This window comes from Pezoporus wallicus, unplaced genomic scaffold (assembly GCF_028554395.1).
Source record: "Pezoporus wallicus isolate ANWC-B61680 ecotype Strahan unplaced genomic scaffold, APGP_CSIRO_Pwel_v1 contig_7113, whole genome shotgun sequence".
In the NCBI taxonomy this organism is placed as follows: Eukaryota; Metazoa; Chordata; class Aves; order Psittaciformes; family Psittacidae; genus Pezoporus; species Pezoporus wallicus.
Genome location: NW_026642076.1, coordinates 189,062 through 261,150, shown reverse-complemented (window position 1 = coordinate 261,150; position 72,089 = coordinate 189,062). Strand labels below are relative to the sequence as shown.

Below are 72,089 nucleotides of genomic sequence, written 5' to 3'. Positions count from 1 at the left end.
AAACAATCAGCTGACTCTGCCAGTGTTATTTCACCTCTCTGTATGAAGCAAGCCCATCAGAGACACTTTTCTTAATTACTCAGCAATCCCACTGAGATGCATTTATCTCCAGGGTTAAAATATGCCAGGCATTTAAAGAGCAAACCAAACGATTGTATTAAAAGTTTGCCAGAAGGACTGTCAGCATTTTAGATGTGTAAACATCCCTGTTTGAATGATTCGGAAAGGTAGCTGTGATAAATTCCATTTAATTCTTTCAATAGGTTTATAAATGTGCTCTCTATGATCTACAAGCAGTGTACATCTCGATTATATATGACATGCTTGTTTTTAACTAAAAGCAAATCAATAAAGAGACTCCACTTTTTATTTAATGTTGCTATTGGATGGCTGCTCGCAATGAAAACCCCCACAAATATTAGTTGAATCATAAAAATCCAAGCAGGCTACTTAACAGACCATAAAAAATAGATGCTAAGCCTTTGTTTTGGAATTAGATTATAAACCATGCCCCTGCATCTGAAATGCAAAGCAGAGAACTGGAGGATAGGGCATAAAGCAACACCTTCACCCTTCCACCTGCTTTGATTCAAAGCTCAAGAGGAGCCATCCTGCCTCAGAGAACACCTACTGCCTGTTCTGGTCCCACAGCCTGTCACAAGAAAGGAGGAGCTGTGACCAACTGCACTCCCAAACTTCAGATCAGGAAGCTTTTTTCATTTTTTGGTGATACATAGCTCATTCAGCCCCCGATCCAGGGCGCATCCCAGGGGCTGTCACCTCATCTGCATTGTTGCTATGCCATCATGATGTTCCAGCGCACGGGAGAAACAAAGTCATGGTGGAGGACCTGACCCCTCTGGTGCTAATGTTAGCTCGTGGGTGCCTATTCGCTTTCCCTCCAGCAAACGAAAAAAGCACATTTTGGTTTCTTCGAAACACCACTGGAGGAGACTTGGCCACCCCATGTCTCCTGACTCTTTGAGCACTGGCTGCACCTGCATGGGGCTGGAGCTTTTTGGTAGAAGGAGCTTGGGGAGGGCAGCAGCCATAACATGAGGCATGTCCCTGTAGCAAGACTGGGCACAGACAACATCTGGGTGCTGCAGGGTGAGGTTGGGGGGGGAGGGGGGGGGGGCACCTGTGGCACCCCAATCTCAGCTGTAGGAGCACTCACAGCCCACATGGATGCCCTCAAACCCCCTGGGGAGGCCAGCTTTTCCAGCCCATTTGTTTTCCTGATGTGGTTTTGCTCTTGCAGCCCTTTTTCCTCCTGCTGCCAGCCTTCGAGTGGTGGTTTCTTGCCTTCCATGGCATGTCTGCAAGTGACCACATCCATGGACAAGATGGACTTCTCCATCTTAAAAGTCATGGCACGGAGAGTGGTGGAGGAGGAGACCAGCACCCAGAGGAATTCATATGTAGTTATCGCCAATATTACTGGTTTTCATGAGAAAGATGAGCAAAGAGAAGGATTTAAATGGCTTTTGCTTCTTGTATGTCTGATTTTTCCCCGTTTGCAGATCCCTTCTATTAATTTCTCCTGGCGAAGAGAAAGCCCTTCTAGATAGTTTTCTAAGGCTTTGTAATTAATGTAAGCAGCGCCCTGAGGGGCTTTCGACTTGTGTTAGTCAGTCTCATTTATGGCTAATTTGGGAAGGATCTACTCCACTTTGCTGGACCATAACAGGAGATCTGTTTATGAGATGCACTTTATTACCAGCAGAGGTACCCTCAGGGCACTACATCAATTTACAAGTACTTAGTCACTGCTCTCTCTTAACCCTCTGACCGCCAGCCTATTTGCATTTTGTAAGTTAAGTAAACAGTATTCGGTGGCTAACTAGGGTAAATAGCAATTTCTTTAGCTCGTGGATCCGAACTAACAAGATAAGAGTAAGGCAGAAACCTATATCCTAGTAATTCTGCCACTGCACTGCAATATTACAGCTGAAGATCCCTGGGATCTTTATGCGACAGCACATGGGGCAGAAAGGGCATGGGGGTGGGTCAATAGTGAGCATGATAGCCTTCCTCTGTAGGTGCACAGGGGGGTTGAGTGACCCATTGCTGGCTGCAGAAGAAGTCTGGGCAGAGCCTGGAATAGAGGTTGGAAGAACACCATGAGCCCTGAATTTCAGAGGTCTGCTCCCCTTTCTGGATCCAACCTTCTGCACTTCCCAGAGTCAGAAGTAAATGCGGAATCATTCAGGTGATTTCATCCCAAAACCAGAGCACCACAAAATCCCGTTGGTCTCTGGGACATTTAAACAATGCTGTGAGCCTTCTGAGGGCTGCTGAACTGGGAAGCATTGACCCTTTGACCATGGTGGCAGAGAGAGAGGGGGGTATTTTGGGGAAAGGAGGCAAAATAAACAGAAATTGAACAGTGTAAGAAAGGAGCTCAGGCTCAGGTGTGACTTGATGTGCTACAGTGAAGAAGAAAATTATCCTTCATGTTTTCCAGTGAAAAACAGCTTTCCCACTCGATAAGCATTTTCAAGAACATGCATCTTTCAATGATTTTTCATGACCTGAAAAGTTTTCATTGCCAAGAAACACCCAAATGTTTCCATTTTTCAAACTCTGGGCTTCTCATAGACAAACTTGAATATACTTCAGGGCAGATAACAGAAGTCCCTAATTCCATGGAGGAAAAAAATTCCAATTAGGACTGGCTGCAGTCTAGAAAAGAAACTGGAGATAGGATCAAGGAACCATTTCCCATCTTATTTGCTCACTTCACTGGCAAGGAAAGCTTTTGCCTTCATTAGGGCTGCAGAGCAGTCTTGCTTCTACAGCCTCATGAGAGTAATGGTTACAACATGTAGCATGGGGCAGAGACAATGACGTGATCTCCTACATCAAGGTCAGTCTTCTTCTAAACCCTTTAACAGAAGAGAGGGGCAGTAAAACAGAGATCTGTAAGAAACAGTAACTGAGAGCGCCTATCAAAAGTGTTTAAATGGACAGCTTAAATCAGACGGAGGAGTACACAAAGCATTTTAAAGCCAATGGTAAATGACAAGTATGTTCCTTTGCGCATTATTATTAAATTGTGTTGGATTAATCTGGCATTAAGTGATATTTCTGTCTCTCCCCTCTGTCACAAAGATGCATCATTGCTGTGAAGCACCGGCTCTGATACGTTTCACATGAGCTTCACAACCAGCAGTGTGTGATCGGCCTCTGTTTGCAGAGGTTAGAAACAAGTTCCTCTTCCCTAACACTCTCATCAACTGGTTTTCTAGATATTACATGTGAAAAAGAAGTTTACAAAACTGGCCCATTGACTGTTCAGATTCAGCTCATCTGGTTCTGTTCTACCTAATCAGAATCTGGCTATCTTGGAGAAATATTCTCCTAGTGAAAATTGCAGTCTCACGAGACAAAATTGTGATGTTCCACCTTGGAGAAGACAAGTGAACAGGTGACCCTCCAAGGACACATTTTCCCAGGTGCTCTGGGATGTCTTGGGAAATAAGGAGTGATGGGCCTCAGCTATGCACAGAAACAAAATGATCCTTTAAGAGAATCCACTTTTATTACAGCCACACTGGAGAGTAGAAAGCCCTAAAAGATGTTTTGCTCCTGTGGAAGTGGCTCTAGCCTGTAAATGAAAAGTCAGGAGTTATCCGCCAGATTTCCCACTGATCTCTCAGGTCATTTGGTCAATTTACAGTTATTCTATTCTGGAACTCAAAGTGAACTGAAAAAAAGGTGGGGGGGGGGGAGGAGTTAAAATAGCAGCAATCCAATTCTTGAAAATGCTCTTGAGCTTTCTGGTATTCTGGTATGGTCCTAGTGACATGTATGGGGAAGCAGATTCTGACTGCATAGAACATTTGGCATTGACTGAATATATAGATTGGTGATATCTCAACTTCTGTTTTAATCTTTCCATTACCTATGATATTTTTTACAGGGAATGCCCTGTTACTTAGAAAACAATGTCTATCAGCCTTCAAATAGATGAAAAGCTGCAACATCTAAATGGACAGTAAATTACTGATGCTTTCACAGCCAGAGCCTCTCCCTGGTCTGATGGAAAGATTCACCATTTAGCACCTCTTCAATCTGAGCACGATTTTCCAAATTAATGAGAATTCAGCAGAATTCGTCACCATGTTTTCAATAGTGGGACAAGCTGCTCCACATTTGCTATGAGGGATAGTTGCTTCATGTCAAAGGAGGGTTCAGTTTTAGCAGTTGGGAATCACAGAATCACAGACTCATTTTGGCTGTGAGGAACCTCAGAGATCACCTATTTCCAATCCCCCTGCACTTGGCAGAGCCACCTTCCCCTAGACCAGGTTGCTCCAAGCCCCATCCAGCCTGGCCTTGAACACTGCCAGGGATGGGGCAGCCACAGCTTCTCTGAGAACTTCTATATGAGGAGAGTGTCTGTCAGAGAAGCAAGTTGCAGGGACACATGCACCAGCAGGCCACCACATCTACCCTTGGCAGTGGCCCCGGTCCTGCTGATGGCCACCCCTTAGCCGCCAGATAGGAGTTTTTGGCCACTGGAGTAACTCTGGTGATCTGTCCCCACTTCCCCCTCCTGAAGCAAATGGGCAATTTCACTTAAGCACCAAAATCGGATTCCGGCTGAGGTGTCTAGGTGAGGAAGGCAATTGCTTTAATCCATTAAGCTACTTTAGCTCCCCATCTTTATCTGAAACTCACAGACAGAAAGTGCCACTGGGAACTTGATGGACTTAACTACTTAGTGCAATCGGCATTCCCGAATGCAAATCAGGGTTTCTTGGTTACCTTGCTTAAAAGGGAAGCGGTCAAAAAGAAAAGGTTCTATTACAACCTTGAATATACCATCTTGGAACCAAATCCTCATCAGTCAATCTGTGCCAGCCAAAAAAGCACTTCACGAGAAGATGGGGACAGGAGTGGGGGGTTGGTTTGATCTGAAAATGGCTGCAAGCCTGAAAGCCTGTCTGTTTTTAAAAGTCAAGCAAATCCAACACAACCACTAAAAGCATGCAGCCAGTTAAGTCAGTCGGGCTGCCAGCAGAAAGACACTGCTGTGACACGTTGATTTTCCTTTCTCTCCCTGTTATTTGATAAACCACAGAGACTTCCCACACCCCCGTGCTGAATCCAGCTGTCACAGATCCACAATTTAAGGTGTGCACAGACATCACAGCATTTGGATGACTGCGAACGGTGAGATGCATAATAAAAGTCACTTTTGGCAGCAGGCTCTTAAAGCCTCCCCCTGGCTATTATTGTGCTTACATTTTGACAAGGAGGAACTCTTTTGACAAGGGGAAATGGTAAAACCCACCTCCAGCTCTGTCTGCGGGTGGGCAGCAGATGCGAGTCTTGGATGACCCCCCTCCAACCTGTGTCCTTGTACTGCCTCAGCTCCAAATTTCCACATGAAAGTCATGGAGAGACTAGGGAGAATTTGGGAAAGGATAAAGAGCTGGCTGCAGTCACAGGGGCAGTCCCCAGGCTCTCAGGTGAAACAGCAGCAGGACCCTGTCCCCAGGGCTGAGCCTTAGGATGCCTCATCCACACCCCAGGCCCCTTCTCAAAGGCATCTTGAAACTTTGACCAGGTGTCCCAAAGCCCTCATGTCCCACCCTCACCACACCAAACAGCATGACACAAAACCTAAGATGCTTCATTACCCTTCACGAGGTTATTAAAGGCAATAAAGTGGGGGCCTCTGGGAAGTGAAGGCTACTTCAGTGTCACTAAATCAGGGAAGGGTGTAACAGCTGACCAACATGCCCTCTTGGAAGGCTTTGAAAGTTAAAGGCAAAGACACCAGGAAGATTTTGGTTTATCTGCCTTTATATTCCTTTCTGGCATTTTCTTCCATAAGGGGACCCCTCTATGTTTTCCTCATGCCAGTTTGCCCCATTCATTCCCTGGATCTGGAGTTGACTGATCTTTGATAGCTTCATCCATGCCTTTGTTTTACTAGGGAACAGTGTTCTGCCTCTATGTCCACTGAGTCTATCTCAGAACAGTGGCCACTATCTAGAATTTCCTTTCATCTACCCCTCCTGACTTCTTTTTCCTTAAACACTCAGTCCTGCTTGTTTGTTTGTTTTTCTAACAATGTTCTTCCCTCTCATTCTTATTGCCCTGCAAGTTGCTAATTTCTGGATTTTCTGGCCTTTCTCCCAACCTAGGGTCAGGGCTTTCTTCTTTCCATGGGCAACAGTCACCAGCCTAGGACTTAGCAGGGTCCAGAAGAGACAGACCAGCAGTGGATCTCAGGGAGAGATCACAACCACTTGTGACCCGTGTCCTCATTTATACAGCCCTGGATCCAGCCCCAAGCATGGAGACAGCACAGTTTTCCCTGTGTTTCTTTCATCACCATGAAGAAGGTTTCCAACAGTTTTCTAACCCCATGGATGTTACAACTGTCCCCCCAAAATTGAGACATACTGTGATTTAGAGGGTTTTTGTTCCACAGCCAGCCTCTGTTTCCCAGAGCCAGTGCACTGCTAGCTGATGCTTAATGGCAATGGCCATGTGGACGAGAACCAGAAGAAAATTAAAGGCCCCCTTGAAAACAGGGGAAACAGATGTTTGGAAGGCTCACACTCCTCATCATTAACTTCAGAATGTAAATGCCTACTAATTCCTCATTTTATTGCCCGGCCTCACGCTCAATGTCAGAGAGAACAATCCTGCAGGGCTGCTCCATACATCAGCTCTGAAGGTCGTGACAGTGGTGGAATGTACCTAAACAGGAGACGGGAAATATTGTGGGTGCCACTGTTGCAGCCAATGGGCTGTGGCTGGGAAAAAAAGGGTTTCCTGAGTGACTGCGAGAAAATGAAATATCAGGATCCAACAGCAGAGGAGAAGGGGGAGCCCTATCACGGACAAATACGACTATTGGAGTTGAAGATTATCCTTAGATGGATTCCTGACCAGTTCAGCTTTCTTTCAATAAAAAGCCATGACATTTTTTTGGTTGGGAAGAGCCTTCTGAAAGGCAATTCCCCAAATCCAACATGAGTTTGTTGAGAGCTGGGTCTGTGCTGGAAAGCAAATTATTTTTCTCAGTGTAGAGGGGAGATTTTCACAACCTGATGAACAGAGATTTAACAGTATCTGGTCTGTCATTTTCCTGCTCTCTCACTTCTTTTTTCAGATATTTATTCATACTCTTCCACCTCAATTTCTGATTTCAGCTTTCCTTCCTCCTCTTCCCAAGCACAGTCACTGTTCAGTGCCAGCTGACAGTGCTCAGAACCACAGATGTGGTGGTGAGCCGGAGGGGACAGGGTTTTGCAGTCTCTGACCTTGTCACTTAGACCTCCTCACTGAAGCTCACCCTACCTTGGGATCTAACTCCTTCTGTACAGAAAGGATCCGCAAGAAGAACACATATAAGGAGATATTACTGATGGCAACACAGGAACAAGTTATTGGTGTTGCATCTAGGAGGTTCCTGCACTTACCACAGCAGCTCAGCTGGTCTCCACTGAAGCAAGAGGGCCTTGATCGTGAAAGAAGGTTTAATGGAAAGCAAGAGCCTAGAAGACACAGGATGTGCAATGGGTCCTCCAACTCACTGTGTGGAGGAGTGGTTTACTGGCCCTTGAGGCACAGCAGGGAGCACTGCTGATAATATTAAAGCTGGATTTACAATGCAAGGGCTTAACTAGCAAGCCGTATTTCCATGCAAATGGATTTCTGTGAATGCATGTATGGAAAAAACAGCAGTATGGATCAGTGGAGCAGAGACAAAGCAGGCAGGTGCATCCAGCATGAACAATTTACTTAGTTGAGACATCAGTGGAAACTCCCCTCAAGTTCTCTTTATGTCTAGAATTTCACCTAATAAGCAGAGAAGACATGCATGTTTATTTGAACCTTTAACTGTGCATATGAAGTACAGGTCAAATATATACTTGAAGACAGCATGACCCCAGCAGTATACCTTGAGGATCTGAGTAATTAAAAGGCACCTAGAAGTTTTCCACTTAGCAGATCTCTGCATATCAAGGACACTTATCTGTGCTTGAACTGTGACATTTTAATAACTATGAAGCAACTGGAAATAATAATTGAGAAGATAGCTGACTAGAGTAATATTAATTATGTGTAACAAATACAACAAGCCAATATGCTGTTGTACACTTAAGATTAGCTTCGGCTAGTACATTAAAAAGTCAGCATGAAATGAGGGGTGGGAAAACAACGTCTCTGATTTGTGGACATATGCTGTAGACTGTCAGGAATGAGGTATTCCAGACCTCATCCTGATGTTTAAAAAGCACAGGGGTATGTTATTCTAATCAATCATTTCCTATTCACGAACTTCAACTCATACTCACCAAACACAAATCATGTGCACATGTAAAAAGACTGGTTTTGATTAGCAGCTAAGATCCGTTCCTGAGAAAACACAGGCAGAGATGAACTCTGCAGCTGTGCCTACAACCAGGATAACATCTTGGCTGGGAACAAACCTCCATTATCCTTGAGGAATACAAAATGCACAGTAATCAGGCAAGGGAGATGTCCAAAGTACAGTTAATTTTGGTGAGGCATATTGATCATTTTGCAGTAGTAATGAAGTGAGACAACATTTAGAGGTCTCCAAGGCTATGCTAATCAAGAAGGTTTTGCTTGGTGCTTCGATGTGATGCATTAGGGACAACATGGACAACATCATAGAGAAACCAGTCAACAGGCCGTTAAGTGATGATCTGTACTGTGACCGCATCCCATAAGTGCAAGTTCCACATAAATATTCAAGTATGCACGGCAAAAGATCATAAAATAAACCCATAAGATGTCAAAGGTTAGGCACAGAGGAGTCATGCAAACAAGGACTTCACCTCATCCCAGGCTTTTGGTGAGACAGGGTGTGTGCAAGATATTAAGCCTGAAGCCGTCAAGAATTCAGACAAGATAAAACCCTAACATCAAAAATATGGGAATGCCTGAATGCATTCTGTCATATTGCTACTTTCATGCCATAAATGCTTTGCCTAGTCTTTTTCATGCAAAAGAAATATAATCACACATTGAGTATATGTCGTGGTTTAAAACCAGGCAGGGGGCTCGTTCACTCACTCCCCCCATTCTTGCCCTCCCCCTACTCCCGGAGGGACAGAGAGGAGAATCAAAAGAATGCAACTCCCACGGGTTGAGATAAGAACAGTTTAGTAACTAAGGTATAACACAAATCACTACTGCTACCACCAATGATAATAATGATAAAGGAAACAAAGAGGGAAGAGAATACAACATCTCACCACCAGCCGACTGATAATTCACACCCCTAACTGATACCTCCTCCAACCCTGCAGTCTCCCAGCCCTTCCGGCTAACTCCCAGTTACATCCTGGGCATGATGTGCTGTGGTATGGAATACCTCTTTGGTCAGTTTGGGTCAGGTGTCCTCTCTCTGCTTCCTCCCGGCTTCCCCTCCTCCCTCGCAGAGCATGAGGCTCACAAAGTCCTTGGCCAAACCAAAACATCCTTGTTATCAGCTCTGTTCCCAAGTCAAAAGTCAAAACACAGCTCTGCACCAGCTACCAAGAAGGAGAAAAATGAGTGCTACTGCTGAACACAGGACATTCAGATCATGGGATGCAAACATACAGAGAGTCAACACCTCTGAGTTGGGTGTAAGGATGGAATTGTGTCTCATGAGGGACAGGACCTGGCATGGAAGTAACTGTAGTAACTGACGAATATCCCTTCTGAGTTACTACCACCAGACATTCAAGGGTGAATAACTCCTTTCCAACCTTTCTTTTTATGGAATCTTTCTCTTCTCCCGTAACATGTATGTTGAAAGGAAGTTGAAGTATGGGCACCTTGCTTCATGGCCGAGACCTGACTGCTCACTACTAAAAATGCCATGAAGCACAATGGCAACCTGGTCACTACCTTTTACTGTTGCATCAAATTGTATCAAGCAGAAGGCTTATTCAACTCATTAATATGAAGAGATTTTTGATCTTGTTTGTCTCTAGGATGAGCAGATGACATTAGAGTTTGCTTCAGATTCTGCCTTCCAGATCAGGGTAACTTGCTTACTACAGATACGTGTGACACGTTCAATTTATGCCGCAATAGAACAGTGGTAAAACCCACTGAATTGAAATGCTGAATGATACAGCTTTCTTACCAGTAGAGGAAAGAGCACGGTAGTTTATACATACATGTATACTCACTCAATACCCACACAGCCACTGAATCTTATGATGTTCTTAATGAAGATGTTTGGATTTGTTATTTTTAATGCCCAAAATATCTTCTTTGTTGGATGGCTAACTTTAATGTCATATTGGTCTCAGTGTTCCCCCTGAGGGAACTTGCAATCTGTTTTAACAACCCAATTCAACAGAGAGGCCTATTTAACACTCTTATTAGCTCAGCACAAAGATTAATTAAGCAATAATCTCTTCCAAACAGCTCCTCATCAGTGGTTAATAACATGTTTGTTAGTTAACTTCCCAAGGCTAGATCTGTGATAGGGAATGTTCTAGTGAGCTGGTTAACTGTTTTAGCAATTGTTAAAGGTTTTATTGCCCATATAAATTGTACTTCACGATTTGTAACAGGAGTAGTGTTCATAAAGAGTTATTCACAAAGAAGCAGATTTAACCACGTAGATAGAAAGCCAGTCATTTAACCAGTGGGGGTCCAAGACTCAATTAGAAGGAAGGCTGTGCTGAAGATAACTGTATTTCTACAATGGTCTTTGTGATGTCCTTTACAGCGTATTTTTAAATGCCCTTAAGACTTCTGTTGGCTTCCTGAATATTTTTTTATTCACAAGTTTCCTATTGCCATCTAACAATCCCTTTGTGATCCCTTTTCCAGCAAGCCTGCATGGAGCTGCCAGCCTGCAAACAGCAGCACATGCCAGCAGTTGAAAGACAAAGTGGGCCTGAGCCAACAATTAAGAAATAATAGGAAATAGGTTATATGTTGCTCTGCCCACCACTAATTCAGGTCAAAAGCTGTATAACATTTTCTTTTTGTAAGACTGGGAAGAAACATTCCCAGCTTTTAATCAGTAGGGTGTGGTGAATCACAAAGCTACCTAAGTCTTGCAGGAAGGAGAGGAAAAAACCCAACAATACAATTTAGTTTAGGGTTACATTAAGTTCTCCTCCAATCCTTTACAGGACAGTGTCAGTATTCATCAGATGAAAGTAGGTTACGATGTCTCCAGATGAAATAGAAGCACAGAATAGCCTGGGTTGGAAGAGACTTTCATTCAGTCCAACCCCCCTGCCATGAGCAGGGACATCTTCAACTAGATCAGGTTGCCCAGAACCACATCCAGCCTGGCCTTGTATGTCTCCAGGGATGGTGCATCCACCACCCCTCTGGGCAACCTGTGCCAGTGTTTTATCACCCTCACTGTGAAGAACTTTTCTTTCTCGCATCCAGCCTGAATCTCCCTTCTTTTAGTTTAAAACCATTACTCCTCAATCCAGGACCTGCTAAAAAGTCTTTCCCCATCTTTCCTGTAGGCCCTTTTTAAGACTTGAAAGGCTGCATGAGGTCCTGTGGTCAGACCACACAAATTGTCCCCTGGAAACTGTAGCAAAAACGTATATATGTATTTTTTTAACAACCAGGGACAAAAGCCAAGGGAACTCCCGCTCTTTATCTAATATTCCTTTTTTGATAAACAAATCAATACAGCAATGACTAGGTACTTTACAGCAACACAAAATATTTCAAAAAAAAAACCAGCCCAAACTCACCACCTGATAAATCCTCCTCTGCTTTTCTTCACTGAAGAGCTGAAAAACAATTTCTATGGTTCAGAAACAAGCAGGGAAGGAAAACATCTTTCCAGATATTGGATTTATCACTTCGGTAGTGTATCAATTTAATCATGTAATTCTCTTCACAGTTCACATTGGTTTATACAGGTGAAAATTAGAGTTGAATCTCCCCTACGCAAACATGATCTTTCCTTTCCATCCAGACATGCATGGCTGAGTTGAGGCTGGAACTGATATATACCTGTTGCCAGGAAAAAAAAGTCTGTCTCTGAAATTCTCTATCCAGTTGCCTTATTTATTAACTACCCAGTATATTTTATTACAGGCTTCAGCAATTTAATGCAAAATCAGGCTGTTTTATGCTCCTATGGTATTTGAGCAGTATTAAATTGCTTTTCCTAAAATGTTGCTGAAGTGGGACCTTAATTTGAGCATGCCCTTATGAATGAATCTTGTAGTTACTCGGCACCCCTGTGATGACATCTCCATGTAGACGGTGATGCCATTGGTCTGGTGTTCCAGGAAAAGGCTCCTGTGCCCATTCAATGAACTGAACCTGGTTTTTTGCAGGTTTTAACCCTTTAAAAGTGCTGTTTATCTGACTGGGGTTTTTAAGCTTCAGATCTGAAGATTCCACGCTTTCACCTGGGCCAGCGATTTACACTAAGCTGCCATCAGAAAGCACTCCCCATTTTTTATGTATAGTTATGAATGTGGCATTAACTAGATCAAACAACAAGATAGAATCATGCATCACACACCACACGTGCTTTAGAGCCTGCTGATGAATAGGCAAGGCCATCTTCATAATTTGTGCACCAAGAAAGAAAGAAAAAAAAAGTGGGTTAGATTATAGCAATAAAAATGGAAATGAAAGGGATGAATACAGCAAATAGATTATGCTATCATTCCAGAGCAGACAGCAGAGAAGTCACAGTTGCCTATTTATGTTTTGACAGTACATGCATCAGATGAGATTTGCAAAGCGGGGGTACCAGTGCTTAGGGGAAGTGCAAAACAGAATATTTGCTGCTAAGTGTGAATTTAACAGTGCATTTATTATTTGGGCAACTTGCCAGCCCAAAGGCAAGTTACCCAAAGCTTATCGAAAAGGATAAGCTGGCAAGAAAACCTTTTACATAAAGAAAAAAACCCCAAACAACCAAACAACTCAGATTGTGCAGGAAAAATGTCAATTTATCTGCCAATAAATATGCCACTTACAGTGGTCCTATCCAGACACCTCAAAAGAAAACTCAAAAGCCATCAAACAGGCTCTCCTAATTCAACCAGAGTTAAGACATATCCTGACATAGTCTTCTTGGGAGGTCTCACAGTCTCCAAGAGGTGTGCAGTTTAAGCCCACACATATGACATCCTGAAAGACTCAAACATGCTCAGGGTGGTTCCCAAGCAGAAGAACATGATTGTCTGAGTCTGAACAACTGTGTGACTGAACCTGGCCTGTCCCAAACGGAATTGTTGCCCATGCAAATGCCCATGTGATTTGGCAGCTGGATCAGGGGCTTTTCCCAACAGGCAGCCATCCTATTTCAGGAGCTGGGACAGCTTCCCCATGCAGAAACAAATTGCTGGGTACCAGGAGCTCACAATGCCTGAGAGCCTTCCCCATTGTATGTAAATACATACTAGCTCTTATAGACCCAGCCTTGGCTTACCTCCCAGGAACATCTATATATACTTGCAGCACACTCAGTCCTTTTGGAAATCGTGCTAAATTTCAGCTTCTGCAATGCCCTGCAGCTTGAACTCTCAGCCTAACTGTGAGGAAAAATAAAAATTTCAGTTTCGTTACTCAATTTTGCCACTCTTTAATTTTACTGAATTACAAACAAACTCCATCACAAACAGCAGGAAAAAAGTACCTTTCATCTTCCTTTTGGGCCACTGTTTCATATATTTTAATAATGCCTAATATTACTCCTGTTTCATATATTTTAATCATACCTATTACTCCTTTCCTTTCTAAGGACACGGTCCCAAGAAGATTAATAACTCTGATACAATACCTTCCGTGCCTTCTGTGAGTTCTCACCTATTTTGCAATAACCTTTCTTGCATCAGGATCCTACTTGCATTAGTTTCTACCTTTGTATACATCATCTTTTCTGTGTATTCTTCTATTTTTGGCTTTACACACAGCTATACATGAGATTGAAGTTTGCCATGAACTACAGTTTCCCTTCTGGCACGGATACTACTTACTTAATTGCACCTTGGTGTCTGCAGGATGTTTCTCTCACACCACACATTCTCACGCCTCTCTCCAGCTGCAATTGCTGTTGCACAGGGTTTTTCACCCTTCTTCAATACATTATCCCAGAGGTACTATTGCTGATTGGCTCAGCCTTGGCCAGTGGTACATTCCTCTTGGAGATGGCTGGTATTGCCACTGTCAGATATGGGGGAAGCTTCTAGCAGATTCTCACAGAAGCCACCTCTCCAGCTCCTCATTACCAAAACCTTACCATGCAAACCCAATACAGTCAATTTGGACATCTTGATGCTGACTGGAAGGGCTTTAAATGAGCTAAATGAATGGGCCACATGGTAGCAAATACATCTCCTTGAGTGTTTCTCCTGTTTTAACTGTGATTTGCAAATTTTCTCATCTTCCTTCTCAGTCAACTGTACAGGCAGGTCACACAGTCTGAGCTGTTTGTGATGAGACGTGATCATTTAATCCTCTGCTTTACCTTCTGTTACCCAGTTAATTTTTAATTCATGTCATTTCCTTATCTTTCACTTGCTACAGCTTAATTTTTTCTAGTAACCTTGTGCAAGATGATTCAAAATCCCCTGAAACCTCTCACTAACACATTTTCTGTGAGCATGCAAGACACAGGCACAGTAATGATGTCTGAGATAGAAGCAGGTGAAGGTTTCATACTGACACAAAGCACCTTTGCAACTCGAAGGTAAACCTTGTGCGCACCTATTCAGGTCCTCAGGGGGCTTTCAGTATCCATCTTAAAGGTACATATCGGCAGCTTAGGCTCTTTTGCTGACCTTCAGTTTTTCCTCCCCATTTCTCACTTCCCCAGTTTTTCAGAGACAGCATTTACACTCCACGCTTCTCCTCACTTTCACAGAGCTTCCTATGCCTGCAGGTTGAATCCAACTGCTGCAAGCATAGGGGAGCAGAACAGAGGAGACCAGGTAAGAATGTGCAGGTACTACAGCAAGTAGTAAAACCACTGCTCTCCCTGATGGAAACAACGTCTGGAGCCATGTTAGGGCTACACTGCTTGTTTCCAGAGCTGTTTCACTGTGTCCTCAGAATTCCTAGATCTGTTTCCATCACCCTAATGAGCAAGCTCCTGGCTCACAGAATCACAGAACGGTTTGGGTTGGAAGGGACCTTAAGATCATCTAATTCCAATCCCCCTGCCATGGGCTGGGGCACCTTCCACCAGACCAGGTTGCTCAAGGCCCCATCCAACCTGGCCTTGAACACTGCCTGGGATGAAGTGTGAGGTCACACGCCCAGGCTGACAATTACAACCTATGCTACTTAATTCTCTCCCATTTCTACTACACCCTTCCTCAAGTGTCCTTCTGCACAGTGTCCTAAGCACTTCTCATACACATATGTTCAAACAACAAATTTAGTCATGAAGTAGACGAGAAAAAGCATTGCCACCCTCCACAACTCTGTGAGTTTTCTTAAAATCCCCATCCAATACCTGTCACTTCAATCATCCCTCTTTTTAGGAACTGCATGTTTGCAACCAACACAACCCCTTGCACATGCAAACATACACTTAAACCTAGCAGCATATTGCTTTGTGCCACAGCAGTTCATTCCAGCATGTCTTCTGAAACTTCAGTCTTTAAAGATGATACCTTGACTTCATTACCAGGGGAAAAAGCAAGTCTGTGGTAGGTGCATCCCTGGCAGTGAAAGCTGATACCAAAAAACTAAACATTCCCAGAACAGACTTATCTTCCTTCTTTCATCTATTGATCCCTACTGACAGGGCAGAGGCAATGATATTGGCTGTTCATTATAAAAACATCATCTTCTTCAAAAAAACATCACTCATTTGGGTTTTGAATGCTATTTTAGCACCTGCCTCTCAAACATGTTTGGATGTCTTTATTGATTTTGATGGGACAAATTTCAAAAGTCTTAGGATGTCCGTTTGGTTTAGGAAATCCCTTGCATCTTTATGCTTGGTCACACTGCTTTACTTCCACGTTTAGGGCTTCATTTAGAGTTTTTTATCAGCAACACTACATCTGTTGTTCTTAAGCAGTTTCCTGAAACTGCATCCAAAACCCCTTGGCCACCCACATAGCCCAGGAAACCTTACCTATTATACAACGTGCGTACCAAGAACAAGCATTTAGTACCATCTCCTTGGGCTTCCCCTTAGCATGAAGGTGAAGACCTGTACAGTAGAAACAACTTTTTGTATAAAGATTCTTTCAAAAGCACTAACTTCCAGTGTTAGTGCTGAACAAAGAAGGCTCCTGAACTCTTTAAGCTCGTAGCAACTGCTTGAATTGAACATGCATCCCGTACCCTGCCATGTACAGGCAGAGCAGCTCCAGCCAGCCTGTTCTCTGCTGAAGGGCATTCCTACAGCAGAAACAGGAAAACACAACTGTGTCAAGGCAATTCAAACAGTCTTAATTTAGTACAGTTGTCTAAACTGTCTTTACGAGTATGCTGTGCAGACGGCCTGCTGTCAAAAATCAGTATCTCATACCACTAGCTGAAGCAGCAATAGCCTTAAAGTATTATTTGTGATAATGAACACAATATCCCAAGATATAGGTCATAGTCCCATTTGTGTCAAGGATGTAAAAATCTGCTCCATCTGTGAATCTGTTATAGCTGTAAGAGCTGGGCATGGGGTTTCACCTGGGTGAAGGCCTGCCTCATCTTACCAGGACACGTGGCAGCTGCTTCTTCTGCAGCAACACGTTCCAGCCTGCTCCTCAGGGAAGCTTAAAACTAATTTATCATCTAACTAGGCACAGCGTGAGCTTAGCAGCAGAAATGGCTGACACCTCTACTTTGGTACAGGGACTGCTTTCAAGTTGCTGCCACAGCTTAAAAAGCAGAAACAGAGCAGGGATAGATGCTTCTCCACGTTTTCAGACTTGGAGCTAGAGCGCACAAGGGCATCTGAGGCACACATTCAGCCCTGTCTGCACACCCTTGCCTTACAAGCTCTTATGTGCCATGCTGAAGTCTTGCAAAATGAGAACTAAAATTCTTTCATCTACTCTTTTCAACACAAAATCAAGCTAGGAGAGAAATGGAGAGAAAGGAAGAGATGGAAGAGGCTAACAGGGCAGGCAGACCCTATCTGAAAAGTGATGACCAACACAGGAAAAGGGATGGAAGGTCCTACAGCAAGTTCTCTGATTCAGACAAGTTTCACATCTTTTTTCTGAAACTGCAGTAAGAGCAAATCTCTTGTTCTGACTGTAAAATTACCTGATGACAGTATTGTAACTTACATTCCCTGCAAACTAAACACTGCTTTTTGTCACAATGACAGAGACCAAAATGCTCATACACAGGAATTTCACACTTGCTGGGCTCTACCTGTGCAGTAATTCCTGCCAGCTGAGAGGTGAATTGCTTGGAAAAAAAATCTTAAGCACTTCCCACAGGAACAGGCATGTTTCCTACCAGTGCTGCAATGTACTCCTGCAAACTGAATCAAAACAAAGATGTTCTGGTTGAAGCAGTAAGGGTTGAGGGCTGCCTTGGTTGCAGCGACCACGAGATGGTGGAGTTCAGGATCTTGTGTGGCAGGACTAGTAGAATACCAAGTAGAATTGCAACCCTGGACTTTAGCAGGGCAAACTTTGGCCTTTTCAAGCAATTGCTAGGGGAAATCCCATGGGCAGGGCTGCTTGAAGGTAAAGGGGCCCAAGATAGTTGGTTGACATTCAAGGACTGCTTTTTCAGTGCTCAAGATCGGAGCATCCCGACACGTAGGAAGTCAAGGAAGAGGGCCAAGAGACCTGCGTGGCTAAATAGGGAATTGCTGGGTATGCTCAAGTGGAAGAGGAGAGTTTACAGGTCATGGAAGGAGGGGCTGGCCACTTGGGAGGAATATAAGGCTGCTGCTAGAGGATGTAGGAAGGCAGCTAGGAGGACTAAGGCATCCTTAGAATTAAACCTGGCAAGAAGGGTCAAGGACAGCAAAAAGAGCTTTTTTAAATACATGGCAGACAAAACTAACACCAGAGGCAATGTAGGCCCACTGATGAACGGGATGGGTGCCCTGGTGACAGAAGATAAAGAGATGGCAGAGTTACTGAATGCCTTCTTTGTCTCTGTCTACTCTGCTGCGGGCAGTCCTGAAGAGCCCTGTACCCCTGAGACCTTAGATGAAGTCAGGTCGACGGAGCGGTTTGCCTTAGTCGATGAGGAATGGGTTAGAGACCAGTTGAGCAATCTGGACATCCATAAATCCATGGGTCCAGATGGGATGCACCCGCGGGTGCTGAGGGAACTGGCGGAAGTCATTGCTAGACCACTCTCCATCATCTTTACCAAGTCTTGGGAAACGGGAGAGGTGCCTGAGGACTGGAGGAAAGCAAATGTCACTCCAGTCTTCAAAAAGGGCAAGAAGGAGGACCCGGGTAACTACAGACCGGTCAGCCTCACCTCCATCCCTGGGAAAGTGATGGAACACCTTATCCTTGGTACCATCTTAAGGCATATCAAGGATAAGAAGGTTATGAGGGGCAGTCAACATGGCTTCACCAGGGGGAAATCATGTTTGACCAATCTCTTAGCCTTTTATGAGGAAATAACACGGTGGATGGATGATGGCAGAGCGGTGGATGTGGTCTACCTTGACTTCAGCAAAGCATTTGACACGGTCTCCCACAGCATCCTCACGGCTAAAATGAGGAAGTGTGGACTGGATGATCAGGTAGTGAGGTGGACTGCGAACTGGCTGAAGGAGAGAAGCCAGAGAGTTGTAGTCTATGGGGCTGAGTCTAGTTGGAGGCCTGTAACTAGTGGAGTGCCTCAAGGGTCAGTACTGGGACCGGTATTATTTAATATATTCATCAATGATTTAGATGAGGGAATTGAGTGTACTATCAGCAAGTTTGCTGATGACACTAAGCTGGGAGGAGTGGCTGATACGCCAGAAGGCTGTGCTGCCATCCAGCGAGACCTGGATAGGCTGGAGAGTTGGGCAGGGAGTAACTTGATGAAATATAACAAGGGAAAGTGTAGAGTCCTGCATCTGGGCAGGAACAACCCCAGGTTCCAGTATAGGTTGGGGAATGACCTGTTAGAGAGCAGTGTAGGGGAGAGGGACCTGGGGGTCCTAGTGGACGACAGGATGACCATGAGCCAACACTGTGCCCTTGTGGCTAAGAAGGCCAATGGCATCCTGGGGTGTATTAGAAGGGCGGTGGTTAGTAGGTCGAGAGAGGTCCTCCTTCCCCTCTACTCTGCCCTGGTGAGACCGCATCTGGAGTATTGTGTCCAGTTCTGGGCCCCTCAGTTCAAGAAGGACAGGGAGCTGCTGGAGAGAGTCCAGCGCAGGGCAACTAAGATGATTAAGGGAGTGGAGCATCTCCCTTATGAGGAAAGACTGAGGGAGCTGGGTCTCTATAGTTTGGAGAAGAGGAGACTGAGGGGTGACCTTATAAGTGTCTATAAATATATAAAGGGGGAGTGTCACGAGGACGGAGCCAGGCTCTACTCAGTGGCAAACAATGATAGGACAAGGGGTAATGGGTACAAACTGGAACACAAGAGGTTCCACTTAAACTTGAGAAGAAACTTCTTCTCAGTGAGGGTGACGGAACACTGGAACAGGCTGCCCAGGGAGGTTGTGGAGTCTCCTTCCCTGGAGACATTCAAAACCCGCCTGGACGCATTCCTGTGTAACATTATCTAGGTGTTCCTGCTCCGGCAGGGGGATTGGACTAGATGATCTTTCGAGGTCCCTTCCAATCTCTAACATACTGTGATACTGTGATGTGTAAGAGGCAATTTCAGCATCTCTTTTGTTTTATTCCAACAATGATGGTACAGGTCAGCACTGGCTTTTACCTTCAGTGGGATGCTATCACTTCACAAGATACAGTAGTGCAACAAGCCTGCTTTATTTTGTATTTTCTAGAGTGGTGTGAAATATTCTTCTGCAAACTAAGTGCATATATACACCTTGACGGTTTTACAGGAAGAGTGTTTAAGGCAAGCACAGTGTAATTAAATGGCGCACAGTGAATCTATGTTGTGTACTGCAGCCTTTGACAGGCTGTTTCTAGCTATCAAACATTTTTATGTCTTTTAGAGAAAGAGATTAAAATGGGCTTTAACATAATTGGAAGCAATGATCTAACACTTTCAGCTTAAAGGCAGTGTTACTGCAGCTGTAAAAAAGGTAGGTGCATTTAAATGCTGCATAGAACAGGTTTGTTAACTTTTACTCAGGTTAAAGTACTAGCCTGTTTAAGACTATTTTTTTTATAAGCATATATAAAATCACCAGTGACATTAAAAATACTACTAAGCCCTTTAAGATTTTCACTTGTTGAACATTTTAAGTTTTGCCTGAATCATGTAATTTGATAAGAATGAAATAAATGGTAGAAATTTCTCACGTCATTTATATTTGATATATGTACATATAGTGTAGGGGCACTTTCAAAAATATAAATGAAACCCACACACATTTTCCTTAACAGCACTTTCTGAAATGTATTATAAGAACATTTTACTGACAGTTATGTAACTAGGTGTTACAGGAAAGAATTATAGCAAAAAATCTTTGTATTTGAACTGATACTCATATTAGGCCTTTGCTTGAAGGCCAACACAACTGTCAGTAATCACAAGAGATGCGAGATAAGCCTACCGTTAAACTGCACCGTCAACTTCCCACCTCAATGTGCTGGCTTCAAGCAGAGAAAAAGGATAAGAAACTAATATAAACCAACTGCTAAAAAATTTAGTGGTTCGTAACCCAATTTTCAACCTGAATGAGAACAACGAAAACAAGTTGCTTTGCAGCAGGCCAGTATCAAGATTAAATGAGCGTTTCTTTCCCACCCTCTATGAGCAGAATTCAAAGCAACAGTTTTAAACCCAGGAAAAGTAGAGGGGTGTTTACAGAAACTTAAGTCTGAAGTTTTAGAAGACTTAGTTTCACATGGAGGCCTCCACAGAATATGTAAATATGTAATATATTTATGTTGCTTATTTACATACTAATATATGGATTATACCAGTAAGGTATAATTGCACAGAACATATTAACTTCTCAAACTGAAAACAATTCTTACAAAATTGAGCCCAGGCTTGACAAACCTCTAATCAGGACCCTGAAATCTCTAACATGCAGCAAACCATCCTTGCTCACTGCCTTTACTGCTAACATCCAAAACCTCCTGAAACTCATCAAACATGAAATACCCATAGGTTGCTGCATGGGTTCGATCTACCAGATACTTAATAGTATATAAACCAGATGCACTAGCCTTTCCTTGTAAGTAGCAGGCATTTCCAAAATGCTGTTAATCTCATAAATACATTTAAATGCATCTAAAACTGGTCATAAATCACTTCCTGGAAGTTTTTCTAATTCCCTTCATCAACAAGAAGGGGAGCCTTAAGTGACAACACTTTTGTGTCCAGAAATTAGCAGGAATTAAACTAAAGATGGAAAAGAGCTAGAGTTTTATCAGGGTTCAGATATCATCTGCTGTGATAAGAAAGGGATTTGGAAAGTGGAAGTAGACTCTGAGGAAGCAAGCTATTTAAGAAATTTTGTATGTGCATTGAGGAACCAGGGTGGTGGTGGAAAACCCCATTCATAATGAAGAAAGAGATATGCAAACAGTTTTCTTCAGTTTAATACTAGCCGGTGTTATAAACTGCTCTAAAACCAGACATCTTCACATTATTACACTGCATGCACCATAAAACAGATTTATGTTACAGCGTAAGATTCAATATTCTAAAACTTGCAGAGAACTTCACACAGAAGTTGTTTATTTTTTACCCCTTTTATTCACATCCAAACCCAATGATTCTTATCTGTGTACATACAGAGTATTTTCTCCCATCTTCTACATCTGCTTTTGAACCAACTGGTTCTAAACATCAGTACCAACACTGGTAGTGGGAAATCAACTAGAAAGTGCCACCATGGTCATTTGCTCAAGACACGCACACTTCTTGCTGGATAGCTGGTTGTGGAATTTTACTATCTTCTGTCTTTTCCTGCCCAGGAACTTGGCACACAGCCTTCCGTTTGAACAACCGTAGACTCAACCGTAACAAGTCACTGTCCATTGCTGCAGAATTTGTGTAAGTTTGTTTTGTTGCTCCCTGTTGAAATTAAAAATGAAAAATAAAAAAGGGAAAGAACTGAAAATGATGGCTTTTAACATGCAAACTGAGATATTAACCTCAAGTACTCTCAATAATTAGAGGTTTAACCATACATATTCACTAGAAAAGACTGAGAATTAATGGTTTTTCTATTTAGCATGCAAGATCATAAAATCTACTGTAGTGCAAAAATGGCTAAAGTATTTTTTTCTTTCAATTTTTACTTGGAAGAGCAGAATCCTTAATTCTTATAAAAATACAAGCAGAATTACTCAACAATTGTCTATGAAATTTTATTTTAGTAAGTTATTTTTAGAATGTATTCGCTGAATATAGAAAAGGTATCTTCAGAATTGAAACCCCCAAATAAGAAACAGCACCCACGTCTACTGCCAATCTTAAATTAAATTCTCAACTTAAGTAAAAAATAAACACCCTACAACCTCTTTAAATAAAAGTCTGTTCTCCGTTATTTAAAGGACCAGGCTTACTTCAGAACAACAAATACAAAAATTATTGTTCCTAGAGAAATGCTTTGCATAATGGAATCTGTGTTTCCGTGTTCTGACCAAGCACTGGAAATGAAGCACTTGCCTTTTCATTCTTCATTAGCTGCTTACGAATTGCAGAATCCCTTCGGAAGCACAGTGCTTTACAGCAGGGGCCCAGATTACTGAGAAGACCAGCTCTCTCTTCTTTCCGTAGAAGTGCAGCCATGTTCAAAGCCCCCAGTTCATGTTCAAAAAGGTTTTCTGTATCTAGAAAGAATTGATATTTGCAGAGATCAACATATACACAGTATCTCTGAATACCAATAGCCAGTAATATGAAACTTCTTAAAGTTTTACTATTTGTATTTCTGCCTTCTAAACAATATTAAGGTTCAGGGAAAAAAAGGATATTGAAGTTTATACAAAACCTGAGTAAATCCTCAACCATTTAAAGGGAAGGACAGGTATGTTTGTATGTAGGATCAAGCACTGGAAATAAATGTTCAGACAGCAATCACTGAGAGGCCTAAAAATCTATGACAGCTCTGGGACAGAAGAAGGGATACCATTTACGGTCAGATGTGTGTGACAAAAGGAGTTTACTACTAGCATTAATCAGAAAGTGGTCTAAGTTTCCATTCTCTGCAAGACATCAGATAACCATACTAGTGTCCACACAAGCCTTTTGTATGGCTGTGCAGAAGTGAAATACTCCTATGTAGAATAATTCTTTTACAGATGCCGAATGAACCTGGAGAACAAGTCAAGAGATGCCAATGAGCTGTCCCCTCCTACTGGCTCATCTAAAACATTTGTTAACAATACTCAAAGTGGCAGGACTAGTCCTTTAATACATTTATCAGAAGAAGCAGTGTGCAGCTAGAAGACTTTAAACACTTTAACAAAAGATCCTGAGGTGAGTCTTGTTCTGCAACTGGTCTGTTTCTATGAAATGCAAAGACAAAAAAGGGTGCACATGGCTGGGCTGCAGCTTACTGATTTATAACCCTTTTACAATAAATAGGAAGATTATAATACAATTGAAAAAAATACCTCTAAAAATGGTAGTGTATGCTGCTGAGTCCAACACAGCCACCACTGTATAGTAAACCATTGGGTGTTTATCAGAGAATCTAATACCTTACTAGAGTCAGCATCAAAACTGGGCAACATAAAGCAGCTAACAGCAAAAATTGTTTGGCAGTATGCACACAGAACAGAACAAAGATGCATTTTTAAAACACCTGGAGAATTTGGATGAAGCTGAGCAAGACTAGTTTTTAGACAAGGTGAAAAGAAACAAGAAAGTTACAGGAAATCAAGGGCAGGTTAAAAAGAATTGCACTGAAGTCATCCAGACAAACTCAATGGACAATCAACATCACAAATAAGTGACAAGAAACAAAAAGGCCACTTCAGAGGTAACACTGACAGCTTGCAGAGTGCATAGTGCCAGATGCTGAGCATATCTGGAAAGTAAGCATGTCTATACCCTTAGAGGAAACAACTGCATATAACAGAGGATGTCAGCTGTAAAGCTCAATTCCATCACATACCACAGATTTTTGTTTCCAAAGAATAATAATTAAAAAGCTATCATTTCCCCTTTTTCTTCATTTCAGTCTACTACCAGAAACTTTGTATCCACAATTAGAACAACGAAGGGACCACCAAACTCAAGAATAAAACCGGGAAACAAATTATATCACCAATCCAAAGTGAAAACACTGTATTTCCACTGTAATGCAAACTAAACATCTAGCTCAAATTCATTCGCTTTTCAGGACACCATATTTGTGCCTTTGTTTAGAATATACATGCTGTGGCTGTGTAATCACTATAGAAGGGAACCCTGAACCAGCAGATTTCACAGGAAATGCCTGCACTTGAGACCTTACTGGCAGTTCCACACATAGCAACTTTGATGTGTGAGAAACTGTACACACCAAAGGGAAACCATTGGAGGCGCTTCAATCCCCCTTCCTCTCCAAAGCAAAGTCCAGCTGAATCTGAGTACATTTAAGACAGCTCAGAGGCAGTGCTGGAGAACCTTCTATTATCACTATTCTTAAGCATAACAGCAGAGATTTTTTTTTTTTAAACTAGAAGAAAACTAATACTGCATAAAAAGAACTGAAAACATTTCAGTGGGACATTTACAGTACTTACTAATACCAAGTACGCATCTCAAATTATGCTACCTATGATGCATTGAAAATGTTTGTAGCAACAGCCCAGGACTATTAGTTACACAATTTAAATGGCTCAAGCAAGCAGTGACATTCATGGAGAATAACAGGGCTGGGAGAAGCCAGGGTTGGGTTGCTTTTTTTTTGTCCTCTCTACTTATCCGAGATTTATTAATTAATGCACACTTCAGAAAGATTTTCACAAAGTACAAAAGGCAGTTTAACCCCTACAGAAACAATTACCTTTAGGCTTTTCTAATGCTCTCTGGCAAGTTTCTTTAATTTTGGTGAAGAGTTCTGGTCCTGCCAGACGTTTGGAAATGCCAACTCTCAACATAACAGCACCTGGTGTGAATTTTAGGAGTGCAGCTCCAGGCTCACGTGGTTCTTTCAGCTGCTTTGGCATAAGGCTGGACCAATCTACATCTATAACATCCACAGGATCTGCAAAAACACTGACAGAGTTATCACACCATCATCCCTTACCAAAGCTGATTAATGTGACGTGTTGCATAGCCCCCTCTCCTAAAAGCAAAGCATATCAGATAGGCATTGTTCTGCAGTTCTCAAAGCCAGATCCTTGGACACTTCAGGTACAAGTGTCAAAATTCACTTAGGTAAAAAAAGGAGCATACAAATATATAGCTTCTTGGATTAAAAAAAATCCCACCCCTAATATTCTTCTTTATTTTTATTGCAAATCCTTTGTGGAAGGCTGCTCAGACCCTGCTTTGCCAGCAGATATGGACACATCACCTACTCGTTCACAGAAGTCACAGTAAAACTAAACATGCTATGACAGATCCAAATTAAATGCTTCAAAAGCTAATGTTTCAACTCTGGATGATAGATATTTTTTTCCAAAGGAAAGTTATACTATTTATTTAATAGCCATATGACTGCTTTTCTAGTATGCTCATCATAAAAAATACAAACACCAACGATACAGCTCAGATGACCCAACTGAACTCAAGACAATTATAAAACTATGTGCTTCCCAGTGCATTTGGGAAGCATTCAAGCACGGATAAAATTTGTTCATAAAAATATCAGTTCCTAATAATGGTCAAAACAAATGAAATAAATGGAAAAATCTTTATAAAACCAAAAAGCTTACCCTTCTAACTGTATAAAACAAGCTAAATATTACTTCACAAAACAGCTCCAGTACTTAACCTCTCTGCTTTGCAGACTTACCTATCACAGAACAAAGAAATGCTGAAGAGTATACAAATTGCATTCCTAATTTAGAAATACTGTCAATATCACAACTGCATTATATGCAAATGTATCTAATATTTATATTTAAATTTAAATAATAAAAAGGGGTTTTGCTATACTTTTACCAGGCATCTTCTCATCTTCCTGTTGATCTTCCCGCTTTTCAGCATCACCTGCCAGAATTTCATCCAGTTCATCATCACTGATGGGCTCGTATTCTCCAGCACCAGACCCCAGTGACTGTACATCATCAATCTTTGCTTCATCTTCTCCTCCTGCAGACAGATACATACTGTTGCTTTAAAGCAATCATTCTTGTTTTCTAAACATGTTTTAAGCAGCCTGAAAACAAAGAGGTTCAGCAAACTAAACTACCAGCTTTTGGGAACAAGTATATTCAACATAGAAAGAGATATTAACTTAATGGAAACAAGTTATTTATCCCATACATAATGTGGCAGTTTGCATTTTATATATTGCAGTAATTTATTTTTTTTGTGTGTAATATTACTCAAACTGCACAGAGGAGGACATTCAGAAGAAGCATATGTTGATTATCTGATATCTAATCTGTAGTTAATAATACACATCTAAGTTAGCACCACAAAGTCTCAGATACCTCTGCACACAAATCTAAACTCAGGTTTCAGTCCAAAGGCTCTACAAAAGAAAGTAACAAACCCCCAAAATAAAAAGGTGCAAGATATCCTGAATGAAGCAATTCTTTCCACTTTTAGATTCTCTGTGGAAGTCGCAAGAAGAGTTTTTAGAAAGTAATGTCAAACTTCTTCACTGTTGTTACATTCCTGCCATTCACATACTGTATGCATATACAAGTACCTGTTCTGTACATGTAAAAACATTCCTTAAAGCCTATAAACACAAGACATTCAAAGTTACGTAGGTTATGAAAGGAACACCTGAAGCTATTCTTTCACCTCCAAGACAGAAAAGTCTGATTCAAGCATTCAGAAACCCTATTGCCCTGAACTCAGGGTTTCTTAAGAGCTCTCCACCACAGTACTTGCTATGATTTGGCTATAAGAGCTAGACAGACTTTACAGGGTTCCTCCCCTGTGGATGACTATTCTAGCACCTTCCAGCTCCCTTAGCCAGAAGGGAAACTGCCTCTGCTTTAACTTTTTTTTGCTGTTGCTTGCCTTTGTAAAAGCTACAAAAGAAGAATTGAAAACCACCTCAACTCACCTAAAAATCAGCATGAAAAAAGCAAGTAAAAGACATGCTAGCAGAGCTTAAATTAACTACTCAGACCACCTGGCAGCACTTTGGAGGAAGCACAGAGCATCTTGGGCATTATTTAAGCCCAATGCTACAGCAAACACATTAAGGTTTAAGATATTAAAATAATTTGGTAATTACATCCTCACACATTCTGTCAGACAATAAACCACAGCAATTTGTTCAAGTAAATGCCAGACACCTCCTTAACATCATCAGCTTTGTAAATTATGTTTCATTTTCTAAAAGGTTTTTCCACTCTAAAAGGAAATTAAGGTGATCTGTACTGGATTTCATTTTGTGCCTTATGATTTTAAATATTCACTGTCTATGATCCATCTTCTGCCTCCACACTGATCTACCAGATATACTAGCTCACCATAAACATGTGTTTGGACAGCACAGATGAACCATTAAAGAATTACCCTATGAAGCAAGTAATAATCCATAGCTCTTAATACATGATTAAAAAAAAAAAAGATTTTTCTCAGTTTTGAATTTCAAATCAAAGTTTGATAAATCCCAGATAGTAATTCTACTACTATATCTTTACTGCTCTTCTCCAGAAATATACTTCAATATTAATTCTGCATTAAAACCACGACATACTGGTCAGCTAAAAGAAGCAGTATAAGCAGGAGTAATAAAAGTAATGAAAGACAATAAAGTACATTAAACGGTAGAAAGTTATAAGCATGCTATATACTATACCTTGATTAAGTGGAATGCCATTTAGTATTTTATAAAGACATTTTTCTAAAAAAAGTAAATCCTAAATATACCATAACTTCCTGCACTTGATAATTTTCAGGGAATTTACAAGACAACCTCTGAAAAAAACACCAGAGGATACACATTAAAACACAAGAAGTCTGCCGAAAGGCTGGACCTAAGAACACAATTCCCATGGCCTGTTAGATACAGGTGCCCTCTTGGAACCACATGATATACCCAGGAACAGCCTTTCACCAACTCTTCTGAAGTTACCACATTGTACTCTCAGATTTATTGTATCATTCCCTCCTCTAGCTTAAAAACCACTGAAATCTCTCCATTGCAGTAAGACAGAGCAGACTTCCCTATGCTCAAATACTGTAAGTGCTTCCACTCCACAGACAGTCTCCTTAAACAGGATCTTCTCAACTGTACCAGTCACCCCTAATGACCACTTTGCAAGTAATCACGAGTGGTGTCCCTCAGGGATCGGTATTGAGTCCGGTCTCCTTTAACATCTTCGTTGCTGACATGGACAGTGGGGTTGAGTGCGCCCTCAGCAAGTTTGCTGATGACACCAAGCTGTGTGGTTCGGTTGATACGCTGGAGGGAAGGAATGCCATCCAGAGGGCATCCCAGGCACAGCTACAGGTTGGGCAGAGAAGAGATTCAGAGCAGCCCTGTGGAGAAGGACTTGGGGGTGTTGGTTGATGAGAAACTGAACATGAGCAGGCTTCAGTGTGTGCTCGCAGCCCAGAAAGCCAAACGTATCCTGGGCTGCATCAAAAGGAGCGTGACCAGCAGCTCAAAGGAGGTGATCCTGCCCCTCTACTCTGCTCCTGTGAGACCTGACCTGGAGTATTGTGTGCAGTTCTGGTGTCCTCAACATAAAAAGGACATGGAACTGTTGGAACAAGTCCAGAGGAGGGCCACAAGGATGATCAGGGGACTGGAGCACCTCCTGTATGAAGATAGACTGAGAAAGTTGGGGCTGTTGAGTCTGGAGAAGAGAAGGCTGCATGGGGACCTCATAGCAGCCTTCCAGTATCTGAAGGGGGCCCATAGGGATGCTGGAGATGGACTCTTCATTAGGGACTGTAGTGACAGGACAAGGGGTAACGGGTTAAAACTTAAACAGGGGAAGTTTAGATTGGATATAAGGAGGAAATTCCTTCCTGTTAGGGGGGTGAGGCACTGGAATAGGTTGCCCAGGGAGGTTGTGAATGTTCCATCCCTGGCAGTGTTCAAGACCAGGTTGGACGAGGCCTTGGGTGATATGGTTTAGTGTGAAGTGTCCCTGTCCATGGCAGGGGAGTTGGAACTTGATGATCTTAAGGTCTTTTCCAACCCGAAGTATTCTATGATTCTATGATCAGGTATATCTGGAGATCAGGTATATCAGGAGATATAGTAAGTAATAAATATTCCTCATCATTCTCTCCAGACAACATTTGATTTAACTGCCCAAATTAACAATGAACACTACAGATAATTCTTATTAAGAATGCAAATATGATGAGACAATGTCCTGTTATCTTGTGTCAAATTACAAAGGCTTAATTAATTTGTTTCTCTTTCTAAGACTATGGACTTCAGGTCTTACCACCCCAAACATCCAAAAATTCCAAATTTGACAATGCCTTTTTTTCCTCCAACAGACTTTGAAGAAGAAAACTCCTGCAATCACCAAAATCCTCAACTTACTGAACATAACAGTAATGGACACCAGTTACCCTGGATTACACTCTTTCTTTGTTTATGCTGTTAATACAGATTGCAGATGTCAAGCTGTCTAAGCCATGTGGAAAACTCTTAAGAGTTTGTCATTGTTTGCCCCTTAATTTAATTATTAATTCCAAGTATGCTTTCCCCAGTATCATTAGCGCCAGAAAACTGAAGCCGCATTTAATACCACTACCTCAGGAAAGCCATTTCTGGACTGTTGTACGAAGCCATACATATGTTTCACCTACTAATCAGACAGTCATTTCTATGATAATTGCACTGCAGAAAAAAACCCTAAAGAACAGTTCCAAGTCAACACTAATTATTTTTCACGCATTACCTGTCACTTTCACACTAAGAAACATATCTTATAATGATATAACAAGGCAATCAAATGTTGGTGTTACCCTTCAAAAACTGCCTATTCAGAAACATTACACCTTAACGAAATTATACCTCACATCATTTATGTTTCTTTCCCTCAAGACTTCTTTAAAAATTAACAAATATACACAACTAACACTAAAGAAGATGCTCATCAGGTTTCTCTCTTATTTTGCCAGCTTCCACAGCAAAGAAGTGAGAGCTAACAAACCTTTCAACAAACCTTAATCTACTACAGGTCAATTCAGCACTATGTTAAAAAGGCAAGAATAAAATATTTGTCATTCGAAGCAATTTCACAGAATATCTCACCTTCTAAACTCTCCACCTTTTCGGCCTCATTTCCATCTTCAAAACCTGGTAAAGGTCCTAAATCTTTGTCTGTTCTTTCCTTCTCTGAAGCCACTGAATCCCGACAAACACCATCAAATTCCTTTTCGTGATCTCTGTCCAGTTTCATTTCACTGTGTTTTGTTGATTCTTTTTGAGAGGAGATGTCAAGAGTTCTGTCTCTCTCTCTTTCAGCAGCATCAGGCAGCTGTCTGTCTCTCTCTCTGTCCAGCTCCCGTCGCTTCTCTCTCTCCCTTTCCCTCTCTCGTTCTCGGAGCCTCTCTCGTTCCCTGCTCCTCGGCCAGTCTTTGTCAACATCTCGGTCCCAGTCTCTCTGTCTTCCCTCTCTCCTCTCTCTCTCTCGCTCTCGATCATGTTCATGTCGATCTCGGTCCTGAAGCCTTTCCCTGCTATCAAATGACCCAGATCTGGAATGGACTTGACGATCTGATTCAGGAGAACTTCTTCTTGAACTGTGGCTTCTCGAATCTTGACGATCTGAATAAAATATTTTAAATACATATGGTGACTGCAGCACATAAACGCAATACCATTTTACTAGACCAAAGCATTTTAAAGATTCAGGTATGAAAATGTACTTCTCAAATGCATTATCTTAAAATAAATAATGTTTTCAGGTTGCCTATACCTTTAACCTTACTTAGAAATATAAGAAATTTATCCCACTCATGCAAAAGATTTTTAATGGCTACTTTCCACTATAACAGAAGCCAAACCAAAGGTACATCATTTTAACTCAGAAACAGATGCAAAGAAAAATGCAAAATGTATCTTCTAAAAGCTAGAAATAATTTGGCTAGCAAATGATAAATTCAGAAAAATCATTTCAGGCATGTAACCATGAGGAGAACAGAGAGCCAAAGTGCTTTAGGAAGAAGGTATCTACCTCATTTTGCATAGATTTCAGAATTTCCCTATCAAAATGTTAATGATGAGTTTAAGAACATTATTTGGATGATAGAACTATCTCAATAGTTCTAGCACAAGCATTTTCTCCTTCTACAAGGTTGTTTTTTTTTTTGTCCTATAAATTACTTTACTCCCCAGACAGTAGAACTGAATCTGACTGTTCTTGTATAAACAAAGTGATAATCCTGCCCGCTAAGGATCAGCTTTTCAAATATGGTAACACTTGCAGGAATCTTAATTCACTCTAGCTTTACAATGAATTGCAGAGAGCATCCCCCCCTCTCCCTTCACACTAATTAGAAATGAAAAGAGCATACAGCCAAGAATGAATTGGGATTTTTGCCTTCAGACTTCTATATGAAACTGTAGGTCAGTCTCATGAAATGTATGCCGTTACCTGAAGATGTGCTGCGACTGGGTTCCCCTCTTTTCAACTGATCAATTCTTGATTTCCGTTCCCCAGTGATTTCTAAGCTTTTCTTTTCTCTGTCCCTGTCCCTATCCCTGTCTCTAGAGCTACTGTGCAGGATTCTCTTCCGTCCAGTCTGGTCATCTCCACTGCGATGAGCTGACTCATTGGAAGGAGATCTAAGTCTGCTTGAGGCATGGCTCCTATTGCTACCAAGGCTGCTGCTACGCTTCTGATCCACAGGTTTACGGTGTGGTCCATCCTCTATAGTAACATGAGGGGCTTCAACCTTTTCTCCTCTTGTCCTGTGACTTTTTCTATGGGAATCCTCAGTGCTTCTTTCTGGAACAACAATGTCACCACGTTCAGGAACATCTTCATCTGACCAGTCACTGAATGTTGTATCTTCTCTTTTTTGGGGGACTTCTGCCACAGCTTTCTCAGGTGGTGCTTCAACCAATTCTTCTTTTGTTACAGGGGGGGTTCTTGGGCCTTTCTTCTTTTTATGATGTGGAACAATCTCTTCATCAGAAACTTCAGAATCACCCTTTGATCTCTTCCGCTTTTTCTCTACATTTTTCTTTTTTTGACCTTTCTTGGGTGAAAAGACCTGGCTTTCCTCAGTCGTTGACTCATTAGCATACCGTTCCACCCCACTGTCATCATCTTTCTTCTTCTTTGTGGCCTTTTTCTGTACCTTAGACTTCTTCTTGCTGTCATCATGCATTCTATCAGAAGCATCTCTTTCTTCAGAAGGACGGTGTCCAAGATTTTCCTGAACCCTGGACCGGGAGCCTTCTGAAACGTCTGGCTGCTCTCTTTGCTTATCTGTTGAAGAAACCCTCTCTTTAAACTCTGGCTCTTCATAACGCCGGGAACTTTCCTTTCTGTCTGATTTTCGCTCTTCTTCTTTCCACCGACTCTGACGCTCTTCTGAAATATGAGATGGGCTCAGTGACCGGGAATCCTGGGGCCGCACAACCTGGCTCAGAAGTCTGTGCTTTTCATCTACAAAATGGGAAAAAGGATGCACTGTATTGTTTAGGAAGGAGAACATGTGAACATTTGGCATCTTGTACATGAAAAAAAGTGTAAATTAAAACATACAATCCATTATTTCAGCTACATTTCTAAAGTTTTTCAACTGCTGCAGTAGCAGCAGGCTTCTTTCCATTTTGGTAAACATGCATCTTAAACAAACGATGTGGAAGTCACTATCACCTGGCAGACATAACATATAGTGACAAAATTAGTATGAAACAAATGTACAGATTAAGAAGAATAGTCATAAAAATATGGGGAAGAGGACACATACAAAAGCTTTCCCCATGTTTTGTCTATTTAAGATTGCAAGTTATTTTCCATAAGCAGAGGGCAACCTGGATCCAGCTGCAGAGGCAGCCTGCTCCTACTTACTTTTATCATCTCCACTGTTGTAATTATCACTATCGGGAGAGTGCTCACGACGACGTTTGGGTGACTGACGAGGACTTGGACTGCTTTCATTTCTGTGACGCTTCCTGCACAAGAAACATGTAGAGTCAAAATACTTCAGGATTCTTTAAAGAAAACAGTCATTCACTGAGTAATCAATACAATCCCTGAAGTCTAAGCAACTCATACAGAAGACAACACAGCTAAGGATGCCAGGAGTTCTGTAGTTTTTGAAGTTGTTATTCCAAAACTGCAAGCATGATCAGTTTTCTGACCATACTGTAAGATACCTTAAACTAAAACACAAACACTTCAGATGACTATCTTTTTAGCAAAAAGTTATCAAAGATTATTAAGATAATTTTTTCTTTGTGGCAATGACCCTTGCAGTGCATTGCCCCCAGCTGGCAGCTAAACCCCCACTTAGATGCTTGCTGGGGACTGGGGGAGCCCATGCCGATTTATAGGAATCCACAATTCCCTCACGCAAAAACTACTCATAACTTCCAAACAAAGCAACCACTCAGGGCAACACTGCTTTGACCAGTATTGACAAAGCAGTGAGAATTTTATTGTATTAAATGAAAAGAGAAAAGGAAGAAAAAAAGTGCATCAGTGCTACGCACTTAAAAGAGGCACCACACATTCACTCAGGATATTGTTCATGCCTTCACTGGTAGCCTTCTGGGATTGAAAATTTAGTGCAAAGGGTAATGCATGTTCCACAGAAATTTAACAAATAAGTCATGAACCCTGACCTTGTTAGCTGCTATCTGACTTTCCAGGGTTCAAAGGTACCACAGACTGCTATTACGTTTCCAAGAATGCCTGCATTTATTAAAGGAAAGGCCAATCAAGTATACTTAGAAATGAAAATGACATTGTCTGACTCAATTGCTAGCTCCTGAGTAGTTCCACAACTGTCTACTAACAAAACATTGGATTAATTTCATCACCATAGTACTGACTTCGGGGTCACCAGTGTGCGCCACACAGATGCAGGGTAGAAATGGTGCCAGACTAGGCCTCTACATAAGCAGGCTGTCTTCTCCCTTATGATACGCCCTTGCTTACTAACATACTGAAATCAGCAGTAACAGACTGCCTTTTTTTTTTTCTTCTGAGACCAAAGTGACATTCAGATCTACTCACTTCGATTTTCTCTCCTCATGGACATCTCTTGAGCTTCTTTCTTCTCGGATATCTTCTCTCTTATCCCTGCGGTCTTCCCTTCCTTTTTCTTTGTCATCCCAGTCTCTCTGGCGGTCTCTTTCTTTATCCCTGTCTCGACCTCTGTCCCTTTCTCGTTCCCGCTCACGATCTCTTTCTCGCTCCCGCTCCCTTTCTCGTTCCTCCCGCTCTCGCTCTCGTTCCTTCTCCCTCTCCCGCTCTCGTTCCCTTTCCCTGTCATGGTCCCTGTCTCGGTCCCGCTCCCGGTCTCTGTCTTTGTCCCGCTCTCTTTCCCTCTCCCGTTCCCGAGCACGATCTCGCTCCAACTCTCTTTCCTTCTCCCTTTCTCTTTCCCTATCTCTTTCCCTTTCCCTCTCTCGGTCCCGCTCCCTTTCTCTCTCCCTCTCCCGGGCCCTTTCCTCTCTCCTGTCATCAGACCGATCTCCCCTTCGCTCTTCTCTTCTATCATCCCGCTCAAGGTCATCACTTCGTCCTTGATGTCGTACTGGTGAGCTTGCTCTCTGATCTGTGAAGAAAAGTGAGTTCGATCACCAAGTGCTAACTGGACATAAACTGCTTCCACTACACTAATAAAATCCCAACAGCTTTTGACAATTTAGATACTGGTTTGCCTTAAATGAAAAGTAACTCCCTGCAGAAACATGGAAATTTTTCTTGGGGAGGGAAGAAAACAAAAAACAGTACCAATTTTGAAAGATTTTTTTTCAATATTTAAAAGGCTTTTCAGTATTTAATAGGCATTCCTTATTTTAGCCAAAAAACTACTACAAAATTTTTATTTTCTACTAGATTTTTCTGAATGGCTTCAAAAGGCAAGTATACACCTCACAGCCTAGCTATTACTATTGCATTGCTCAGTGATTCAAAATCTGGTATAAGATCTTAAAAAGCTCTGAATGACATTGATATGCAATGCTAAGGCTTCTATATGAAAATTTTACTTCCTAAGCCTGTTAAGAGTCACAGCCTTTACAAGAATTCACACTGTTCATAATACGCAGTAAGTTACTGCCAACTAAGAAATTCTGGCCTGTCTCATCACAGAAAAGATCTCTCCCCAGAAATACACAACCAAACCCACAGGAAAGGGAGAGGCGAGGATGAGATAGGGGAAGCAGAACTGCTGGAAATTTTCATATGTATTCACTACAGAGTCCTAAAGTTTTAGAAGCTTGATCAGTAGATTAGAGTCAGGGAGAAAACTAAACTTACATAGAAAATAACTGATTAAGAAGGTGAGAAGCCTGATTTATTTACTTTCCACAGACTTCACTGCACTTTGTTAATTATGTTTCAGATTTTTTTACATATATTTCTATAAATTTTGACCACTTCATAACAATTTCTATTCTGCTGTAAATAGTATTTGAACTACAACATATCAATAAAACTATTTTTCCACAATACATATTAAAAGCACTATAAAAAAGAGCAAAAAATAGTATGAATAGAAGTTGGTATTTTTCGGTCCATTACTCTGAGACCAAGAGTGCACTTTGCTGTAAATTGAGACAACATCCACCAGGGGCAAGCAGGCAGAATTTGAACAAGACCAAATCAATAATATGTGCATTTTCATCGGTTTAATCAATTTTCATTTCTGAGCAAATTAACAACGACTTACTGCTCTCCTGTTACCAGATAAAATTAAAAACAAACTTGAGTAACATTTCTGCCATGGATGTAACACTTATTTCTGTGAAAGGTAAATCATCAATCCATGCAATTGGTTCCGTGAACACATTTCACATTCTTTCTATGGTGCCTATAATACTATGATTTACTGTGCATACTAAGTGTTAGATTTTATCCAGAAGTTCTGTAACTTTTATCTATTATGTCAGTTTTGGTGACAAAGCATCCACATGAAAATCTTACATGAATCAAGACACTGGAAGTTTATTAGACAATTAAATGTGGATATTGAGCACTTCGTACCTGACTTCATTTTTTGAAGTGCTGCTCCAGTGGTTGTTTGGAACATCCAACTTACTGGCCGTAGTTGAATAAAGGCAGCTCAAATGTGCAAGCTTGCATTTTAAAATCTGACTAAAATGATTCCTTACATATTACAGAATCAAATAGCAACCAAAATCTATCTCAATTCTTCTCTGAATGACAAACATTAAGACTGTGGTCTAATTATGGAAACTGTGTCTTGAATTATAACTCTGAGGAGGATTTACTACCACAAAAAATGATATCAATTTTTCAAGTAAGAAAACAATAAATTTTATCTCCATTCAACTCTTTACATTTTTCTCCTAAAAGGGAAATAGAACCCATTCAAAGCAACTTTCCTTCTATAAATTTATTTTACTGTGATTACATGTATTTTCTTTGAAGGTGTTTTTTTCTGTTGACTGGGATTTAATTCTGAATAATTTATGAACTCATAATGATATGAGGAGCATAAATTACATTATATCTAGGATTTTCTTGGGTGGGAAGGTGAAGATATGAAAGCTACTCTGCAAAAGCCAACCCCCAGGACACATTCAGACTGCAGGATTTTTCAGCTAACAAGAAAAAGGAAACCTAGAGATTAGGTCTGTTGAAATCCTGCCTTGAAGACGAGAGAGAATCTAAGGCAGAACTTTCCACAAGAACAAGCAACAACAGATACATTTCAATAGGCCAAAAAGCACCCCCTGATATTACAAAACATCCCTTTGTAAAAATTAAGTTAAGCAACAGCTAGAGCGTATCTATCACTTCCAAATCAAAACTCAAGATAGAAAAAAACACTGTAATTTCACACTTATTCTTAACAGCTCCTCTTTTCAGTTCCATGCTACTTCCATTTCCCTGACGCGTCCTGTTCTCTTAACTGGTGAGTAAAAGCTGGGACTAAGTTCCTTAAAGACACAGCACTCTTTCAGGTGCAGAAGTAATTAAATGCAATTATGACTCCAAGCTTATATGTGTGTGCATATGAAGTGGAGGTGGAGGCAAAGAAGAGGAAAAGATGTTTCACACTGAAGTTGTACAATGAAATCTCTTGAAGAAGTTTAGTTTGTTTAAAGACTATATGGATGAATAAAAACAGAAGGTGCCAACATCTAGTTATAGGGAGGGAGAAAGGCTATAGCATTCATACATACACTGCCAATGAGTGATCTTACTACATAAGTTAACTTAAGGACAAGACCAGTGTCAGTGTGCGGTGTCGAGTTATTTATGAATTAATGGTGTGGGGGCAGAACAAGGAAGAATAAGGAGGGAGCCAGAAACACACACATTCATACACATACATTTGATTACATACGTAAGTGTAGAAGTACTCATGGAAATACCTCTTTCTCTATTGTCACGCCTGTCCCGTTCACCATGTCTTCTTTCAAAAGAGGAATCCCTTGCTTGTTCTCGACTGTCATAGCGATCCCGGTCAGGGTAGCTACTCCTTGAGTCCCAGCTGTCATGGTAGGTTCCACTACTGCTGTGACCATCAGCCTGGGATCCTCTAGTTCCACGACTTCCTAATAGATGTAGCAATATAAGAGATCAGTTTCCACATGTAAGGAAAACCACTGATACTTACACCAATTAAAGTAGTAACTTTTAATAAACTTGAATCAATTGCTCATGGAAATAGAAATTGTAGTGCCAAACTCTATTTAACCAACAACTCCCATTTTACATGTTTTAATTGTAAAGTTATTATTTTCAAACTCCAAAAATCAAGATTTTTTTTAAATCACCATGCCCTGGTCATAGCATAGATCTCCTGGCTAGAAATAGAACAGTCCAAAAGCCAGGTCACATTTGTTCTGAGTAGCATGTAAGCTTATACACTGTGCAGCAATAATAAGCAGGAAAAGTAGAGGTAATTTCTCTTGTAAAAATTGTATGGCATTTCCCTGCCACAATAAACCTGAGAAAGCGAAAATATATTTTCTATAGATGGTTAAAAGAGAAGCTGTTCCACGAGGTTCATCAGCCTTTCAAAAATATTACCACAGGTTAAAATCCCTTTTTTTTTTTTTTTTTTTTGGTCAGTCAAGAAGGGACAGAATGGCAGGGCAGGGAAAGCTGTGAAAGGTGGTTTTCAAGTACCTATGACATGCAGTTGATTTTCAGAGAACACCAAAAACCTGCTGCCCAGTACTTTGAAACATACTGCCCCCTATGAATCTTCAACTACACACAGAAACACAGAATCATAGAATGGTTTGGGTTGGAAGTGACCTTAAAGATCATCTACTTCCAACTCCCCTGCCATTGGAAGGCACACTTTCCACTTGACCAGGTTGCTCAAAGCTCCATCCAGCCTAGCCTTGAACACTGCCAGGGACGGGGCAGCCACAGCTTTTCTGGGCAGCCTGTTCCAGTGCCTCACCACCCTTGCAATGAACAATTTCTTGCTTATAGCTAATCTAAATCCACCCTCTTTCAGTTTAAAGCCATTCCCCCTTGTCATATCCCTACATGTTCTTGTAAAAAGTCTCTCTCCAGCTTTCTTGTAGATGCTCCTTACTTGTATTTGCAGCGCATGGAAAAACCTAGGGCTGCAGAATTAGAGTGGTGTAAAGGTTAGGGTTTGTTTTAAAACTGGATGGCAGAATACCAATGCTATGCTACTTTAAAGAATGGAGAACACGTAAGTCCTATAAATTTAAGCAATTGTTCTAATTTAATGACAATAGCATTGAACATAGCTTTAAAAGCATGAGCTATTTGGCAGCACCTCCTTATCAAATATCAAACAAAGTAGTATGAATGTCAATATTTAATCTCCAACTCTAAGGATACTTATTAGTTTTTTAAATAATGCAATACCCTTGTCAGATAATTCCGGACCTCTGCCTCGACTTCTGCCAGTTCTATCACTTCTGCTCTCATTTCTGGAGTCACTTCTGGAATCATTCCTTGTTTCGGCCCGAGAGCTATCCTCTCTGCCATGCGATCTCCCGTAGCTGCGCAAGTCCTCCTGATACTGGTCATCCTTTTTATGGGCATCACGACTCTCTCTGTCTCTGTAGTCATGGGAATCCCGTGTGGAGCGCGAGTCTCTCTGATCACGACTATCTTTAGTATCTCTGCTATAATCCCTTGTATCTCTGGAGTCTCGAGTATCTCTGGATTCCCTCGTCTCCCTCCGATCTCTGTTGTCTCTTGTCTCCCTTCGATCTCTTCCATCACGGGACTCTCTGTCATCCCTGTGATCTCTGGAGGTACTCTGCTCCTGGTCATAATCACGATCATCTCTTGATTCTCTTTCTTTTTCCCTTTTTCCTCTAGCTTCTGTAAAATTATTATTTTTTTTTAAAAGTTATACATCAAATCAAAGCAAGCAAAAGTTAAGCACACAAATAATACTGTCAAAACACACTTCTGACATACAGCAACTCAAAACTAATATGTAAAAAGGAGAAGATCATGTTGAGTATTTACCTATACATTCAGTAAGCTCTAAAGATCTTTTTGTGAATTTGAATCTGTACTTTACAAATATTTACCTATTCAAAAGACAGTAAGTGTAATAAAAATAAACTTCAAATGTATTAGAGCAAACACACTTCAATACTTTTAAAGTAGGATCATTTTTTTCCTCCAATCATAGATTCAATTTTAATCCATACACATATATTTTCAGGAAATTTAAGCTATATTTAGACCACTTGCTTTTAAGGCCTCAGTGCCCTGCCAAAGCCTTTTTCTTTTTTAATTACATATTTATAATGTTACTGCTGCAGCATTACAACCACTCCAACAAAAAGCTGATATATGTACTCTTTGAAAGCTGTCTCTTGAGTGAAACAGCATGTTTGCTCATCACAAATTACTCAGACAGCTTTACAGATTTCCAGAGGGAATGACTGTTTCTTTGCACACACCTCACTTAATGTCAATTAAAAGGACAACAGAGCAATCAGTGAGGACTGGATTAGCATTGGGGAACCTCACAAAGAGCAGTATTCACTCCCAAGTATCCTGATGTCATTCAGCTAATCCACTAGTACATGCCTGATACTAAGAGAAGCTCACTTACCTACTGACACCACCACGTCATCACACAAGAAACACCTAGACAAATGCCTACAGGATCTTTACAATTAGCTCAGCCTATATAAGGCAGTCCTTTGAGGAACACAGTCCCTGAAGACAGCACCACCAGCACAGGAACAATAACACAGCCCATATTTTCTTCACCCCCAAGCCACTGGGACAGATACCACAGCTTGACAATTAAGTTTCAAAATCCAATTTGCAAAGAAATAAAAATTATTCTGAAGTGTTATTTTTTATTCATACCATCCCGCCTTTCGTGGCGCCTGTCATGAGACTGTGAAGTCCGATCACGATCATGTCTTCCCTTCTCTCTTCCAGGAGATCTGTGTCTCGAAGGACTTCGCTTCCTCTGAGGAGAAGAGGAAGAATGTGGGGGATATGGAGAAGATGATCGCCTTGCAGGTGGGGAAGCTGTCCTTTGATAGGATGGAGAAGGAGTTCTTTTGCGGTGTGGGGAAGGAGAATGTCTTTGAACAGAAGAGCCTGACTGCGATGAAGAGGAGTGATGTCTGGAGGATATGGGAGAATGATGCTGACCTGATGGGGAAGCAGATCTGCAAATAAAGAGTTAGAACAGGCACACATGTAATAACCTGATTTGAAAAGTTTTTACTATGCCCTCCAAGAAGAGTGATTAAAACAATTTGTGTATTCTCTGCTCTTTGTCTGCTGAAAGTGCTCTTTCTATAAAACACCAACTAGTTTTCCCTTAAGGGTACCAAGAATACCCTTTCAAATTACGCTTTCTTTAAATGGCAATAGTTTATTTATCCAGGAACAAGCTGTTCAATCAAAATTATATTACACAACTACCTCCTGGGGGAAGGGAGAGAGGAGTCAGAAAAGAAAGTTATTTTCTCCCCCACTCCCAAACCAAGAACAATTTTTTTCTTCAATATATAATGCTTTCTGAAATTCATGGTAAAATTAGGCAGTTAACATTTTACACAGTGTTACCTAAGGGGAATTCTTTTTCTTTTGTTTCCAACAGCATTCAATTCTTTATAAAAGAATCAGTGTCACCTTCTTGTGCATTTTTAACTTCTTTCTTTTCTTATAAGCATTGCTCTTTAAACAATTTAGGCCTTGATCCAGAAAACCCATATACATGTCTACTTCAAGGTTTTAGCAAACATGAATATTTACGCAAACAAGGAAAATTCATAGCTAATAGGATAAGAAAATGCAGATAAAGCGTCTCTCACTTTCAGAATCCCTTCACTCAACTAAAAATCATTTACACAACAGTATTTCCTTGTAATACAAATTTCCTTGTAATACATTATCCATACAGAGTCTAATGTGGACACACATTTCAAACCCTTGAGCTCAGTAGTGAGGGTATTTTTCCCTTATCAGCATCAAAGTGATTTGCAAGTATGTTTTTACATGAAATATGCATTACCCTTAACTCCGACTCCCTTCTGCTTCACAAAATTCCAGAGATTCCAAAGAGAAAAGCAGGAGTCAGAAAAAACACACATGGAAAATCCATATTCAAAAATCCCACTTAAGTGGTTTAGTTCCCACTTTTGAACTTCCATACATAGTGTCGGTGACTTCAAATAAACATCCAGATCATCCAGATGAAGCTCTCAGTTTTGGGTGATTCACAAATGAGGGACTACTTTATCAAAGGCAGCAGTACTTCTGCAATCTTCTGCAACATCCCAGCCTTTAAAATGACAATTTGTATGTGACACTGTCACATACAGATGAAACAGACGGCCTGGAATTTGTAGCAAAATTTCCAAAGCACTCGAAGTAAAATTCTGCCAAGGTCAGAAATGGCTGACAGAATACAATATAATTCCATGACTTACCATCTTTAAACTAAGACTACATTTACTTTTCCCCATGAAACCATTATCATGAAACATGGGGTCACCAAAATTGGCTTGCATGGGAGGTTATCAATGGTTTGGAGACAAAACATTTAAAATATCCTTCCATGCTTCTAGAAAAAGGCCCATTTATCTTCCCTGCTTAATGTTCCTTTCCACACACTTGATACATCTGCACAGAACCCCCAAGCAGGTGCTAGTGAGTAAAATACAGAGTAGATTAGAAAAAAAAAAAAAAAAACAAAAACAAAAACATTGAGAAAAGGGTGCTGCAAAGGTATTTTTCAGTTTCCTTACTACTGCTGGCTGCAGGCAGAACAGGCTGCTTTACTCCCTTCCCTATACACAATTTAATTTAAAGAAAATGTCCATCAGTGACATCTAGATTAAAACAATACAACATTGTTCAGCTGAACTGAGTCACCACAGCAGCCAAAGAGCTTGCTTACAACTCTTAGAATTTCTGAATGGATGGGTGTATTTTGCTTGTTTTATCAGCATGCAGATACATATGACATCTGGTGTCTTCCTCCCACCCTTCAACAGAAGTGCTGAAAATAAGGATGCTTTCCTCTCCATTATACAAACGTAGGACTGCAGTAGTATTTAGCAGTGCCATTCTAAACCTGAGCTTACAGACTCCTTCAGAACAAAATAAGAAGTCTCCTCCTTCCTCTTTAACGGGTGGTAAAAGATTTTTTTCCAAGGCCCCTAGAACTGGCAGGATGATCATTTCCCTGAAGCTTCCTGCAAAAAGGGTCTCTGAAATTGTCCTCGTACTGTACCATTTAGCCAATTGTGTTTGCTTTTCAGGAAAGATGTGTAGAGCCAGGATCTGTGTATCACCTTACTCATTTTGGAGCAGAGAAACTCTGCTCCTTCCTCATCTCCAAGATGGAAGACTTCTCACATTTTCTACTTTTTAAGAAAGGGGAAGGTGAGAAATAAAAAGTTCACAGGCTATGTCTCATATCGGACTTTTGAAGTTCCACCTGAAGCCAAAACATATGAGAGGGAGTGATAAATGGAAGCTTGCACCATGACTTGTATTCTTGACAACACAGGTATTCTCAGTGTAGTAACTTGGCAAAAAAAAAAAAAACACTCGAAATACTCAGAGTTCAGGTGTTTGAGGCACACACATATTCACAACATACACACAAATCAACAGAGGAAGTTTCTAAACTACAACTATTCCTGGAAACAAAACCCGTGCAATTGACCTCCCACCTGCGAGACGGTGAGAAGTTATGCTTGTGAGTGGCTGACTTGGCTGGAGCTCGGGAGGTTTGTCTTCGCCTTGAAGCAGGTGGTGAATACTCCCTGGAAGGGGAAGAATTACTGCCAGAATGATCTGCAGGACTTGGAGAACGCTTCTGTCTATGGGAGCTTTCAGAGGCATCCCTGGGAAACATAAACAGCAGCTTGTTTAACAGGTATAATATGGCATTACTACAACCCCAAGACAGAACCTGTGCTTACAAGATCAAGAACAATCTTACAGAAACATATATTCCACCCATAATTCTACATATGAGATTACCTTAATCTAGAAAAACTCAAGAATGCAAGACATGCACTGAATTTCTTGCTAATTACTAAACTGTAAAATACAAAACTAGAATACAGTAAATCCAAAATTGTATTCTCATACCCAGTATTTCATGTGTCCATGAAACAGAATTCCTATCCATGTAGAATTATCTTGCTACTCTATTAAAAAAAAATGTGTAATATCATAACTTTATTTAGGAAGCCTCAAGATCACAGACATTTTCAAACACTAATCACAGTTGCAAATGAATCAAAGGCATCTGTCAGAACCCTCAACTATTTCACTTACTGTACATGATGAAGACTTGATGAATCTTTCCTAATTTTTATTATTTCGACAAAAAAAAAGACAAAAAAGCAGCACTGAAATAAAAAGCTGCAGTCCCCACAACAATACCTGATTATAGTACAATAATGAGCCAAGTACCCTCTTGATCCTTCCAGCACTACCTAGAATGTTCTTTTCTACTGCTTATGAACTCCTTCCAGCAATGGGAATGTACAAGCATGAGGGAAATAACATAGTCTAAACTAAGTGTGATATAATTTATTTAATCAATTAAAAATACACACCTACTGGTCTTCCACTCCTTTGTTATGCCAGATACAAAGTAAACATGAACATGTAACCCATTTTCATCAAGAGAATACATGACTTAAAAATGCAGATTTTGTATTTTTCAACTTAAATGGACACACATGCTTCAGAAAGTAAGTCATATTAGTCCACCATTTTATATATATACACACACATATGTATATATGTGCAAAAGCAAAGTAATTCTAAAATCACAGTACTCTTTGACTACTTCAGAAACACTTTTAACCTACTGAATATTATGTAGAGTTTAAACCTTCAAGTGCCAAATTAGAAAGATAATAGTGCTTTAAGATTTCAGAAGAGCAGGCAAGAGACAAGTGAATACTTTGATAAAGATTTTGGCAAATTAATTGCTCCACTGGTGGAAGTCCAATTCCTGAGAAGTAATGGATCTTTCAAAAGGGTATTTTACAAACTTACTAAGTTATATAATTAAAACCTACCAATTTGTTAATTAGTCCATCAATACATCTATATAGCACACTTAAAATATTTAATGAGTACCAAAGAGGTTGTTGGCAAAGTATAAATCCCTTAATATTCAGTGTTCTATGAAAGATAACTTTATAAGCAAGGTTACATTAATGTTAAAAGCTACTAATGCAACATAACTTACCTCTGCTTCTCTTTTTTCTCCTTATGCCTTTCAAAGTCACGGCCTCTTTCTTTCACCTCCCTTGTCTTTTCTTCTGAACGCTCTTTTGCTTTATGTTTTTCTTTGTGTTTCTTCCCCAGGGGAGTTTCCTCTTGTACTGGAGGAGGAGGACTAGGGGTACGGGGGCCTTTCTTTTTACTCTGGTTACTTTTAGAACTCCTATAGACAGATTAACAGGGGGAAGAAAAATGAAGGACTGCCAACTACTTCAAACAATGATTTCTCAGATGCTGGCAGGAAAGTTATAATGTAAAGGGCCTTGAGGCTTTTAGGATGGGATTCACCACTCCATTAGTGTTCAATAACTCTACGCGACTGTAGATGGTAAAAATTCACATTGAGCTCTTCCACTTATAACCTTTATTTCTGAAGCAAGGGAACAAAAATGGGAATTGCTCCTGTTCAGACAGAACCAGTTTTCAAAGTTAAAATGCCCTTGCATGAACTGCACACATCAGAGAACAAGAATTCAATGAAGCATCTTGTCTGTTTAGACTCCCACGTCTGCAATGCAAAACCCTAATCACATACACAAAATGACCTATCCACTCATGTCTTGAATTTAACGTTAACTACCTGACACAGGATAAAGAATATTTTTGACTATGCATCCCATGATATGAAATGGTATATATTTTTTCATATAAACTACCACTGACATAAACCCTATGAACTAGATACTACTGCATAGTGAATGCCAGCAGCATACTACCCCATGCTGTACATTCTCATGGCAGAAATAACATTGTTTTGTCCCTGTTTTAAAGGGAATTTTTGCTTAGCAAATACAGATGTGTCTGCTTACTCTGCTACTGTAATTTCTTTCTTATCTAAGTGCTGTAGTCATTCAAAAGGTCCTGCAGCCAGCAATCACTTAGAAACAGGTTTTTGGAGATTGACTTTTCATGGCAAGGTACCCAGTACAAACTTCCTGTGATTTTCACATACCTTGTCTTTGCGTTTTCCCCCCCCTTCACATCCCCCACCTCCTTTCCCCTCCTGAATTCTGAAAAATTTCCTGCCATGTCAATATGTCAAACATTATTTCTTGAACAGCAATATGCAATACCAACAGAATGTGCAGGTAGTCAAATTACAAAAGTTTCACTTCAGTCTAGAAAAGCTACTTCACAGGCTGCAGTGTCTCAAAATAAAACTGCTTTCCCACTTTTTTAATGGTTTATATTTCCTCATCACCTCTCAGAGATTCTGGACATTCAGAGAGAAAAGGTTTGCTTGTAAACCATGAAATTAATCAACTGGCAGCCATATTAATGTAACAGTTTTCTGCATAAGATGATTCACAATGCACTATTTAGACAACTTCCCCTGAGGTTACAGAATCAAAAGTGCTGAAAGCAAGGATAATGAAACCCATATTATTTATGAAAAGCCAAGTAATAAAAAATTAGCGTGGTTCTCTCACTTTTCTCGCAAGATGCATTTACATACTGACCTCTGCTGATCCAGGAGTGGGGAAGATACGGTAGATGTTTTCTTCTCTTTCTTACTAGCTGAAGATGATTTGGGACTGGATCTTCGTTTTGGAGATTTGCTAGACTTTCTTGGTGATGGTGATGGCGATAATTTAGATCTAACCACCTCTGGAGAAATCTTGAGGAAAAGAATATATTAACTGATACTGATGCTCAAGAGCTTGACTGTATGGGTCAAATACATAAATTCAGTAATAGCCTGCATCTGAGATCTTAACCATGTACACATCTACCTCAAATAAACTAACTATCATTTTCAGAGAACATCATAAAAGGAAGATGACAGGAAACGGATGGGTGCAGATAAGATGATGCACTCTGTAATACATCACAAAAACTATAACTCAAAGTTTAAAATCAATATGTGCCCAGTGAGCATTCAAGTTTGCCCTACTCATTTAATAGCAGACTTCATAAAGCAGAACACTTGGTTATGGTGCTGGATGATTGACCAGATTCTCACAAATAACATCCAAGTCCCATACTTAGATACACATGCACCAGTTATTTACTACTATGTAATACAATAGTGCATTTGTAGCCGAGGAAGCTTAAGTTTTCCAGGAAACAATTAGAAGGCTATGAAGTGGCTCCTGAATTTTTATTTTTAATTTCACATTGACATAATACAAACCTCTTTTTTAATGACTATATCCTCTCGTTTCTCCATATTTTCCTGCTCCAATTTCATGAGTTCTCTCTGAATCTTTTGGCGCTTCATTTCCAAAGACAGCTCATGATCATAATCATAATTAACATCTCCATTATCAGAGTCTTTATTAAAAAACGAAAAAGGTAAACAGATTAGTAAACAATTACATATGAAATAATAATATTTAGCATACTGGATGCAACACATAAATATTTCAGTGACTTTTAAGCACTGCATGAATGGATCAATGAAGCTAAGCCAAATCTCTTTAATTATGTGTGTAAACTTGAAAAAACTCCAGTTAGTTCCACAGAAACTGCAGTTAAGTTTTTAAACTCCATTAACAAAAACACCTTAACTTCTTTCAGAGACTTACATCAATTAAGCTTAGGTAGGAAGGAAAACTCAGTAAACCATTTATTTATATTTAAATAACAAAAAGGAGTATATCTTCATGAAATCCAAAAATATGTAGAGCACTACTTAACTGGGAAATCTCATATGAAACAGATCTAAGTACTGAAGCATGTTACTAGAGGGCTTCGTGTAATAGAGTATCTCGCAAATGAATTGATACACTTACTTATATATACAAATTGAATTTAAAAGGTCTGCATAACCTCTCTCACTGGATTAATGCACAAGAGTTTATTTCTGTTTTAAAACATTATTACTGTTTGATTTTCGTATCAGAAAAGATGCAATTTCTCTCACTTTTTCATTAAGTCATGGCTAGTTAATATCATATGTTTCAAGCTTTGCAACTGAAATCTTACTGAAAATTAAAGCAATTTACTCACTCTGTTTGCATTTCTTATTATAAGGCTATTTAAGTTTAATGTTCAAAAAGCACTTCAGGAAAATAACTGTCAGAGAAAAGATTACTTCATTAAGAAGTTATTAGCTTTCACTCCCCCTCCTACACACAGGAACTATATAAAAGGTTCTGCAATAACTGAACTCGGTCTACAAATGCCCTTTATGTGCCAAGAATGCATGGGAACAGCTTATAGAGAGGTGCAGTTCCTAACAGCATAGGTTCTTTCCCAGTCCATCTACCTGCTTATACAGCACTCAGTAGAACTCCACAGATAGTAATTCTACTTCAGCCATAGAGCTACAATCAACATTATTTTGATAAAGCATAGTTTTCAAGATGAAAGCCTCAATTTGAGGAACTTCAGACATTCATACTATGTATTTATATAAAACTTGAGGGTTCTATGTTCCAAAGTGTTTTGACTTAAGATTCTACTTCCATGTATACATGTCATAGGCCTCTGTTTCTTAAATCATGCTGAAAAGAAAATTTAGAAAGGAGTGAAAAAATATCACAGTTTCCATTCATGTACTGTGACATGCAAAACAATATTTGCAACACTTACCTCACATGCTAAAGTCACCTACTTAATGAAATTTACAGAGGAGCTTCATCCCAAAACCAACCTGTAGTATACTTTATTGCAAATACCTTCACTGTATCTGAATTCACTTAGAATGGATCAGGATTCTCATCCTCAATTGCAGTATTGTAACTACTTCGGAAGCACTGATACAAAACTACACAAACACTACAGTTCATTAGAATCAGTCATAATTTCACTGTCAGGTGAGCTTGGTCTCTAACAGAAGTGAAACTCAGGAGAAAATAGACAGTCTTTTCCTCAAGGGGACACGTATTATAAACAAAGACAACAAAATCAGCTTTTAACCACTAAACTAAACAAAAAAGCCCACATAAACAAAAATGAGTACAGAAGGTAATGCAAGACTCCTACCACTCCTGGAGCGTTTTCAGAGTGCTACCTTCAGCTGCTGAGCTGTTGTTATACTCATCCAACGACGCCCTTGTTAATGAGACAGCCTATACCACTACAAATTATGCAACAAAACCCTGCTGACTTAATTCTAAGGAGTTATTCTCTCTCCTCAGACTGCTCAATTCTGAAATTACTTTGGATGTAACTTGGATTCAACTAGTGATCTAAATGTGAAAGGTTCCACTATAGAGTAGACTATGGCCAAGTTTCTTGGTGTCTGAGGAGCCTTTAAAAGGGAAAAAATGCATTTGTTTTTAAAATAAGTTGGTTTTAGCACTGTAGCAGTCCAACTACAAAGCAAAGACTGCTTCTTTACTCACCTCCAAAACTAAAAATTAATGGCTACTGCATAAAAGTATTCTGTTTAGAGACCAAATCTTCAAACATTCTACTTTACATACAGTCCAGTAATCCTGTAATTCACTGAGCTGTAGAGGGACCATTGGTTTCATTACACTTACCTTCTCTATTTGTTTCCCAATCCCCATTTTCCTCTTCACTTTCTGGTGTTCTCTCCTTTGTAATTTTGATATCTTCTTTTTCCCTGTGTCTTCCTCGTGAAGACTCTTTCTATAGGGGGAAAAATGCTTCATTAGAGTAAACATTTTTATTTTAAAAGAAGACTGAAGAAGGCACATTTTACATGGCATTTTGGCCGTTTCTTTTTTATAGTTCAAAAAGTATTTCTCCCTTTAGCCTGCTGAACAAATACCTTCTTAAATAAGCAGAGACTCCACAGGCAACATGATCGAATGCAATTTCAAATAATCAGTGTGCAAACAGCAGATGGGGAAAAGAGAAGAAAGGTTTCATAAACTAAGAAGGTTTAGGGGCAGGGCAAGAAACAAGCATGTATCAGAGAACAAAGTTTAAAACAGGAACTGAAAGAACAGATCAGGTTCTAGAGCCGATAGCTTAACAAACATTGGAAGAGTATAATTTTGCCAGCTTGAGTGAGAGTTCTCAGCTATAAATAAGAATACTTATATGCAAGGCAGATAAGCCTCAGAAGCTGAACCATTTAACTCTCCACAGGATAAAGAATTTGGGGAAACAATAAAATAAACAATAAAAAACCCAGAGACCCTTGGCTGGCAGAAGGAAGGGACGGGGGGGAAAGGCTAAAGCAACACATTGGAATCAAGTTTTGTTGATAACTTTATATTTGAACTTTCACTGGCCCTGAGCTATTACACAAGTCTAACTATTGCAGCAGCACCAGTTTGCATGGGGCAGATGGTCCTGTGGACTCCTAAGGAAGCCAAAGACTGTTCTTATAGGAAAGAAATTTTATAAGGTAACTGAACCCATGCTGTTTTTTCTCCCCAGCTAAATTCCAGTAGTAATTGATACGTAGTTACATCACTGCCGCTGCTGAAGGGACATTCCTTAAATAATCTACCTGGGATCAAGTGGAGCATAGGACAAAGTTTTTTCACTATTTGAAAAAAAAACAAAACCAAAAACCCAATGGAAAAGAACATTCAAGCTTAGAAGTATCTCAGGTTAATTTACTAAGTAGGAAACCAGAAAGAGCAAATAATGAAAGTCTGTTCCATATCCCTTTTGTTCTCACCTCCCATAGTGCCTTCTTTTGCCTTTTGGGGATTCTTCAGTGTTGATACGTAGAAACCTTTGCTTTTATACCAAGAGAAGGAGATGCCTGAGAATTTTGCTAGCTATTTCTTACTGGGACTTTGATTTTTACTTAATTTCAATCCTTAACATCACCTTAGAAATACAGTAAGGAAATAACATAAGCTTCTAGATAGTCACTCCCAAGTAAGTAAAATTCAACTATTCCTTTTTACTCACTAAATGTTAAAATCTTATCCCTAGCTTAATGATATGATGACAGAACAAGTACTGTTTTTATTTTACCTAGTGAACTAAACCAGATGCTTCAGCACACAGTTATTCTCAAGCCTCTCATCTTTATGCATTCAGTGTACCATATTCAAAGGCTCAGAAGCGACCAGTCGCTATGGAACACAAAGGAGTTTCACAGTAAAGAACTAATTTGTGTCATATTTAATTTAAAGCAGCTTGTAGAATATGGGGAAAAAAAGGTGGGGGGAAGGGAAAAAGAGGTTTCTCCATTTCATGACAGGATCTCTAAAATGATGCACAAGATGGTAACCTGTCAAGTCATGCTGGCTACTGACATCACCTAAGCCATCACCACAAGATGTACTAAAGACATTTCAGTCTAAGAGCAAGAATTGTACTATACAAAGCAAGTTACATTAAAAGAAAATTCCTCTACTGACATTTGAAAACCCTAACTTCATCAACAAGACTGCCCTGAAACCACTCCATCTTCTTAGAGTAACTTAACATTTCTAGACTGCCCTCCTTGAAAGACTGCATCTGTTGTATTAAACTGTGTACTTCTACTCTATACTCCAACTCCTACAATATAAACAAACAATAAACAATTTCTGAAATACAAACACTAGTTTCTATTAGTCCAACACTACTTCTTACTAGCAAACTGAAATACATATTTTATACTACACAATACTACACAACCTGTGTAGTATTGCTTACATCTCCAAGCTCACAATCAAACACAAGCGTCTAGAAACAACCTGTATTTTCTCCTTTCAGTGGAGTGGTTCAGTAGTGGCACAATTATACTTCTACAGAAGAACTGAGAGCAAAAACATCTATGAAAGAAATTTTATTGAATTACTGAATATAGGGGAAAGGAATAGACAATTTTTAGGCAAGCATGCTATTTTACAAGTCTGGACAACTTGATCCAAGCCCATTTATACACTAAATGACTTCAGTTTATTTGCCAGGAGAAAGATTCTGGTAACACTGCATCTTGAAAAAACAAATCTCAGTTTAGAAATTGAGTATTTATTCCTGGGGTCACAAATCAAGAATTTCAACTATGATGGTTAGAAGACATATTTGAATTTTCTCACTGCAAAAATCTTCAAGGTATTCCTTCCATTGTACTTGTTCCACTTACAACATATTTAATTCCCTCATACTATCGGAAATATTTCCTTCATATAGACCTGCTTGTACTTCACGGATTTTTTTTTGTCTCTCCCTTAATAAGCCAAGAATAAAGTAAGTCAAGCTCCAAAGGCCAGCAGAATGTCTTTGACTTGTACTTGAAGACGCTATATCAAATTTAACCACACTCATGAACTATTTTTCTGCAGACTCTGAAAAAATCCCATTTACTAGGCAGGAAATAATAACCTTTCACAATAATATATTTATTAAAAAAAAAAAAAAAGAAGAAATTGCGGATTGTCCTAAGAGTAAACAAGTTAGTAGACCTTATCTTGCTGTTCTCAAGTATGTGCTCAGTTACACTATTTACATGTGTTAGATGATTACAGGTTAATTAATCGGTTAATTTGACATTCAGAAGAAATGCTACTTAGGAAAAAAAAATAAATAAAACAAAAAAACCATGACATTATGGCTGAATTCTGTGAGATTTTATTTAACTTAACATCTACTTAAGTTGAAGTTCCACACCCCGTAAGATATGATCAGCACCCTACAGCACAAGACTTGATGACTACTTGAATGAATTTCCCACCACAGCCAGAGGAGTCTGACCAAGCACAGAAGGACTCATCCAGTTGGCAAAACATACTTCTAGCCAAGCAGTATTATTTTACCAACACCAGCAGAGAGAATATTTATAAGACTCTTACAAGGCAGAAACTTCAGTTTCAGCCTTATCAGCACATGTAGACGAAGCAGAAATATAAACTAATTCAAAGGCACAGATTCCTTAAAATCTAAAATAAGCTATCAAGTATTACAGATAGAATCTTTTAGGCAAGCACAGTACTATTTTGCTCTAGGTATAATACCTCTATAGTGTAAACTACTACCACACTACGCAAATGTACACGAAAACGAATCTGAAGTTTCCCTGAAATTAACAGGTACTGTTTCCATTTCAGACATGGAAGACAATGCTGACTTCCATTTCTAGTAGAGATATTCAAAAGCCATACTGATAAAGAGCACAGATACAAAACAGGTTAATATGCAATCCCTACAAAAAACCTTTCCTAAATGTACATTAAGTTCTTCCAACTATTTCTCCCAAATCACACACACGTCCCAGATAACACTTTAGCTAATACTTCATATACTCCAATGTAGCTGTCTTCATAATACAGAGAAAATTTCAACATAAAAATTTCCAACTAAATACAGTAGCAGCATGAACCTACTCTATCTGTATCGTAATTGATACACTACAGACAGTGCTGAAATAATTCTGAGCACAGAAATACAGAAACAACCAAGTTCAATGTAGTTGTCCACGTAACGCAGCATATTGTCTCTGAAAATAACAGTACAAGACATGAAGATATAAGGAATATATTCTATAATCTATCCTTACAGGAAGTTTCGTCCTAAATACACACAGATTGTGCTAGTTATCTTATGTCTCCAAAGAAAAGAAATGCCTTCTAAGATGATTTTATACTAGTTATATTGTCTCAACTTTTTGTGGAACCTATTCAGGTTTTTTAATGTATCTTCTGGCAATCAGGTAGAATTGTCATATATAACATAAACAGCATTTACCCTCATCATTTAAAATTTGCCACTCTTTCTACTGGGATAAAGTATGAACATGACGCATCTAATTTACATTATCTCAACCATACATTACATACATTCGCCACATGCTCTTTTTTTCTCCAGTCTCTCACTTCCTTGCCCACTTCAAAAATACTTCGTATTTTCTTGCATACAGGTGATCATAACCAAACACCATTTCAAATAAAACTGGACCATGAATTTCTACAACATAATATTGATCATTTTCTATTCCATTTTTATATACGAGTGTTTGCTTCTGCAACTGTGACTGCATTTTGAACAGATAGTTTTATTGAGCTGTCCACAATAACTTCTTTTTCTACTGGATGGCTTCAGTTACTTTTCAAATATTCATTCATGATTCTTTGTTTTAAATACATTCTTAATTGTGCATTACCTTGCACTTGCCAACATCAAGTTTCACCTTTCATTGTACTGATAAAAACTATCTTTCCCCAATCTCTGTGGCATTCCTCAGACTTTAGTAATCTCAACTGTTTTCATATCTTCTGTAAAGTTTGACATTAGGGATAGCCAACATTTTTTTCACATTCTTAAAAAGTTATAGCTCTTTAGATGAAGCACCATAACATCCTCTGTAACTTTATCATTTGAAATTAATCTAAAATTTTCCCCTTAGCTAGCTTCTAAACCTGACAATATTATACCTGCTATTCTTCGACTATCTAATATGCCTCAAAGCCTTGTTTCAAAAGAAGCTATTTAAGGTTTCACCTGTATCAAACAGTTCTTTCTTAACCCCTATGCTCTGTTAAAGTTTCATGCTAGTAGACTGGCGAAGCACAAATTCTGCCTGCAGGAACAGTGCTGCCCTTTCAAAAAAAAAAAAAAAAAAAAAAAAAAAAAAATACAATTAGGAAACTTTTTATGGAACAAGCTACTTTTCATTATTTCAAAACAAAGTTAAGATTTTTTATCCAGCTCCTCTTGTTATTCCAAAAGCTTTAGTAAGAGATGGAAACATCAGATATTAGATCTCCACCATAGTAGCAGCTCTAATGATGGAGCAAGATTTTTGTTAGCAGTTCAGTCAGTTCAGTCTTCTGTTCCTTTAGATATCCTGGTTCTTTGCAATGCAACTCTTGATGACTGTCCCTCTTCATCTATTGTTCCAGAAAATTTTCTTTGGATATCCCACATTTGAAAGTTGCCTCCATGTAAATAGTATAAAAGCTCAGTGGTCTCCTCAGCCTTCTGTTTTATGAGATTGAAGCAGAGTAAATTTTTTTTCCTCTGCAGTGTGCTTACCCTGTAATTCTTGGGTACTTTAACAGACCCGCTAAATCTATGATGCTTTTTGATTCCTGCTTCAAGTTCATCTTTATTTGGGTCTTAGTTGTTTAAAAGTATTTTATTATTACATTAATAGAACACTATAAAAGCATGAATTCTTACCAAAAGTAAGAATTACATCAGAGTTGTACAGTTGTCAGTTGGACAGAAGAAGTTACGATAAATTTTTAATAACGGTTGGACAAAAACACTTCTCCCACCAACCATGTACTCAATAACTGAACAGTTTATTCAAACTATTAGAAAAATAAAAGAAACACATTCAAGTAAAAGAGTAAAAAGATCAAAAGTTTACATAAATTAACAGCAACTGAAAACATGATTGAAAGGTAAGCCATTCTCTTAATTTAATGATAGCAGCTGCTGTTGATTTCTTTATACCTGGCATAAAAATTCATTTTATACAGCAAGCAGGAACAGACCAAGAGGAAATAAAAACAGAATGCTGTTAATATCTGCAGAAGCAAACCTGAGTTTTCACAGATAAAAATTTTTAGTTGTTATTCATATGAAAATGGTCTTAAAAAACATGATGCAGGAATACACTGGTGCTATTGTTACATGGGTTCAGGGTCACACTACCAACTCTGCCCCTATCCATTTGTAACATCAGGAACAGATAATACGATTTAAAAAAAAGTAAGTTCTGATATTTCAGGGGTATAGGGCTGCAGAAAGATAAGAAAATGAGAATGATAATGGATGAATTTTTGCAAAATCCAAAAAATGAGCAGTTGGGATGGCTGATCAGTCTGTGAGGAGGAAGGTAAAATGAACCAGCACAACAGTAACTGTGTGGTCTCATCAAAAGCAAATTTGGAAAAACTGGAGTCAGAATGCATGTGAACAATGGATATGAGTAAGTGCTGGGGGGAAAAACAGTGGATGATTGGAACATCAGTTAATACACTTCCTTGGTAATAACCAGAGTCTGCAATGTTATTAAATAATAAATATCAGTATCCATAATAATTTTAGTCTGTGGGGTTTGCAAAATCTTTGGGCACCACAAGACCAGAAAGTGCTATAAAATTGCAATATAATACAATTGTTAAGACACTTCATAATAAAATATGCCACATGCTATGTACAAACCGATCAGTTCATTAAAACATTTTAAATATTACAAGTCACCATGATCAGGCTTCTAGGACACATTGCCCAATTGCTACTGAGGGATTCTGGAGTTCTGCAAACTCCATTCTTACCCTAACAGGAGAGGACGATTCCTCTGTACTTCGCTTCTGTGGCTCTGCTTCAACATCTTGACGTTTGTTCTTCATTCTTTCCCGAAGATCTCCAGTGGGTCTTTCTGGTGACCTGTTTAATACAGAAACATAATATAACCAGTTCTGTGGGACTATTTCTAAACAAATACAAGCTATTACTTTTTTTTTTTATTTAGCATATACATAAAGAAGCTAAACCTCCCACCCAGAAGTGAAATAGATGAATAAAAAAAAAATACTTTGTTCTAATGTGCTTAAGCATTCTAAAAAAACAACCCTTTCAGAACATGAAGGAAGACTTGACTCTAAGAAGAAAAATTACTTGTACATGTATATGACATGACTTGGTTACTACTCCAGATCAGCTTCAGGTGATCTTACCCAGAATAAATCTTTTTCTGACCATCACTGTGTTCCACAATCACTCTTACCAAGTCTTTAAGATATCTTTAGCCTTCTCCATATTCTAAGCTGCACCATTTTAATATATATCTTTTATATATATATATGTGTGTGTATATATATATAAAAACGACAATTAATGCAGAGTCAAATTACTTTAGACTAGCAACGACAGTCACACAGAAGCACACCTCTGAATACAGATGAAGCCTGCAAGTGGAGACAACAGGACCTAAGTGGCATCCTCTCACAGCCTTAGCGAGACTGCCACAGAAAAAACCCTGTTGCAAGACCATGCACCAGAAACTTACTCCTGGAGGTCTCCTCTATTTTCCATTTTGCAGTTACTTCATTACAAAATATTGGATGAACTCTAGCAGTCATGTAACATTAACATATATTTTCTGTAAAAAGGTATTATGGGAAGGGAAGGGGAACATCCTATCCTACCACATCTATGTAATTTTGTCACCTTAGTATGTATTCACAAGTTCTTTATCCCTTATGAGTTTAAAGATAACAACCTTTGCATTCAAACAAGTTCCTACGCAAAGGGGATGGATATAAGAGCTGCTTCATATGATCTTTCAGTTCAAGAAAACAAATTTTCTCTTCATATAAAACTGGACTGATACTGAGTTTGTACTTCCAGGATGGCTGTCAGCTGTTAACTACAGATTCTCCCATGAAATAGATGTATGACAGTGCTGGATCTGTACCTATCAGTTTACACTAAAGAATCACAAAGAGATAATTGATACTGCCTTAGTTGATCAGAAGTTATATGTACTATTTGAATAAGGAAGTCTGCACTTGTTTTTCAGACTGAATTAGGGTTTCCATTTAGAAAGTGTCATTTTTCCCACTCTTCCTCTGTCACATAAGTACATCATAAACTGTCTTTCACAGTTTGTGCATACAAAAATCTAAATTAATGATTTCATTTTCAACCTGTGTATATTTGAAAAACAGTAATTGGTTTCCACTTCGTCTTTTGCAATGTTGCCAACATTTAATTCTTTAAATTGTGCCATAAGGTTAAGTGTTTTAGGATCCAAGAAGAAAAAGACCAGCGACTGCTCTCATTTTAAATACATTTAATTCTTCATGAAGTTTTAAATACACGTCAATCTAGATTGGAGGAAAGGTACAAAATGGTAGCATGCTACTTCCTTCAGCACTAAGGATCAAATAATATCCAGCATACAAATATAAACAAGTTATCTTCTTTGCATCTTTAAAGCATCTGACTTTAGAAAAGGTATTAAATTAGCAAAGGTATTCAAGCTTATTTTATTTCCCCTCACCCATCTTAGAAAGATAATTCCTTTGCATTATTGAAACACTATGAAGCATTCCAACCATCAGCTACCTCAACAAATAAACTGTCTTCAAACATTATACTGGCAATATATGCCTTAATTTTTAATAATACTTAGCTATGGCAGAAAGGATTTGAATTTGTGAAAGTGAAAATTAATTTTAAGGGAAAAAAAATGTAAGCTAATGTAACATTGCTCCTCGACAGGAGCAATTTCAGGTATATAAAACAGCAGCTAAAGGAGAAAGCAACAGAACTTCTACTGAATGCAGCTCATGTACTTGGTTTTTAATATCTTTTTTTTTTTTTTTTTTTAAAAAAAGCTACATACCAGAGTGAAAAAACACTGAAACCATTTCACTCTTAATTAATATCTTTTTCAGTATGGGAGGGAAAAAAAAACTTATTATTCAAATCTACTTAAAGATTACAAAAGTTACCAAGAAATCACAGAAATGAAAAAAAGCTACAGCTTCAGGCTTGGAGTTTGTTAGTGGGGTTTTTTGTGGTTTTTTAATTTTTGTTTTGGGTTGGGTTTTTTTTGGTTTTTGGACTGAAAATTTGTCAAATTTTAAGAAACAATTATTCAGAAAACTGAACAGTTTTCAGATATTTTAACTTAATGCACAGAAAAACAAGCTGGTCTGATTTTTCTTTCAGGTATACCACAACTTTAATTTGGCTTCTTTTCTACCTAACCTTCCACTTGCTTCCCCTCCAAAAAGGCTCTTTGATTATTACACGTAATGCACACTGATGAATTCCAACAGGTAACTATAGTTTTACCTCTACAGTTAAATGTGTGGCTAGACTGCAGCTGGTAGAACCTTTCACACAAAAGGCTCCACAGCATTATCCCTGCACACTGAAAGCAGAAAACTACTCGACAAAAAAATGACTTAATATTTTGTGATAGGCTTACTTCTTAAGTAAGGCCTAAAATGCAGAATTTCATCATTTCAAAATTTAAGCAGGGACATTAAGCAATTTTAAATCGCATTACTTGTGCAACAGTTCAGTTCTGCATATTCAGCAGCTTGGTTAGGAAATACAGATTTGTAACAGTCCCTCCACTTGCCTCTTAACAGTGTCGGGAGTAACTACCCAGCAGCAGGCACTCATTACAACGTACTTTTTGAGCATATCTCTGTATGTTTGTGTGCACACACGTGCAGGCATTAGCAAATGACAATTATTAGCGTGTAATGTACATATTCTAATTGCTCATGAAATATTGTCCCGTTTTTTTTCAGTTTCCCATACAATTGTATTTGAACCTCACGAAATCTGTAAGGTCTTACTCAATATCACTGCTGGTTTGGCTTTAAAAATGGTTTAATTATCCAGAATGAACATGATCAGACAGGCTAAGAAAGAGAAGTTACAATGGCATAGACACATATGTATACGGTATAAGAGAACCAGCAGGAAGCAGCCAAGCAGCTACCCAACAATTTAGAAGTGGAGCAAGAGAGGAAAGTTCCTTGTGTGACAGCATGTTTATACACAGCTCTTTTCTTGTTAGCTTCTCCATACTTTGGATGCCTGGAAGACTGGCAGGTCTATTAACGAATTCTTAATACCCTCATCAGGAAAGGTTCGCATGCTCAAACATGCTAGGTTCCCTTTTTTGTAACAGCAAGATTAAAATTCATGCTGTGAGAAGCAGCATTAATGCTGAAACGGAGTTATAGTGAAACTAAAAGAGTCTTCTTCACACTTTAGAGTCAAGTTTTCCTACTGCCTGGTGAGATTCTGAGTTTTGGGAGGCGTTATAGTCAGACAAAAACCATTAACAGTGAGATTTATTTCAGACAGGTATGAAACTGAAAGGCAAGACAGAAAGGCAGCAAGACTTGCTTTGCCCTACCAACTGCTTGCAAAACAGACAAAGGCCTTCATCAGCAGGTCTGGCTGAACACATGTAGACACACCACCATTATGTTGTCCCAGATACCTGCACAAGAATACTGCTTGAACTGAGCTGCTGTGGAAGCAGCATGAGCTTGGCTTGCAAGAAGCCAATCAAACTGCATTCAAAATTCTGGGTAACATTTGTAAAAATCTCTGTAATGTTAAATGGCATGAAACTGTCATCATTTTATCATGTACATAAATCAGTTTTTTTCTGGCCAGTGCCTGGCCATGAGGTATTACCAGAAACTTCTGAAGACAAGCATGCTTTTTTCATTTGTCTGTTATGGTGTGTGTGTATGTGTATGTGGAAGGCAGGCAGAGGCTTCCTCACCCTTTTTAAGAACACTTAAATGTTAAATGTGTCGAGCAGATAAGCAGCAAGATTTGTCCTTTGACTTTTTCATATAGTCCCAGTAAAAAAAGTTAGCGATAAAAAGAAGTAAACTGACATTATTCTTAAATGTCAGTAGTGACAGTGAAGCAGAAACACAGCTTTAATCATTAAAAGAAACGTCACTTTTCTTCAAATGACCAAGCAGAACTACGCACTGAGTGTTCCAAACACTGAAAACAAGAAGAAAGTGACATTCTAAAAGCTTTAAAATTTAATTTCTACCAGTAAATCACTCATTTTTCCCATTTGGAACATTCAGTACAGAATGGACTAAAATTTTTTACACACTGAAAGAAACATTAAACTCAGTGATGTATTTTGTATCCCAGCTGCTACCACCTTAGAAACAATGGAAGATGAAACAAGTCAAGTCAAGATCATCCTGAGAGTATGCCACAAGACCAGGAAAAAGAGACAGGAACAGAACCCTAACCTCATGCCAACCTTCCTGTTGTGGCTTTACACTTAGATATTTTAGTGTGCCCATCTGTAATCTAGAGGCAACACAGACACTACTGTAGCATTATGAAGGGCGGTTGTTTCTAAAATGTGAAGACTTCATACAAAGACGTACTATGCTGAAACTGTATTTTTTTGTTCTTTGTAGCAAGAATATTACAAAGTTACTGCCACATTTTGTTTCAGTTAAGTAAGGTGTTATGCCACAGAAAGGACAGTTGAGACACCCAGTGCTTTCAAATTACAGTAACAAATGAAGAGGCAGAGAGTAAAAATACTCTCATTTGAAAAATGGAGTTACTTTTTGGATCACCTCCTATAATGCAGGATATCTGTTCTGTATCTGACAGATAAAGTCATAGGACTACATCTTGAAGAGAACCGTTTTCTCACAACAGGAGAGAAAGGACAGATGCCTTATTCATCAAACAATATAGCAAACGCAAAAGGGCTGCAAGTATGCGAGTGCTGCAGAAAGTAGCTGCAAGACAGCATTTTAGTAAAGGACAGAAAGGCATATCAGAAGCTGCAGTGACACTACACAAAAAAAGTGTTAAGGCACTTAAACTTCCCATTTCAAGTAATATAAGACATTAATCTGCATTCAGTGGATTCTGTTCATTTTTTAAAGTTACATACACACAAATCCTGAGAAAACCCAGTGCAAATTGCTAAATTGTCTTTGGAAGCTTCACAGTGCAACTGGTTATTGATAAAACATACCATTAGGCACACAACAGCATTTCACTTACAAAAAAAAACAAACCACAACAAAAGACATAGTTGCAAAAGCTATTTTTCCTACAGCATGTGAAGAATTCAAAGTGAGTTCTTGATTTACCTTCTATAACTGCTGCTATAGCCTTTACCTCGTGGTGAAGGGCCATGTACGAATCTACATGTGTTCCCATAGAGGCAGTTGCCAGTCTTCAGCCAGTTACGGCACTGTGTCTAAGAGACAGACATCACTGGGTGAATTTCACACTCGTTTCTGGAAATACCATTGGTGTGAATGTGGCAGAACAAACAAATGACTCCACATTAACTCCCATTTATCTGCAATTTCTGTCCACGAGTAATATAATTTAAAAAAAAAAAACAAAACCCAACAATAAGCATCAGGTCTGGCAGAGAAAAATTTCGGTTGGTGTGAATTCCATTAATATGTACATTACTACTGCTCCTCTCCAGAAGCTGGGACAACACACGTTATCTAAATATTCTAGTTACTAGTATGTTGAACGTCCATGCGTTAAGGAGTTCTTTTCACCTTTACTAATATCAGTGACATCTGAGTATTTGGTACTTGTAAGCTACACTTTCCCACCACCTAAATCCTGGAAAAGAAGATGCTGGGGTGGAGAGGAGAAGAACGCTTTTACAACTCACCTCTGCAGTACTTCCAGTGCTGGGTCCAAGCCTTTCAAACACACTGGGTCTTCGGGAAGTGCTATCGGATATGGTCTTGGTATTTTCCACTGTGACCTTCCTTCTAATTTTTGACATTTTGTACTACTTCAACCAAAAAAAAAAAGCAAAACTGTAAAATCCTTCAGTTTGAGGCTATGGACACTGAACTCACATTAATAAAATAGTATGATACATGTTGCAAGAGTTGCTGCAGAGATGATGAAGAAAGAATAAAAGTCATAAATGAGTGAAATGTATCTAATAACAAGGAATGCCTCTGATTTGAACAAGTCAGCTGAGCACCAGTAATGATAGTCCTTCATTTTATTTTATGACCTGTTTTGGATTCTTCAGCTTCCCTTTGGGAAAGATCATATGATATGTTATCCATTTCAGTACCAAACACCACACAGAACAGATGCTTTCCTTCAACATGTATTTTATGTGCAGGAGCTGAAGTGACTGCAGGTAAAAAGAACCTTTAATATTACTTCACCAACCTCTCGGAAACGGGTTCTAAGAAATTAAGTAATGGCTCATTTTCAGAAACAGATATCCAGAAAATGAGAGCTCTATCCATCCCCCTCATTTTGATGCGTGAAATACCAACTTGACATCATACTGCACATCACCTTGATACCATCCACAGTCTGTATTTGTTACTGGCTTATATCCTACAACTATTTGCAATCACCTGAGTTTAGAAAGACAAAAAAAAAAAAAAAAGAAAAAAGAAACAAGAAACAAAAAAAACTGAACCAAGAAAAACCTCACCCACAAAAAACACCAACCTCAAAAGCAAACAAAACAAAAAACAAACAAAAAAACCACAAACAAAAAAAAACACAAAACAGGGATATGCTTAAGTAACTCCTTTCATTATAAAAAAACAAATTTGAAAGCAAATACAGCATAAGTTTGATATATAAGTCACAACTTCTCTTACCTGAGGAGTTACTGAATACAGAAAAAAAAAAACTTTTTTTTTTTTAAAAAGCGAAGATACACATTTCAAGACAGATTGTACAAAAAAGCGCAAACTGGAGTCCAAAAACCATTGTCCATTGTTTAAATTCTACTTGAACTACACTGAAATTATTTCAGTCTGGGAAAATCTGCCAGTTTCTGGACGATTTATATACAGCCCAAAAAAACCACCTCTTTGTCACAGTGCCATCACTCTAGAGCTCATTACTCAGTACAACATGATTAGTCAAACTCTAACCACCTACCCTTCTGCTATCTCTTCTGCCCCTATCCACATGTCACGAAAAGCTCATCCATACAGTCAGAATAATACAAATTTAAGCTAACACCCTCCACACTGGATTACTACAAATTTTCACTGATCTGATCGGCAATATATTCCCACAGCATTCAGATTGTAAGGTTCCATTCTACAGAAAAATAATAAAAAAAAAAGAAAAAGTACAAATGCAGACAAATGCACAAAAAAAAAAAGTAACACTGCTGTACGTATTTTACACTTGAAACTTGGATAATACCTGGTTTTCTCCCTTTTATTTTGATGGAACTTCATTATCTGAATCCTATGGTTACTTCAACGACAAGGCTTCTCTAGAAGACTAACATTTGTGCACTTTCTACAAAGAAAACTGTGCTGAAGCTCTTGCTAGGCACTACAGCTCCTTTACAAGCAACAGAAGAAAGCAAGCTTAAACTGTACTTGAGAGATTTCTCAGCTCAGCTCTAATGACTACTTCTCCAACCCTTTGATTATCTGAAGAATTTGATCTCTATCATAAGGAAGTTTCAGATAACCAAGACCTTAACCAAGATGCTCAGACATGGTAAAAGTTAACCATGTGTTGTATACCAGACATTAAAAACAATGGTTAACAACAATTAGTGGAAGCAGACAGTGAAACAGTAGAATTTGCCAGTAGTCGGAAATTACTTAGGTTAGTAAAAACTGTGGAGAACAGAGATTTCCAGAAAGATCTACCTGAGTTAGAAAATTGAGTTATACAACAGCAGATGAAATGCAAATAAATAAAATGTAATGCACACAAGGAGAAATGATTTTATCTAAATACTTGATGAGTTTGAATTAGTCCAGTCTTCTGAGAAAAATAATTAGGAGTCATTGTGGACAGCTCAATGTGCAGCAGTAGTTACAAAGTCTGACAGAATAAACCATTAAAGGCAGAAAGCAAAACAATACCACATCTCACCCAGCTGAGCACCCTTCCATTTCAGGATTGTTTCCCACTGCATGTCAGCAAAATCCCCCAGTGAATTTGTAAAGTTTCATGCAGCTACACACTTTAACAGAGGATACAAAAATTGACTGACATATGCAAAAGCATTTTTAATAAGACGATCGTATACGAACTACTGATTTTGGTTTAAATATTTGCACTAAAAAGAGATATATCTGAAATAAAAAGGGTTAGCAGAACGGCACTGGCAATGGCATAGGGAGAAGGTTCAACACATGAAGGACAGATAAAATGAGTGCATCTAATACGCAAGTACAGTACACACTAACATGATAGTAGTACATAATACATAAAGTTTACTTTTATTTTGCCTCCTAATTTCAATGTCCTTCTATTTTCAAGGAAACAGAGGCAAAACATCTTATTTTAAATTTTACTTTTTACCCAGCAAATATTACCTTCTTTGAATTAACTTCTATGGGAAGTTAAGATGATGACTAAGCTTAAGAGAATAGTTCTAGACATGGAGAGGATGAAGGGGGAAACACCATCATAACTGAACAGGTAACTTCATTCCAACTACCTGCTTCCTGACTTTTTGGCCAATAATTTCCTATAAGGAAATTAAGAGAATGCCATCCAACCCTGATTCTTCTATGGTTTGTAAAAAAAAAACCCTATGTTAAATGAAAAAAAAAAAAAAAAGCTAAGAGTAACAAACAAAAAATATATACTATTTTAGGTAGCATTCTGTCAATTCTATCACAAGGGTTCTTCTGGTTGCTCCTGCAACCAAAACTGTATGAGATTTCACTTTAAGTGAACATAACTGTTATACAGGCTGAATGTTTAGAGCCCAGACATGCTATTCACAGGCAAACTGAGGAATTTTCACTATGTCAAGCATTACGTTTGAGAGACTGTATCTGGAAATGTAGCCAGTCCCATTTTCACTCTTCAAAAGCCCAAGCAAGTTGGAAAAATAAAGACACTATTTAAACAATATTGCAGCTGAAAACCTCAGATGCCTAACAGTAGTTTTATGTTAGTGACAAGTTTCCTTGCTTATAAACAAGTACTATAAGGGGAAAAACAAAATTGTCTCATTTCCAGATTTTTCAGACTGCATATTAATGGATAATCAAGAACAACTGAAATGGAACATCCCATAAAATTCCCATAACTTGCTCAATTCTCCCTCATTTTCATCTTACATTGCTTTACTCTTGATGATCACCATTCTGCAATAAATCCCACACTAATGGCCAGTTCAGCGATTTTCCTTTCCACCAAATGCCTGTGCCTCTGAACTAACATCTCCTTATCACTCACATGGATTAGAAAGCACTGATTATCAGTGTTGGCTGAGCCCTGAGCATTCATATTTCAACATTTCAGCTAATTACTTCCATGATTATTATTTTTTTTAAGTTTCTAAGTAGAAAATTACGTACTCCTATATTTCAAGTACATGACACTGTATTGCTGTATCTACCTAGGGGCACTGAAGTGTCTGCAACTTCTGAAACAGCTTACTACTACTAAGCAAAATTAACTTTATACTCCTAAAATAAATTCTATAGCTAAGGTTTTGACTGTAAAGTATCGCTTTCCAATACATAAATAAGATCCGCAGGAATTGTTAGTAATAATTTAGGAATATTTTAACACTACAATAACCTACAGATGAATCTATGTTATTCTTTAAATGAAGTAACTTTTCCTGGGTGAGAGACTAACTGTTAATGACATTAATTATACTACCATTTGAAATAAAACGTATCTCTGAGTGTTATCTCATGAGTAAATTTAAAATGTAAGACAGACTTGAGAGAAGCGAGTATATCTAGTGGGCACTATCCAAGTAACTGAAATCAATGAAGCATGATGATTAACACAACATTCAATGAAATTCTGTATTTTTATTATCAGTACTCCTCCATTTTGGTGTCAAGCATGCTTAGCATTTTTCTTCCAAAAGAAGTATGATATTACATAAGCCACTATCAATAGAAGCACACCTGAAACACCTGCTTTTCTACTAGAAAAAGCTAATCCAGTCATTTGCAAAAAACAATCCTGCTTCGACAGGATAACTACAAACTGAGATGTAACAGAACAGCAGCAAAGTTCAGAAAAAAATATAACAAGATATAATTTGTTCAAGAAAGTCCAAGACATCCCTAGTAGGCATGTCAATCAATGTCTGTGCATGCATACATGCACGCCACACACAGGTTAAACATAAAGAAAATCCTACCTGTGAAGTGACAAATAATATGCCATTTAAAGTAACAAACAAAATTGTAATTTTAAAATCCTACATGAGTTCAGGCACAAACTGATTGTAACACCCTATGATAAACTAATACCTGTTGACAACTAAATAACACCTTAGGAAGAGGAAAATGGCAGTGCTTCCCTCCACTTTTCCACATGAAAAGCTTTTACCTGAAAAGGTTTTGTTTCTGATTACAGTGTTAATGTTTCCACATGATGCTACTAACAAAATAGAGATACTGGAAGGAGCTCCACTGGTTTACTACCTAAAAATAATGCTAAAAATAGTAAAACTCATTGTTACCCATCTTCCAAAAATACAGCCAAATACTGGCTGCACATTTATATGATGTCAGTCTAACACTCTTAACTCCCACAGAGAAGCCTGTTTGACAGAACCTTAGAAATTATTCCAAGTTTATTTTAACAACTCCGTGCTGTCAACCCGTCACCATATTAAGTTGACCCTACCTCTCATTTAACATACGGTATTCCTTCACTAGTAGTGATAAGCAACTGCTAGTTATGTTTTCAGAAGTATAAAATCACAGCTGGCTTTTGACATGTAAATAAATAAATTAAAAAATCAGGCCCTAGCATCACAAAAGAAAGTATTCAGTATTCCATATCTCATCTAACAAAATTCCCATACTCAAAGAAGATGATCCATCAGACTAAGCGACAGTCTATGCAGACTTGTGTGGACAGACCCCAGTTCACTATGCCTTCATGCCAAGTTTGTTGGACACATGTTATCTCCAATCTATAAACTGGAACACCACATTAGCACGTTGTCACACCATAACAAGCATGCTGAGAAGTGGAATAGATTATTTTGGGCACAGCCACATACAACTACACTTCCACAGTTTCCAGATACACTTAGTTGATGGGCCCAGTCTGACCGCTCCAATCTGCACAGAGGCACCTTAAGTGTTTCACCACCACAGCAAGATCCCTTAAGGTCCTGATCCCTATTCCACTATCTGTCAAAACCTGTTCTTCAAGCAATCTGGCAAAAGGTTGACAAGAAACCAATGGCGGAGGGAGAATCCAGCAGAGGAAGTCAAAGGTAAGGACCTAAGCAGACCATCTGCAACACTAACCCAACATGCCTGGCATACAAGCTCTGGAAGGAATGGGAGCCAGCTGAGACCACTGTCTAAAGACATGGTGATGACTGAATTGGCACCAGCGAAATTAGCCGATCCTCTAAGCGCATGAAGCAGAAACTGGTTTACTGACAAAGTGGGAGAAGAGCCTCACTGAAGGGGAAAAAAACCATCAACAAGGAAGATCCAAGTACGTGGGAGGCGGGCACCGGCATGGTCACCGACGGATGGCACCTCACCCCGCGCAAACGGCTGGCTGGCCGCATCGCTAGGCCCGCCCAACCGCGCCCTCAGCGAGGCCCCAGCCGCGCACCGGGCTGGGCGGGCGACACCGCTGCCCTTCCCCGCAGCTCCGGCACCGAACCCGTCGTGGGCCGCGGGGAACGGGATGCAGGACCCGGCCTGGCCCACCCTCTCCCGCCTCTCCTTCCCTCACGGCCCTTCCCTCTCCCTCCCTCCACGCCCCGGTCGCTCCGCCACACTCACCTGCTCCTTCCGCTGCCGCGCCGCTCCCCGCCGCCTCCTCCGCCGCCGCCCGGGGCGGAGAGGGTGGGAGGGGGCGAGGGGGGAGTCCGTCCTCCCGGGCCTGAGCGCGGAGCGACACGGAGAGGAAGACGAGGAGCGCCGCCCGCTCCTACACCCCGGAGCCGCCCGCCCTGCCCCCGCGCGCCGCGGACGATGGGTAACCGCCGCCGCCACCACCTCCGCTCCCGCCGCGCGCGGCCTTCCCGGCGGCCCTCGCGCCGCCCGCCGCGCAGCGCTGCCGCTGGTGATGACGTCAGGGAAGGGAGGGCAGCAGAGAGGGGACCGGGCGGAAGCGATAGTGCCGCCATGTTGGAGGAGGGCGGGGAAGGCGGGCCGATGAGTCTGCGGAAGGAGCTTGCGTGCCCTGCTCACCTGGCAGGGAGTCGCCAAGCCTCAGGGAGCTTCGGGCTGTCCGGCAGCCCAGGAGGACGACGTTCTCCGGCAGCGCTGGTTGTTCCTCGCGCCCTACTCGGGCTCGCCAGTCTGGTTTCTCGGCCTGTGCCGATCAGGACTGGGGGGCTGATAAACACTGTGGCTGAGGTGCAAACAGAACAATTTGGGATGGAAAAGACCTTTAAGACCATCTAGTTCCAACTCCCTGCTGTGGGCAAGGACAGCTTCCACTAGACCAGGTTGCTCCAAGACCCGTCCATCCTGGAGTTGAATACTGCTAGGGATAGGGCTCTCTGGTACAGCTACAGCTTCTCTGGTAAACCTGTGCCAGTGCCTCACCAACCTCACAGGGAAGAATTTCTTCCTGATATCTAGCCTAAATTTATCCTTTTTCTGTTTAAAACCGTGCCTCTTGTCCTGTCACTAGAGGCCCTGGTATAAAGTCTTGAAGCCTATGTTCTGTGCTAATCCTTGGCCACAGGATAAACATAGCAGCTGATTGTAGTAGAGGAGCCTTTGGGCAGCTCCCACTGGATTCGGCCGCTGGTGTGTCCTTACCTTTCTCTAAAGATGCAGGGTGAAGTTCTCATGTGCACACCCTTCATTTGACAGTGAAAATGATGGATAGGTTGTTGTTTTTTTTTTTTTGTGAGGAAATCCTGTAACAGCTTGTGTGACCAAAATGTGTGAATCTTTTCTGGGTCTGCCCAGAATGACATATGTCAATCAGAGGCCTGTTTGATGCTACATCACCTGGAGCTCCCATCATCTAGAGGGACATAAGATTATCTTATTTTCCCCTTACAGTGTTCAGTATATATATATGTAGTGCACTGAACTACTGTTATAGGTCTATAAGTATGGCAGAAAAAATGTCATGTATTCTAAAATGAAATACAGGGAGTGCAGTCATTCTTTTTCCTTTTGCCCATGTATAAATAATTTTAATAAAGCAGCAAGGTGTTTGGTTTTTTTATTATTATTGGTTGAACTGAGAACAGTCATGCTGGAATAAATTATATTCAACATCATAAATTTTGAAGAACATGTTGAGCTATCTCTTTGACAGCAGAAAGTGCTTCTAAGCAAGTTGGTTTAATTTCTTGAGGAGGAAGCAAAAATCCATAAGTTCCTGTGTCCCGAAGCTCAATGGTAAAAGAATATTTAATGCCAAGATCATAAGCCCAGTCATCTGACCCTCCAGGAGCTAAATCTGTATAAGAAGAGAAAACAGGTAAGTCACCTAGAACCAGAACTTTAGTTTTCTGCTCAAAAGCTGTCTTCTGATGCTAGCAAGGATGTGCTTTATTGCAGTAAAGTCATACTTACAAATTGTTTGTGCACCAGCACCAGGTCTGTAAATTTTCTTTGTTGTTCTCCTTATAGCTTTAGCTGCTTTCTTTGCCAGACTTTCCTGATATTAAACAAAACATTCTTAGCTTTAGTCCGTTGTGATAATAGTTAATATGTATGCAGTTAGGATTTACTTACACTGTGTTCTGTGTTAACTCACATTAGTTAAATGTTCTTATTAAAGGCTCTAGAAAACCCACAGAATGTGGTTAAAATTTTCAGCATATGCCCATGCCACAGTTTGCATTTCTGCTGTAGCTAGGTAAAAAATATATATGGGACCTTACCATCACTTCAGGCAGCAAACTATTGTCAGACCGTTTTTTCCCTCTTGTCTCAAATTTCTCCTTTTTCACCACAGTATTTTAAGTCACTATTGATTTATGTAGTATTGACATAGATTTTCATTGAGGGAATTCTACTATTAAACCTTAAAAGTAGCAAATGTCCACAATAGTACCTCATTGCTTAGGTGTATGGAGGGCATTTTTTCAGTTAAACACACAAGTACTTTTAGGATGTATGTAAACTGTGCAACATAATCAGAAATTAGCAAAATATCTTTTCAAGGTGCACAATAAAACAAGACTTTGCTCTTTAGCTTCAGTGTATCAGGGGTTGTTGTGTTATCAATCTGTAACAAGTATTTTTATTTTACCGTAGTCTTCAGAAGCAGCTTGATAAGTTACACACTGCTAGATCAGCCCAGACTTCTTTAAGTTCTTAGGAACAGCAAGAGAAATCTAATTTGCTAATTCCTGATCCTTAGAGCACCGTGTGTTCCTCATTAGAAGCCTAACAAAGCAAGGGAGAGATTTCTGAAATAAATTTCAGGAGCTGGGAAGACTTACCAGTTCATCATGGTCTTTGCTTTTTTCCATAGTGTAAGAGTATGGAAACAATACCAATTGGGAGTAAGAGTGCATGGTTATGTAGGCTTTAATGATGTCTTTGTGATCTCTGATAAACCGAGCCACTGCTTTCACTTCAGGCTCAGACTCAGGGTAGGGTCCACAGTATATCTCATGACATTCATAGGGAGATGCTCCTTCTCCTATAACAAAGAAGTGCACAGCGTTACTCCTTCTCCTCTTCTGCAGTTGTGATTAACAAAAGAGAAGAGTATGATGCTAATACAGAAGAAATGGACATGGCCATGCTGTGGAAAGAGCTCTCATGCTTCCAGAAATCAGTGTGAACCTGCTCGGATCTCTCACCTGCTATACACTTGGAAAAAAAAATGGAGAAGGTGAAGAAAAAAAGAATGACTCAAAGACCGGATAAAATGTCTTAGAGGAGGGGATGAATATGCTCGATTTAAATTTACCTAGAACAAAATCGTGAAATCCCTTCTCAAAATCTAGAAGTCCTACAGAAAAAAGACAGTTCTAAGTGATTACTGGGGGGAAAAAAACCTGCAACTTGGAAGTAGGAGAAACACAAATCAAAGGGAATGAGAAAAACTACGCACTGGAACAAGTTACCAGGAAGACGACTAGGATTCACCATTTTTGCTCTCTTCAGAATAAGACCAAATAACTTTCTGGAAGAAGCTAGGATCTTTAGGACATTAAAATGTTAAATGTCAGGTCTCCATGTTTTAATCAATTTTGTAAATTTTCCCCTTTGCTACTATCTCTAGTTTAAATGGACATTTTATCTTTAAATCTTATGCAGGAATAAAGCTCACTGAGTACTTTAACACCGGCAAGACTTTCTTCATCCTTGGGCATTGGTGTGTTTTAACAGATGCCCCTCTTTCAGAAATCAATAATGCCAGTTACATCTGCAAAGTTGCAGCCCTGAGAAAGAAACACAAGCTATTATCTTAAGATACAGGAGAGAAGGAAACATCTTTTGGTGCCAGTGATATCTAAGGAAGATCTATACCATGCCAAAGTAGCAGGGAGCATACCTGGATCCCAAAACCGCTTTAAAATTGTGATTGAAATGTATATATATCTCAATATGTAAAATTATTTAATTTAATATTTAACACATATACGTATATATGTTTTAATATACTAAACTAAAACATATACATATGCTAACCTAAAACATATACATATATATGTTTTAATTAAAAGTTCCAAGGCTCCATAAAGGTGTATTTCATGAAATGTAGTTGCAATAGACAGAAAGTTTAGGTGATATGGTGATGTGTGGTTGTTGATGTTATGAATAAACCTGTATTTTCGTT

At 39.6% G+C, this 72,089-nt stretch overlaps 2 protein-coding genes across 4 annotated transcripts in view; both read right to left on the bottom strand.

The window, feature by feature from the left end:
* Window positions 1-21,760: 21,760 nt before the first annotated feature.
* On the bottom strand, window positions 21,761-68,337 carry ZC3H13 (zinc finger CCCH-type containing 13). 3 transcript variants are annotated; one of them, XM_057426935.1, is made up of 20 exons: window positions 68,105-68,337; window positions 62,023-62,148; window positions 61,475-61,584; window positions 56,120-56,231; window positions 49,460-49,568; window positions 47,161-47,300; window positions 46,487-46,644; window positions 44,992-45,189; window positions 43,451-43,624; window positions 40,620-40,930; window positions 39,144-39,608; window positions 37,661-37,843; window positions 34,326-34,869; window positions 33,156-33,259; window positions 31,728-32,747; window positions 30,383-30,898; window positions 26,128-26,283; window positions 25,031-25,231; window positions 22,698-22,865; window positions 21,761-22,100 (listed from the first exon to the last, which is right to left on the bottom strand). In XM_057426935.1, the coding sequence occupies exons 2-20, from the start codon at window positions 62,137-62,139 to the stop codon at window positions 21,934-21,936; spliced, it is 4,953 nt and encodes a 1,650-aa protein (XP_057282918.1). In that variant the 5' UTR covers window positions 62,140-62,148; window positions 68,105-68,337; the 3' UTR covers window positions 21,761-21,933. The 3 variants fall into 3 exon arrangements, with proteins under 3 accessions (XP_057282918.1, XP_057282920.1, XP_057282919.1); XM_057426937.1 differs by having other exon boundaries at window positions 26,134-26,283; XM_057426936.1 differs by having other exon boundaries at window positions 62,023-62,145.
* A 1,203-nt stretch (window positions 68,338-69,540) lies between these two features.
* CPB2 (carboxypeptidase B2) overlaps window positions 69,541-72,089 on the bottom strand; it is a 17,096-nt gene continuing 14,547 nt past the window's right edge. The window contains exons 9-11 of the mRNA XM_057426940.1: window positions 70,741-70,943; window positions 69,866-69,950; window positions 69,541-69,749 (exon numbers count right to left, since the gene is read on the bottom strand). Of these exons, the coding sequence (XP_057282923.1) occupies window positions 69,565-69,749; window positions 69,866-69,950; window positions 70,741-70,943 (473 nt within the window). The 3' untranslated portion in view covers window positions 69,541-69,564. The remainder of the gene's footprint in view (window positions 69,750-69,865; window positions 69,951-70,740; window positions 70,944-72,089) is intronic.

What these genes read in the sequence shown, in the direction of transcription:
- ZC3H13 (XM_057426935.1), bottom strand. Translation starts at nt 62,139, where the DNA reads ATGTCAAAAATTAGAAGGAAGGTCACAGTGGAAAATACCAAGACCATA. An exon ending in CCACTCCTGGATCAGCAGAG is followed by an intron (nt 45,190 to 46,486) that starts GTCAGTATGTAA and finishes ATCTGTCTATAG; the next exon opens with GAGTTCTAAAAGTAACCAGA. An exon ending in AACTTCTCACCGTCTCGCAG is followed by an intron (nt 40,931 to 43,450) that starts GTGGGAGGTCAA and finishes CTTTATTTGCAG; the next exon opens with ATCTGCTTCCCCATCAGGTC.